The 72,089-nt window shown below is 39.7% G+C and overlaps 2 protein-coding genes and 1 long non-coding RNA gene across 6 annotated transcripts in view; 1 reads left to right on the top strand and 2 right to left on the bottom strand.

The window, feature by feature from the left end:
- Nucleotides 1-11,829, bottom strand: part of ehbp1 (EH domain binding protein 1) — a 132,269-nt gene extending 120,440 nt beyond the window's left edge. For all 4 annotated transcript variants that reach the window (XM_079362463.1, XM_079362464.1, XM_079362466.1 and 1 more), the window contains exons 1-2: nt 11,394-11,829; nt 10,387-10,867 (exon numbers count right to left, since the gene is read on the bottom strand). In XM_079362463.1, the coding sequence (XP_079218589.1) occupies nt 10,387-10,490 (104 nt within the window). In that variant the 5' untranslated portion in view covers nt 10,491-10,867; nt 11,394-11,829. The remainder of the gene's footprint in view (nt 1-10,386; nt 10,868-11,393) is intronic.
- A 19,693-nt stretch (nt 11,830-31,522) lies between these two features.
- b3gnt2b (UDP-GlcNAc:betaGal beta-1,3-N-acetylglucosaminyltransferase 2b) lies at nt 31,523-48,041 on the bottom strand. The gene is made up of 3 exons (XM_079363077.1): nt 47,849-48,041; nt 37,670-37,820; nt 31,523-33,083 (listed from the first exon to the last, which is right to left on the bottom strand). Exon 3 carries the CDS (start codon nt 33,055-33,057, stop codon nt 31,864-31,866), a length of 1,194 nt encoding a protein of 397 aa, XP_079219203.1. The 5' UTR covers nt 33,058-33,083; nt 37,670-37,820; nt 47,849-48,041; the 3' UTR covers nt 31,523-31,863.
- LOC306836133 lies at nt 47,975-55,680 on the top strand. Its single transcript, XR_013780739.1, has 3 exons — nt 47,975-48,057; nt 50,564-50,726; nt 54,612-55,680. It is a non-coding gene; the product is annotated as an uncharacterized lncRNA (long non-coding RNA).
- The last annotated feature ends 16,409 nt before the right edge of the window (nt 55,681-72,089 follow it).

Raw genomic sequence — 72,089 nt, 5'->3', positions numbered from 1 at the left:
CGTGTATGAGAGAAGACGTAATATTAATGTCTTCAGGTAAACTTCAATACTTCAAATAGAAATTCTGTTGTGGTTTGGTTTATCTTTCCCATCTAAGCTTGTTTCTTTACTTCTTTTAGAAGGATCTTTTTAAAGGAATATACAGTAAAATACAAGATTTGAATACAAATTGTGGTTGATGAAAGGTGACTATAAAAAAAAAAAGTGGCACTTAAAGACATTAAAACTTCACCAGTTAAAAAAAAGTCCTGGATGTGCTGGCTTCGACGTTAAAGCCAGACATACAAGATTCAGTCCACTCGAATGCCGGGAAAATATCGTTTACTGAGAGATGTAACAGTCCAATGGACCAAACAAATCTGTATAACTGAACCCACATTAACAGCATTAACAGCATTAACAGCATTAACAGCATCAAAGGATGGTAGAGAGTGGGAGTAGACTGGTGACAGAAACAGAGCGGGGATGACTCTCACTTTCACCTGCTATCAGTCACACTGTGGTCTTCACTATCAAGACAGACGTAGCAGAGCAAACACTAATCTGTGTCACTGTCACATCCCACACTGACACACAGAGCATGCTGAGCTCACCCGAGAATACAAAGTATAGAATTACTTTATGTGTGGCATTGTTTTCATGTTTAACCTATGATGCGTTTGAGATGAACACTAAGCATGTGTTTATTTCAAAGTCCTTATAGTTTAAGCTCAGAGATAATACTGTGGCTGTGGGGTTTGCGAAAAATAAAGTGAAAAAAGGATGAAGTATGAAGAAGTCAATTCTGCTGTGAGAGTGGTTTCAAGAGTGTCAGGTGGCTTTTTTTTTTGTCCCCAACCAAAAAAAGGAACACGACAATCAGTTTGAATCCGTTTTAAGCTAACCGGGTCATGTGAATCGAAAAGTGTGGAAGTGAGTTCTTTGGGTTTAAACTAAGTGACAGCTCCTGAACCTGCGGTTACAGTCAGTGAGTGTGTATGTGGTAACCAGCAGCTGGGTCAACGACACAGAGTTAATGCTGACGGCGCTAAAGCAAGTCTGAAGCGTCCGGAGTGAAAGTTCACCAGCTTCCTTGACTGCGCCAGTTTCCGTGTGTACCGACTGTTTTATGACTGCTGTAACTGCAGCTTGATGCGTTTCTGGAATTAAAATCACAGTCACTTATATTAGTCAGGTCCATTCACAGAAATGGGCATACAAGGAGCGTAAAACAATGACACATAACTCTACAAGGTTCGCTAACAGATTTAGCATCATGTCGCGGTATTTTTAACTTAAGAAGCTACCTACTGAAACATGCTTAGTAAGACAGATCATTTAACTGATCATTTACCCAACAATGAGGAGTCCAATAGATCTAGTCCTTTAAGTTAAGACTACAGTCTGTAGTGCAACAGCTGTGTCAGCTGAAACTAACGCCTTCCTCTTCTTCTTCAGACACCAATATGTAACTCTGTCAGCCAGTGGTTCAATGGGTACTGTAGTCCTAGAGAGCTGTTTAGCAGAATAGTGGTGAAGGAGATTTTTTTAAAAATGGAGCGGCTTTTATGTTGCGTAGAATCTGTTCTATTAGAACCACTTTGCTTTCATCGCAGCAGCACTTGGTTGGTTTGCTGTTTTCCGAGGGGTCCAGAGGCAAAACAGCATGTGGGGGTGCCACCTACTTTTCTGGTCAAAACAAAAACAGACCATTCCGCACCAGAATTCAAACTTCGGAGGAGGACATAGTGGAAGCCTGCACTTCAACGCTGCATGTTTCCTTAATGTCTGATGATATAGTAAGGTCATGTTACTCAATTCAGTAAATATCTTACATATTGGACCTTTACCAACCCCTAACCATTAACCTTGCCTGAAAACCTGGATTTGTTTTGATCAGGTAATGACCATTCAAATATTTGAAAATCATGTCCAATCCCTTAAATGAATTTGAATAATAAGGGTAGATGCTGGGGAAAAACTTGGAATTTGGGATTAACCGAGGAGCTCTGCTTGAGCTCGGGAGAGAGATTTAGAAAGCAGTGAAGCAGGTAGGATGGACAGATGAAAGGGAAGGTCAGAAGCTCCATCTGCCTGCAGGGATCGAGGCCAGGTAAGTGCAATTTAAATTGTATCCCATGGGAGTGCATCGAGAGGAGAGGAGAGGCGAGCTCGAAGTGGTTTCCAGGCTGTCAGGAGGAGAACACTGTGGTGATGTGGTAACGGGTATAAACTCATCTGCAGGATTTTGAGAGCTGCTTCAGCTTCAAAACTCACAAACAAACTCTGGTTTGGCTACGGTGAAACACAAACACTCATGGTGGTGATTATGGAGTGTACCCAAAACAAAGAAGGGAACAAGCAGAAGCTGTCTTTCAGTGGGGTAAATAGATAATATTACATTCCCCTTCATCAACAATTTGTTCCCTACATCAGCTTGCTAGCAGCCTCAGGGAGAGACTGACACAGCAGGAATCAATACCCTCATGTGCTGAAGAGCACCAACAGCAGGGGATCAAGGAGCCTGTGGATTTCTTCAGGCAACCACACAAGAGCACTGAGCCGATCAGAACTTCAGCTGGGATTTTAATGACTTACTTACAAAGGTATTCTGCCTGACAAACAGAGCAAAATGTAAAAATACTAATAATGAGCCGCGGGATGAATCTGTTTCTTACAGCTCCATCTCTTTCTCTGACTGACAGAGTTTCTGGGAGTGCATTTAGGCAGTGTTAGCAGGATGTGACCAATCACAGGTCTGCCATCCCCTGATGGTCATATTCAACAGACACAACCTGCTACAGAGAAGGTTAGCTTTTACAGCCTTTGTTACCATGGCAATCCACCACGGTAAGAAACACGGATGACCACTGGTGGTCCGTCCTGCAAACCTGACACAAGAAGGCGCATCTCTATCCGCCCGCAGAATAAGGCCGAACGATTAATCGTTTTCTGATCGAAACCGCGATTTCGGAAAAAAAAACGTGATCACGTGATCGCCAAAGCTGCAATTTGTGGCGGAGCTTCTCCCGACCGCCTCAGGAGCCATTTGTGTCGACTAATTTACAAATACACGCCGTCTCCCTCCCATCCTGCCAAGCTAACCAATCAGAAGCGGCTTGCTGCTCGTGGACAGGTAACGCTAACCAATCAGAAGAGCCTGCTCAACATGCTTTTTAATTTCCAAAATGGCTTCAGCTGGACAAGAAAATGATTTAATTAACAAGAAAATAGCGCATCAGTCATTTTGGGAGTATTTCAGGTTTGAGGATGGAGACGTGCACCAGAAACAGGTACTCTGCAAAACCTGTCGCGCTAAAGTTGCAACGTCCAGCGGAAACACATTATTTATAAATTTATACCGACACTTGAAAAATCACAACAGGCCTTTTCATGAGGGGTGCATGAGGGGAAAAAGGCCAGAGCCTCATTTGCCAGTGTAACAGCAGACACAGAGAGATAACGACTGCCATAACACAGTACACCTCAAAAGGACATGGCGTCTGTTAACACGGTCACGAAAGACGGATTTAAAAACCTCCTCCACACGACGGACAGAAGACATAACTGGTATGATGTGACATGATTCACTCTCATGTTTGTAAATGTTACTGTACGCTGAGATTATTGCACAAGCTTGATTTGAAGAAAATCGTGATACAAATCGAAGTCGCAACGATCTGCCAGGGGGAAAAAAAGGAAAAAAATCGCAATTAGATCTTTTTCCTAAAATCGTTCAGCCTCACTGCAGAAGCAGCCGCAGAGCTCTGCAGGCTGATAAACGACGAGTCCTCTCCAGGGCCATGTGTTTCTCTGCCTGACAGCAAAGTTTTCATCACATTTAACACTCCATTGGCTGCTTCACAGGCCCGCAATGTTTCATGTCTCGTGGTGTGTCTGCATGTGTGTGTGTGTGTGTGTGTGTGTGTGTGTGTGTGTGTGTGTGTGTGAGGGTGTTTTAATGCCTGTTTGTGTCCATATAATTGCAGTGCTGAACAAGTATTCTTGGGTGGATTCCACTGCAAAGCAGTTAAAGGGACATTATCGGAGAGAGGGAAGAGAGGAGTGAGTGTGGGGGAAGCAGAGAGAGGAGATAAGGTAGGAGAAACACAGAGTTCAGTTAAATCCCCAGAAAACACTTAAACAAATATAAGAAGAGGATTTCTGATACATTCAAGCTGAATGATTTCTTTTTCTACAAATCATCATCAGCAATACGGTTTGGACTGGTCCAGAGTTTCTGCACAACAGAAACAACTATAGCATGCGACCAGCTGGCAGCGGAAGCATATTCTGCTGCCAATCCTACAGTCAGGAATGTGTCAGGGCCTCAGGATTTGAATAGAATAGAGAGAGTCACATCTGACAAGTTGGCAGGATGATGCTTCTCTGGCAGAGACGTGATGGACGCCAGCCATAACGCACACATGTTCAACTGAAGGCTACATGTCGCAGCCCGACACCCGCCAGTCACCTCTCCTGAAACAGTGAGTCATAACTGCACCGACAGGCTAACGCTGGGACGGTCTGCTGTTTACACATTCAGGAGCTTTCATGTACTGATCGTACAATAAGTGGGAAAGTACTCATTCTGTGTTTTTTCTCAAGGACACACTGATGGGATAATGCAGGTTAATGCAGCTGCTGGAATCGAATCAATTCAAGGCTTTAAACTATCATTGCAACGCACGTTGCAGATTTGATCAAAGTGCAGTTGTCTTTCCTACAATGAATGTGTGTGACGATACGCTCAGCTCACGAGACGGTGCACGACGTTGGGTTCAAGAAAACGGGAAAAGTAAAAGTAAGTGTTTCACTCGAAGGAAAGAGACTAAAGGGAAAAACAACAGCAGCTGTGTGTGTGAACTTCATCTGAAGTTTCTCCTGCCTCCTTGTATTTTCTCTGCATAAAAGTGAGCTGATGTGAGAGTGCAGCAGGATATTATCTGGATAATTCACCTGGATCCAGTGGGAGAGGATGGGGACGCCTGAGATCAGTGCACTGTGCATAACACTGTATCCATGGGGGGGGTGGGGGGGTACGATCTGCGTACGCTCTTTTCTGTGCTTAGCAGTGACAACAGATTGAGACTCTGCACAGGGATTTGGTTGCAGTACATTTGTCTTACATTCTGATTCTAACCTACCTATATGGAGGATAACGGGCTGCTCAAACCGTGCATGCCACACAAACTTTGGAGTGTTTGGAGTGCTTTGGAGTGTACATACTTTGTATGTTGACAACAGCCTGCCCAGGGACTGCAGGTGGAAATTAGCTGCAACAAGTGCTACAACCTGGTATAATGCATCTCTCCTTTTTGAGGTTAATGTATATTGTACACTGCCCCTGTTCAAATAAATAAATACCGTAAATTCCGTACTATTGAGCGCACCTGGATATAAGCCGCACCGGCTAAAAATAAGTAAATAAATGTATTTGTACATATATAAGCCGCACTTGATTATAAGCCGCAGGTGTCCACGCTATAACAAGAGCTATTTCACCCGATCACTGTCGGCCGTGACCACGCCGTTTACAGCAGAGAGCAACACATAACTTGTCGTAACAATCCAACTCTCTCCCCCAGCGTTCTCTCATACAGCCACTCAACACGTTCTCGCTGTTGCATTCACTGACTCTCCACATAATCGGAATTATGAACACATTATCAACTACTGACTTTAAACATGAACCGTTACAATACGAAGCCTAGCCGACGGTGTCTGTAACACGGCTGATGAAAAAGATGACCGTAATATATTTCACAAGAAAAAGTCCATCCATTCACTGCCTCAGAATGACTTCATTACTCACTTCCTCAGTCTCTGTTGTCGCTGTCAGTGTCATCTTAACGTGCAGCAGCTCTGTTAGCTTCTTTGACAGCCAGGTCGATCGCCTTTAACTTGAAAGCTGCATCATATGTATTTCTCCGTGTGTTTTCCATCATGAGGGTGCGTGTATGATGCGCAAAATGACTGATATTAAGATCCGACGTGACGAAGTCAAATGTTTTTGCGGCAGAAACTCATTGTCCCCCATAAAAAATCCATGCATTAGCCGCACCGGAGTAGAAGCCGCAGTGCTCGAAGTGTGAGAAAAAAGTAGCGGCTTATAGTCCGGAATTTACGGTAAACATAAAACAAACATAAACAAACAAACAATAGAAAAGTAACCAGGCGTCTTCAAGTTCAACATCAGACAACGCCATGATGGCTGCTGCTCTGCATCTACACATACAAGGAATGTGTCTTGGTGCAAAAACAGTTAACATCAGATATAAAGGATAAAACAGCAAGAACTTAAACCAAATAAAATATAAGAAAAATTAAAAATGGATAAAATAGAATATAAAAAATGTCAAATATCAAGAACAATAAAAAACACAAAATGTAGAAAAGGTGCAATTTGCATGTAAGAAAATAAATGTGAGCGTTAACGTAACGCTTAAAAACACTTAAAAATACAAATAGAGATGATAGTTTTTCGCCTTGACAAGAAATACTGTCACATTTAAATATCTCTAGATCTCATCACACCCACATCCAAACTTTCAGCATGTCATGATCTCACAGCGCAGATATCGTCTCCTCTTCAGGGACTGTGGTCACTTTGATTTGGACAAGTATACCAATGACAAATGACATCACTGTACTGTGAATAATGAAGACAAAACGTAGAATAAACAACACATCTACCACGATCGGCATGGGTGCTAATATGATTATAAACAGGTAAAATACAGGGCGATAAATTCCCTGCAGGATCAACAGACAGCCGAATTGTTCGGTTTCTAAAATGTATTGGAAAGACTCGTGTGTCCGTCCTGGATTGATGTAATAACGTCTTCCTCAGAACTCCTAACCCTTCTCAGTCACGTCCAGGGACAGTGAAGGAAGCAGTGTTGATTAGCCACGCTTGCATGTAGCTGGATAGAATTACTAGGTAATCAATAGCGTCTGTGTGTATCAGCATGACTCCTGAACCCTCGCCAGAAAAGTCTGTCAGCAGGAAGGACACAGTGAGCAGTGAATGATGTAAATAAGACATTCTTTCTCAGATAGTAACAGCTGACTATTCTTACTTGGTGAAAGTTTTCTTTTACTGTTGGGTAGATGTTTAAAGATAAACTGATCCAAATTGGTTACTGATTTATAAGTTCAAGATCTGGAGTGAATTGGTGCATGAAACCCGGGATCCATAAAGACAAACTACAATGTGGTGACTGGCCCAATGTTAGAGCTATCCACCACTTCACTGATGGTATAATCATTTCAGAGACTCCAGGTCGCATAATTACATTATCATCCATCAGTATTTACATTTAACATCATTAACTCTTTCACATGTTAACTATGCAATTAAAAATCTTATTCAGCCATATTTTTGTCTTGGCTTGAAAAGTAACTAGTGTTAAAAGATTTTAAAAAACCTCAGGGAAAGGTTTGAAGGGACTGACAAAGTAAATGAGAGAAAACTCCAAGTGTGGCTGAAACTTGAGGATTTGAAAGCGTTGAGGGTGAAATGCTGTTTTACACCTGCAGCCCAAATTAGGCTAGATTTTGTTTTCCAGTCTCAGCAGAGTCAGTAAGGATGCAAGATGGCTCACTGCACTCAGCAACTCAGCTCCAGAAAACAATGGTGTGTCCATGCAGAGTAATAAAAAACATGCCCGATGACCTAACCAACTAATGATCGGCAATTGAATTTCAAATTCTTTTGAGCCGTCGACGCTCTGCTTTAAGTGTTCTATCGAGGGCAGGGCTTGTCAGTGCTTCCAATGCACTATCTGAATGTGCTTCAAGAGCTTTGCTCATTGAATGCACATAAAGATTTATTCAATTTTTCACAAGACAAATTTAGGTTTTAAAATCCTTAACAACATAACTTCAGCTTTTAGAATAACCTGCTTGAGATGAAGGAAACTCAAGATACTGTGTATATATCTAATCAAAGACAATGCCGAGTTTCAAAGGGGCAGAGCAGCGACCGTGTGAGAGGTGCTTCGTTTCACTGGCAAACACAAACACTGAGCTCATTAATGTTTTAATGGGGAGTCTGAATTGATTCTGCAGAACTGGGCGTGTGAGCGCTAACTCCCTCCGCTGCACAGACAAGTGGACAACTAGGGCAACTGATTAAGACCAAAACGTACTTTAAAAAGCCAAAATATGAAAGACCTACACACCGAATCTGAGGCTGCTCGCCTGTCAACGCTTTCCTTCTTCGTCAAGGAGGACGCTCGTATTTTTAAAGCATACTGTCAAAGTCAAAACATCTTTAAAATGATAGAAGAAAATCATCTGTGCATGTAAAGTGATTTGAAAAAAAAAAAGAGAAAGAAAGAAAGGGCTTTCAAAAAAATTCCTTTTTTTATGGTTTCAGGATTTAAGTTCAGGGAGACTGTTTCCATTCTGTTTCGATGGAAAGTTTCCACTGCAACAATAACGCATTGTCCTGATGAAGTCTTAGGAAGGCAGAAACAGTGAGCCAACGCTCCACACACACACACACACACACACACACACACACACACACACACACACACACACACACACACACACACACACACACACACACACACACACACACACACACACACACACACACACACACACACACACACACACACACACACACACACACACACACACACACACACACACTGTTATCAAAAGTTTGGACACACAACGTTAACAGTATTATCAATAATACAGTATACTATATGGCTACTGTAAGATGTATCTGAGGAAAACCTTCTAAGAGAAGGGTCTTTATTTTGAGTATTTTCCACAGTTGAGAATAATAGTAGATATTAAAACAGTATTCTATTTCAATTAAATGTGTCCAAACGTTTCACTGGTAGTGTATACTATTTCTGCAGATTGTGAAAACAAATCATACTACGACCTGTTGTGAGCCCACCCTCCCTCCGCCCTGGGAAGAGATGTACATTTTTCTCATTCCATTCTCCAACACGTTAACATCTGTCCCAGGTCTGAGCTCTGTGGGGCTGTGTTAGTCACGCCTACGGCGAGCTGCCTGACAATCCGTGTCTGCAGGCTACGTCTTTTCTTTCCAAGTCCTCGCTTTACAATCACTGCAGTGTGCATACCTGCAGGCTAAAGTGGAGCATGCGTTCAACCTCCCGCCCTTTTCTCTTCACCTGTGGTAAACACACCTGTAGCTCACAGTTCATCTCTGACCTGCTTGGATCACTACCGGCAGTTTAGGCTGCATGTGATCTGCAGGTCGATGTAAAGTGTATTAATATGTTGTGTAAAAAAAAAGGTACTGCCAATAAATCCCTCAGGCTCTCAATGAAAAGAACGAGGTGTTTCAGAAGTGCATGTCGGCGACAAAGACATACCAATAGAAAGATGATTTAGCTTTTTTATCTGAATGCAGATTTCTGATTTTAAAGCACTATAAAAGTCAGAAAGAATCAACATCTTTTGGACTTTTTCCTGTAAATCCCAAAACATTTAGCTTTTAGAACAAAATACTGACTGTTAAGTTTACTATCTACGACAAAATCATTCTTTAAAAAAATGCACCATGTTTCATGACCATCTCTCCTTCTCACTCACACTGATCTCCACTAGATGAGTGTCAAACCCTCCGTCACCCAATACTCGTCACATCGGGTCTAACTTTTTGATCAACATGCTATTACACTGGGGTTTCATCTTTTAAGGGTTTGTTGTTTGGTCAGACTCAAGCAGCAAGCGCTGCAGGTGCAGCCAGCGCTCAGACAAACACACATCCACTAAATGACCATAATGTGAGAACATTTACTGTTGTTATTTATAACGCTGAGGTCAAATCATGTTCAAATTTTTTTTCTTTTTACATTCAGACACCTGTGTCAATACCGTTGTCCCCTACAACTCTAGCCCTTATTGCATGGACATTACAGATGTTGTACAACTATTTGTGTTGCAAGAAATTACTAACAAGAGTGGTTCTGGGAGGGATTCTAATTCAAAGATTTATTGTTTCTAGCCTCAAAACATGCACTGATGTCAGAGGTCAGTCATCCCTACAGCTGCTAGGTATTTAGTAAATTGCTCAAGGACATTTCTGGGGAGTGTGGGCAGTTCATGCCTATTCCTTAAGGTTGAAGGAAAGCCTTCCAGCTTGCCACCATCTTTTCTGAACATACAAACTACACAAATTCACCATTGGTGCACATGAAAAAAAAAAAGAACGAAACATAGCAATTTTTACAAGGAAGCCGGCCCCTCCCAGCACAGAGACATGCCTGCACAGCCAGAAGACTGAGTGTGTGAATTATGGCCACCAGGAACGAGCTCAGCATTCCAGCACAGACAGAGACACCGTTTTTTTTCATGGGGCTTAAATGACAGCAACGTGGTCAAGTAAAAAAAAAAAAAAAAAAAACTCACCATTTCTTGGTGCATTCCACCATCAGCTCCTGATAGGAAGCCACAAACTGGAATTTGGATGCATGCTTCCCCACACGTTGCAGTCTTTTCCAAACCGAAGCCATGTTTCTTTGGGAGAGTTTCTTTGCACCCTATCCCGCCCTAGACTTCCTTCTCCTGGGCTCCTTCGCACAATATCACTAAAATCTTTACAGATATTTGATCATATCCACTCCGAGAAGGTGCATGGTTATTGTTCTAACAGGAAGCACATTTAGAAGAGAAAAAAAAAGGTAAGAACGTACACCCTGTCGTGGCTGCTGGTCTTTTAAAATCTCCCTGATACATCCAAACGTGAGGACATAAAATCTCTGCAGCAGTGTTGGACCAGAGCTGATGAAACGACTCGCATGGTGTCGTGGAGAAAATTAATCCATCACTATAAGAAATCGGATTAATATTCCACTGGGGTATTGAATCCTATTTCAGTCTGGTGATATTCCTGCAAAATAAATACAGAAGACAGTCAGTAGAGAATCACTGAGAGACTGTAAAACCCCGGCACGTCGGGAGTATCCTCTCTGATTTCTGATGTTTACGTGACACCGGTGATACAGTAATGCTTTGTCTGTTTAACAGTTTCTCTTATCGTGTCAAAACAATCCAGTTTATCTGTATCACCACCCGAACACTTAGTACAGATGTAAGGATTTGTTGAGGGGTCCTGGACCAGCTCGTAGTACCGGGGGGATTTATACTGGCGTGGCAAGCTAACTCTGAATGTGCGATAATAAAAAAATATGTATATGTATTGATTCAGAGACAGACAAGCAATGACATTACGTTAAACCAAGTCTTGAAATTCACCCAATATATAAACCCAGCACCGTACATGCGACACTCAAAACTGAGGGTAACATTGCAATTTTGTGAGTATGCCATATTTTCAGGACTGTCTCTGAATCCAGGGAATAGTCCGAGCCGCTATGCTAACGAAACTAGGTTAACTGTGACTGTGTGACACTCACCTTAACGAGATATCCAATGCATTACCCGCCAAGTGCGCTTACCTACAATGTCAATAAATGGCGAACTGTCTGTAACACCGTGCAAGTCAAGCTGGTTATCGCCTCCTTTGCATCACTTCCACAACCAGCCATTTACAGCTAGCTAGCCCGCTAGCGACCACGGTTAGCCATCACAACACCGCACGAGCGTAAACCGTTGCCTGCCGCTTGACACATTTGGTAAGACACAGGTAAGTACAAAACCCCGGACCAGGTCGGAAAGCACATATTATTAAAGCCTGTCCCAAGAGTAAGTTCAAGCCAAGTATTTCAATCTCAGACAAAGACTCCTATTTCAGAGTTGGCCAATTGTTACAAATAGTTAGACCGCTCTGTTCTTCTGGAGTTTGTAAAGTTAGACAGTGTGTAAAACAAATACAGGCATGGATCTTCAAAATAAAACCATAAATGTATAATACAACTAAACTGGTGATGGTCGAAGAAGTATCGTAACCTATGTGCCATTTTACAAAATCCTTTACTTATCTGGTTGGAATTGGTTGTTTGTCTGTGTAAAGGACACATTTTAAAAAAACGACACCAATGCATATGAGTTTATGTTGGATCACATATACGTTTATTTTGAAGGTTAATCTTCACACTTCCGGTTTTGGTCCAATTCATTCTGAGAGTTTTGACGCTTTTTCGTCGCTCCATCATTTCGCCTGCCGCCTGGATGACTGAAGGCTGAAGAAACGCCCCCGGACATCAGCCATTGGTGGGATTCTTTTGCCATTGCCAGATTGTTTACACATTAATGAAGGATTTCTGTTTTTTTTTTAACACATCAGTGAAGTTCACAAATATGTAATCCTTGACTTTAATTGTTTAAAAAGGCTTTATGGCAGTTTCTCTGAAAAGATGTCTGCTCCATATGATCTATTTGCTCAAATATCAATTTGTTGTGTATGATTTCCCCTAGAGAACACATTTTTAGCTGAATGATGAATTATTTATAGTCAAGTTGACTTTTATCAGTAGCACTTTTATTTGTGAAGACTTTATAAGAAAATCGTGTCAACAACTTTGGATGAAAACAAACAACACATAAGATCAACCAGGACATCAGAGATTAAAAACTCCGGTTAGTGCTAATGAGCATGCAACTTCCTTTTCTTGGTCTTGTCACATTAATAAGTGAGTGTTAACCTTGTAGTCCTTCATGCCATGGGCTCTTTTTCACATGTTTAGTGTAAATAAACCACCTATCCACTCATCAGAAATCAATATACCTTCCTCTCTACAAACACAGCACACACACACACACATACAGTCCCACATCCCTCACTGCCTGGATATGACCACAGGCTTGTAAATGCATTGCAGGCAGGGGAAGCAGGAGGAAAGGCGCCAGCACTGCAATGGAATACAATATGAAGCAGATTAATTTAATCTTTAAAAAAAAAGATATGGGCCTAACAACAGGAAATTGATTTTTCATCCTTTTATATGTTGCTTCAGGATATGTGCTGCAAGAGGGATGGTAGATTTGATTTTGTTTTCCCTTTTTAGAAAGGGGTGGATGGTCGAGTTGCTAAACACATCAGGGAGATCGAATATATAATATTAGATAAAATAACACAGGACCATTAATGAGATGACTCTTTTAGATAGCTATATACATTCACCCAGGAGTCGAAATTTGCTCCTTTGGTGAACAGAGATTTGAGTGGGTGTGATTTACTCTTTAGACATTTACAAAATTGAACAATGAAAAATCAGCTTTGTGATTTGGATGGTTTTGCATTTTAGTCACAGGAAGTATGTTGACATTTTTGTTGTTATGATGTCAAATAAAGCCAACTCTGATATTTTATGAAACATTCCTCATCCCATTCTGACATTCGTAAATTCAAGTTGTATTTTTTTATTGTAATGTTAACAATGATTTTCCCCAATTTAACCAAATTAGAAACAAATGCTAACCTATATGTTTTGAGGCCAACTATTCATTTCTATCAAACACTCAAAACACAACAGTATTTCACATGTGCTGTCATTCACTGATTTGTTAACTGAGAACATTTAGGGGTTTAGGGTCAGAGCTGCTTTGACAGCAGGGGGCCTTCTGATCCTGCTGCACTGTGTTGCCTGTTTACATTTTATTTGGACAGATTACAGAGAGCCCCCCTGCATGCGGAGAGGAATGCTTTGATGTGACAAATGACCCTGTGCTAAATGACACTTTGTGTGTCCGCCCACATGTCAGCAAGGGCCTCATTTCATACATAACACAAGAGGAAGGACAGGGCTCGTCGCTGGTGTGCGTCTGTATGAAAGGAAGAGTGCATTATAAATAAGACAGTGAGAGTAAGATGCAAAGGTCGAGTGGAGTCCTGTTTGCACACATCCTTCCTTTTTTGTGCCTGATTCCAGAAAACACAGATGATTTGTTTCCTATCAATCCCAAATGACGATTTCCATTTTTATGCAGCTTTCATAGTTTGACTGTTCGGAAAAAAAGAAAGAAGGCAGATCCTCATAATCTTTAACAGCAAAAGCGATTTTCAGCCCTTAATCACTCTAACAAATTTAACACTGCACAAGGGAATGGTTCATGTACAAACACATTCCTCTCAGTATAAAAAAAATACACAAAGCTGGGCTGCAGTAGAGTAGAGCGTTATCCCCCCAACTGAGATGTGCCCTATTTGGCCCAAAGAGATTCTGGCTCAGGATACTGTTAGTTCTCCAGTCAGATGAATTTGAAACTGACAGTGGACTGTTGATTAATGATTACTTTGCAGTACATTGCAGTTCCAACGAGAAACCTTTCAGCTCTCGAATTAAGTGTTTGTTTTGCATTTTGTGTTTGGTGACATAAATTATTTCACTTCTCTCGAAACATGTCAAGTTATCCATACAAGACCATCTGCCCCTGCTGCAAAACACCTATTACTTCCCTTATTCTATGAATCACATTATCTTTGTCGCCCCATCGCACAATTTCTCAGTAGCAGCAGACTCATTTTAGGCTCCATATTGATACAGTAATATTGTCTCCAACTCACTGCACATTGAGAGTGGAAGTTTCACACCTGACTCCGCTCTCTGTTTCCCTTTGTTGAGAGCCAACAAAAATACATCCTCCTCCAGGATCTGAGCCAGCTCTTCAAGCACAGAGACTGGCGCTTGGTGTTAGACCACTTGAAAAGAGCTGTTAACAAAGCACAGTTCTCTAGATATAAGCCAAGTGAGTCTGAGCCACTTCAGTGGAGCACAGATAGCCAAAAGTTTCACTGCTGACAGCACTGCTGGAGGAAAGCCTTTTTACTTTACTGCTTTCTGTCTGCTGGAATGAATTGTGATTAATGCACTTTAGCTCTTTAAGTTACTCTGTGGCTTGATATTGTTCTCTGGAAAATCACCCTAATATCTAATAATTATGTAGATGTATTGGGAAAAGTGAACATATTTTATCCTTCACAATTAAACAGATAATTACACACCGAATTAACCCATTTTAAAGTCCATACCTTGCCAGTTAATATATGTGCTGAAACTGACCGCTATTTATGGCAAGATGTACACAAATAAATCAAGCTTTAGGATAGACTGAGACACTCACATTCAATAGAACATCAAATGTGTATTCATTCACAGCTACAACACACCACAGTACAGTTATATGGAAATGATTAATTTTTCAAATAGGGAAGTTTTAGGAGGAAGACGAGTGCCATGTTGGTTTTGGGCTGATTAAAAAGGTTTCCTAAACATTGTCACAATGACAGATACTCTAATGTTTGTGAATAACTAGGAACAGAAAACACTTCCTTTTTATCCCACATCTATCAACTAGTCAAACCCATACACAAACCGGAATATCCATTACTGTGTCTTAGCCCATGCATCAGAGCATACTCTCCTCCTTTTCTTATTTTGCTCATCTCCCTGTGGAAATGGGAGTGGCATGCTTGCAGTGCACGATAAGCATCTTCTGCTTTGAACTGTCCCACCCTGACTCATGGCAGAATGTCTGCTGGGATCTGCTGCTCGCCGCTCAGTTACAGGAAGTCTCTGTGTTTCCGGGTGGATGACTGGACTTAAAAATGGATGAAGGGTGTGATGCTTTCCTCTTGGATCGCTGCCATCAAAGCATCAACTGGGAACAGTATGGGTTTGATTTATATACGTTAGGTAAAAAAAAAAAAAAAGGATCGTATAATCTGAACACCCTCTTTAAAACCAAAAGTTTTGATACTAAATAAGAGTTGTTCTTCTTTAGTTAACAGTGTGAGTTCATTAAAAGTGGCAATGATTAGATGATCAAGTAACAATTATATTGATAATGCATTGATAAAGCACATGTTTTTTGGTTATAGATAAATGTAACCAAACGCCAAAAAATCAAAAGCTTCTGCCTAAATTCCATTTAAGGCTTCCTTCCTGAAACAATCGGAGTTCTACAATAAAGAAAAAATTTGGCAGATCCGAAACTTCAACAATAAGGGCTAGATTTGTTTGTGTCAGTCTCTCACAATCAAATAGCGAAGGGTTCTTTCTGGAGGAGCCAATTGAAATGAAGAGACAGTGCTCATAAAAGCAGAAATCTACCAATAAAGCTATGAGACATATTACATTTTATTAACATGCCCAAACGCCCATCGTGTTCTTTAAGTAAAAACAAAACAAAAAAAAGTTTGTTTCTCAACTGTGGTAAGAAAATGTCTAGTAGATAATAAAAGAAAACCAAAATAAAGGGAATTCTACAAATATTTCATAATGTAGTTACACTTGCAAAAAGTACAATATCTGAATTGGATATTTAATGTATGAAAGTGGATCAGAGGAAGATTTTTCAATTAAAGAAAAAAGAAACGGAAGACACAATGCCAGTACTGGAGTTTGTAGACACGTTGAACTTAGACAAAAATCTTGACAATTTAAAACCACTGCAGTCCAAGCACCCCAATCTCCTATATCACTCTGCAATTAGAATTTAATTAATCGATTTCTCTTCTGCTGCTGAGCAATGGCTTTTCAGGGAGAGAAAATTACCCACTTACACTCGTCAGGGCTGTTATCAGACCCTCTTCTGTGTGAAATTAAACCCACATTCAACCAGGGTGAGGGTCTGCACCGTGCACAAACTGAGCAATGATGCCTGATTTGAAGAATCACTTTTTCTGTAGAGAAACATGCTGCTGATTACATACAGCCTGCTAGCTGCTGATAGTGAGAGCCAATACATCACATTCACATTTTTATGCTGACGCGAGAGCGATACATATGTGAAGGGGCCAGTATTGCTACCCAAAGATTACAAAATAAATGTTTACTCAAGCGGTCATGGTTTAAAATCCCATTATGTGCTGGGAGCAGGGGACCTGAATTATTTGAACACCTTTGGCACCACTTTTTTTTAATCCAGTGCAATTCATTCATTCCATTCATTCACATTAATGTGTTTTTTTTTTCTCAATATGAGCACAAAAAAACAAGCAGGATGAACATACTAGCTTCAACTTGATTAAAAACATGTTTGGTCTAGTTTGAGCTTCTACATTAAAGTTGGATATCTGCTTAACGTTTTTGAAACGTTTAAGCATCATTAATTTTTAGTCCAAAAATTAAGACTTTTCTGCCATTGGAAGACATCTACACTTTCTGTTGTGTAATATGTAGGTGAAGAGAAAGAGCCAGAAACATGCCTAAAATATGAGTGTAAATGTGTAACAGCAGTGTATTCCTGCCCTGGTAACCTCCCCTTGTTGGAAATAAAGAGAGAGAGAGAGAGAGAGAGAGAGAGAGAGAGAGAGACACATAAAGGGAACGACCCAGAGAGATGTCACCGGATCAGCACACTGCTGCGAAATCATTAGCGAACAAGCGTCAGCCAGTATCAGCTCGGTGAATGAACAGCAAGAGTCTAGCAGACAAATCACTCTCCAGTTACTCTCCCCAAGAGAGAAAGAGAGAGAGCGCTCCACTTCCATTCACACAACCTGAACAAAAGATAAATTAGTCCCTGGATGGCGGTTTCTGGGCTTTTTGGGAGCCCAGTCAGGCGGGTCGGGTGCAGAATGACTTCCTCGTGAGCTCCGGCACCAGCAGCCTAGATGAGACACTTCCGCCTGCCTTTTTAAAAAGCCTGTTAATTAGCAGCAGGGTGGCTGGATGTAGTCATTAAGGGCTTCACTGCAGGAAGTCATTCATCAACACCACAGGGCATGTTTAATATGCTCAAATCAATACAGCCGTCTCTGCTCTCTGCTTGCCCCTTATTGGTTTACTTCTTGTGGAACAAGAGCTGATCTGCTGCACTATTGGAGGCATGCTTTGAGTTTTGTCCATCAGGCCGAAATATCTCAACCTTTCATCTAAATGACATCATTGGGTGGCCATTTAATTTTCAATCTTTTCCAAATCTTTGGGTTATGACCAAATACCACCGATTACAATCCTAGAAGCCTTCATTGTACTATTCATTTAGTCATGATTACAATATTAACTTGGGTATGGTAAACGTAACCTCGATTAAAATCAGCATCTTAGCATTGAAATTGTGAGCATATTATTATGCTGATCTTAGCATTTTGCCTGTTGCTCAAACAGCTTCCCACAGCATAGCTGTTACTGTAACTGTTATTCTGAGCGCTAACTATCCACTTCTCGATTAGTATTAGGCTTTAGAAATAAAGCTTACACACCAAAACTGCAAAAAATACCAGTATGAGGAAACACCCAGCACAGTAAAAGAGGGATATGCAGATTGTGGGGAAAAACAAATGTTGAGCAAAATGTATGAAAGCCTGAAAATCAAACTGGGGAAGTAAAAAAAGCACTGATCAGTTCTGAGAAAGGAGGCATCTGAGTGGTGATAAGTAAGTAATCGCCTATTAAGCATGAGTAAAAACAACGAACAACATTAAAGTAGTATTTTTATGGTGCTTTACACTGTATTTTGAAAAACAAGCACATTGTGTTTTTCATAATTCATGCAGAATGTTTCTCTTTTTTGGGGCGCTTTTCAATCCTTCAATTCTTCACTCATTTTTCTTCTTTGATCGGTTTGTTTGGAATCCTTTCTCATGTTAATGTCTCCTGCGTGGAAGCTCTGGTGGACTTATTTAAAAAGGCAAACAAATAACGTTTAAGATATTAAAAGCTTTACACGTTGACAAATGTCATGCATTAGCATCATCTATTAGGGGCTAATCAGAAAACACATCCAGATGTGAAGGCCCTGGCTGACACTACAAGGCTTTCAGTTCTTGTTAATGGTCTTTTGTCTTGAACTATTGACTCAGTTAAATGACTGAGGACATACAGCATTCATATAGCGCCATGTGGAAGTCTGTTATGGGAAGGCAAAACATGCTATTCATGTTAGTTTCTATGGAAGAGGAAATGATACTGTTTTAACTTTCGCCACCCAGATTTCTAAAGATTTTCTGCTGATAACAACTAGCCTATTTCTGTCAATTCCTCTTTTTCCCTTGTGTGTAAACGCAAGTGTATATAGCATTAAAGTCTGAACAGTTTAAGTCAGAGCTGTTCACATTCTTATCCTCCTGAGTATCATTTCGGTCTGACATAGCGAGGTGAGAGCCTGCAGCAGATGGTTGCTGAATAAGGTGTTACAGAGTTTAAAGAACCCACAAGTGTCTCTGAGATTCACAACAGAGCAGCAGAGGTGAGAGACCCAAGAATCTGATGTCAGTTCTTTTTACTGATTGTTTGGATGCCAAGCTCAGTGTAGGTAGATGTGAATTCCCTTTTCTAGTTGAATGCAGGTAAGTCCAACACTCTTGTTGAGTCTCTTGTTGAATGTAGCTCCTGGTTAGTCAGAGAAAAACTGCTCAGAGGGATAGACCTCAAATTGATCTCCAGCATCATCGAGGAGGCAAGAGCCGCTCCTGTCTGTGAAGCATCAGCAGCAAAGTAGTCTTCCAGGAGCACAGAAAGTAGACGGTGATTTACAACGTTCTGCCGAGGGAAAACGAAAAAATGTGTCTGCGAGAGAAATGCGCGTCAGATCAAATAAAAAAGATATGAACCAACAAATCGGAGCAAATGGCCTTTTTCACTTGTTTCACAACAGTTGTGAAATGTGTCTGGTTAAAAGAGCAGAGGATGCGAGGTCAGAAGTTCAACCTATGTCAGACAGTTTTATGAATACACTTCAGTAAGTTTATTACACTATTACACCTCATGACTCAACTTGTTTCTTTGTCATTTATGTAAAATGATTTGTAATCAAAATGAATGTCATTTGAGTCAAGTGTAGTTATTGTGTGTGTAACTCATTTAATCTTAGGGACCTGACACCTTTGTTCCATATGTGTGTGATTTATGTTTACTCTCTGTTTTCATATCTTTTACACGGAAATACATGATAAAACTATGACATTATAACCCTTTACTGAGCATCTCTATTCATCGATCCTTTTCTTCTCCTTTATCTTCTTTTTGCTTTCATTTTTGGTTCTGTGTTGCACTTTAGCTCGCCACTTTCTTCTCTGATGAAACAATCAAATGTTTTGCGCACAAGATGTCCATGCTTTACCTAATAGTACAAACCCAGAGGATTACACACAATAAACATTACACACAATTCCCTGATCGCCGTCTAATTCACTTCACCCCAATTTACACAGGCAGAAACACAGCTCATGAAATCACACTGATTTGTGCTTAGTCTGCAAAATCTGAAAAAGTTGCTGATCTTCAGTTAATGCAAACTGCCCCCCCTCAAACAGGCACAGAGAGAGAGAGAGAGAGAGAGAGAGAGAGAGAGAGAGAGAGTTTTTTATCATGAGTTTTTTTTTCCTTATGGATCCAAACACATGACTTAATAGACTTGGCAGCATTTGTGTCCGGGAACCAGGGACATGAAAAATATCAAGGATTACTTAATGGCAAAAAATGAAAGCACACATGGATTGGGCAGCACTCAATGTGGAGTCTCTTTAACTATCAACCTGCCTTTGAGTGAGACATTCAACCCCAAATCAGGGAATCCCTGCCAATCAAACACCCTTTGACGAGATCTTCAATAAAAAAAAAGTAATGGAATCAAACCAGCATGAAGTCAAGTTAAAAGAAGAAAAAAAAAGGACAAGCAGGGAAAGAGTGCAGCGATGGGAAGCCAAATATGCTCCTTGGTTGATCTCCAGCACAGAGGATCTTGCTAGCCCACTCATTGCTTGCAGATGTAATAACACAGCCTGATCCAGCGCTCCTGCAGCTCACAGAGCAGATATTTCTGCACCCCTCTCGTCCCTCTCCTCAGGAAAACAGCGGCACAGAGTGATTCCAGGCAGCTTTTTGAGTACAATTTCTCATATCTCCGTCTCACTCTCTTACATCGACTCGAGCCATTAGAGAGATGAGCCACCACTCCAGTCCTGTTTTATTATTACTGTTATGGCTTTTTCTGCTGTATTCAATCATGCTCAGCGTCCTCAAATGGAGTTGAGGCCATAAAATTCCAATAACATGATCTCTTGAGTAGCTTTGATGGACCATATTTAGAAAAAACAACCTTTGAGAATCTAATATTAGTGAGGTGGAGGTTTTAAAATACCTGTTCATTCTGATTCAAGCTGCAGATATGAGGAGATTATTGATGATATTTGGAGAGGCGTTCTGTCCTTAACTGAAGGTCAGACATAAAAGGTCACATTTAAAGATTCAGAGTCTTGAACTGTTTCAGCCACACATCAATAAAAATGTTCGGTCATGCATTGCGGCATCAATGTTCCTCACTGTCTGTCAATGCATGTGCAGTTCTGTACTCTGTGTACCTTCCCCCGTCAATCATTACCTGCAGTAACATGGAAGATGACCATAATTCGCTGCACACAAAAGGCTACGGTTATCAAACGGCAAAATACATGTTGCATCAATTCTGCAAATCTTAAGTCTAAAATAAATCTCTCCAGGAAATTCAAGCTACAGTAGAAGATGTTTGACTCTGGGTCACTGTGGCACCAATTTTTCATTGTAGCACCTTCCTCCTCACAAGTTGTGACTTGTGTCTTTCAACCAATCACAGTCTTTTTAGGCAACACTTCAGAGTCTAGGAGGGAACTCAATTTCTGTGGTATGCACGAAAGGAGGGCATTTTTGGGGGGGCATAAAATGGCTACAAAATCACAGATAAAAACTTGCGTGTGGGGATAGAAGTCAAAATGCTTGCTTTATTGCACAATATATGTTGGTTTTAATTAATATACACAAACTGTCATTCAACTGTGGTCTTCACCAATAACACATTAACCTTGTTTCATTTTTAAGACATCCCAGTCCAAAATGAGCTCCCATTTTTTTTCATTTGACAATGTAGTCAGGTTGGCAGTTCCATAAAATAAAAACAGGCCTTTTGTTTTTAGAGGCATCCTTTGTAGGAGAAGGTCTAAAAGAAGCATGATGGAGGAAGTTATTCAGATCAATGTTTAGTGAGGGTACCTCCTTTGAGAAAGATAAAACAGGGATAGCATGGAGACAAATATTTGAAGATAAAGGGCTTTTTTTTGGTCAGAATTTCAGCAAATTGGCTCCATGATTATTTCACCTTCTAAACATGAGAGCTTGTTCTTTGAGGGTGAGTTCATTTAGCTTCTGTTTAATAAGCATATTAACCGGACCACTTTGCTCATTGTGTGGCAAAATGATCACACAGGGTCATGCAGCGCACTGTGCAGCCCAGCAGGACTACAGAGGTTGTGTTGTTCCAAGTCATCGCTGTTTGAATCACGCTCTGTCTCCATTAGTGCCACAAGATGATCACACGGGACAGCAGCTGCAAACAAGTTCTCCAAAGACGAGAACAACGAATCGCAGACATAAATCCAAAATATGACATTAATGATTTGATATCACAGATATGCAGCATTAGCTGAACGTGTCTGAACAGCTACAGTCTTCATAGTTTCATTAAAGAGACCCTGGGGTCCAAATATGTGCTAGATCAATGACATAGTGTTTATCCTCTTCCCAATGTGTGTGTGTTAAAGAATGAAATCCAGATGTGTCGGTGTGCTTTTGCACTGACGAATTACACAAACCAATATTTGAAACACTGCTGACTCTTCTTTCTCACCTTGTGTTCCTCTGAGTGAACAAACATTTAAAACACTGCAAACAACTAACCAATCCAATTATGTTCAGCGTGCAGCAGCCTCCTGAGTAACTCGATTAGAATAATTCAATTCATTACTTCCCCAAACGGACTGTTCAGCCATAAGTGAATTTAATTGAGTTTACACAACGTTACTAACAGACAGCTGATACAGACGTTAGACAAGATGCTTCAGTGGGTCAGGTGGTCAATATTCCAGCATGGAATATTCTGGAATATGCGACATTGCGTTTTTTTTTTCGTCCTCACAAACAGTTTTGAAGTGTGTGCGGACAACTTAAACACAACATCTTCAGATATATTGCTCATGGAGACCAGGTGGATCCTGAAGGAGTCAGAGTCGGAGAAGTCAGATTGTACGTATGAATTACAACACGGTGTCTTTTACTTCCAGAGCAGCCCTGACACATTCTTTTACAAACAGCAGAGCCAGATTTGTACCTGACACAGATACAGAGCGAGCAGGCTCACCATCAGATTCCCTTAAATGTTAATCTTTTTGAGGAGAAATTAGAAGAACTCTAGTCTGGTCTAGTCTGGCGTGTGAAACCCTGAAATGAAACACCACATGTAAACCAAATGCGATCCTCAGATATCAAGAAACAAGGGTGAGCAGGGAGAACAAGGTGAGAGAGACATCCGTTTCTTCCATTGGGAATGCTGTAGCACAAGTTTTTGTTTTTTTTTGTCTGTTTTTACTGGGGGGGGGGGGGGGGGGGGGGGATTGAAATTCAGCTCGCTTTACTATGTTTATGTGCTTTGATACAGTGAGAAGGCTGTCTGACGCAGGTGGAGCTGCATGATGAGAGAGGGTTGGCACAGCAAACAGCCCTCACAGCGAGCAGGTCAGAGGGCAGGAGCGAGGAGAGAAGGCAGGGGCACAGGGGGGAAAAATAAGAACAGGGCGGTTGAAACAGTTTATAGAGGAAGACAAAGAAATAAGAGGTGAGAAGATGGTTCAGTTTGTCCGAATATAAAAGAGGATAACGATTATTACAGATGGGAAATACTCTGGATTAATAGTAATTAGGACACACTTGAAAGGAGCCAAAGATTGTACTGAGCCTGGGCTGACAACTCTCGAGTATAAAAGCCTCGGTGAATGGGGCATGCACACTAACACCTCGGCTAACTGAACCCCCTGGCCTCAGTAAACACCTGCCCTGATTATCTCAATAAAGATTAAAAAATTTAAATACTCCTTTGTTGCCCTCCACAGTTGATGGATTGTCTTTGCAGTCTGTGCATTGTTTTCCAGTAGTTTGTTGTTCATGGTTTTCAGTCTCCCTTTCAGGATCTGTTTGCTATTTCGTACTGCTTTTAAGTGCATAATCTTTTTTTTTTTTTTTTTTTCAATAAATGACCAAGTCTGTTTTTACACTTCACACTGTGTCCATTTCATTTCTGCATCTGAGTCTCACAGTGTCTGGTATCTTAACATCATATGGGAAGGACGACAGCGTGCAGATAACAGATAGCAGGTACCAAGAAAAACACGAAAGTACGGCTGAAGATCAACGACACAGTGCCTCTATTCTTTCCCAGGTAGGCCCCAAATGCAGGCGGCACACTGCAGGATGAACTTCAAAGAATGATTAAAACAACAAAGCCCAGGTGAACTGTAGAAATAAAAAGGAAAAGAAAAACAGGAAGCAGGTAACTAACAAACAGGTTCAAGGTGGGAAAAAAACATGCACACTCATTAAGTTCCTGCACTTTTTGACAGTAGAATGAATAAAAAAGAAAGAGAGGGATAATCTCCTATGTGTAGGGTGAAGTGCTGTTAGGAGCATATTGTAAGTCTGCACACTTTGCTGCAGCACCACCTGGAAATGGATTTTTGCATTTTCTTCTCCAAGTCAGTGTGAAGATATCCTCACCTACAACTCTTCAGAGCTCCTCCGGTAGTGTTCATAATGACGGTTTTTGATTGCTGCACCACTTTCTATCCCTCACGTTGGTCTCCACTTCCTTTTTTCCACTCCCCTGACTTTTATCCATCACATACCATTTTTTTCCACAATTCCCTTTTCTTCTCTGTTTCTTCTGTATTGCCCCCCCTTGTTATCCTCTTCCTTCCATTATTTCTCTTCTCCCCAAAGGATGCAGCGATTTAGAGCAGCTGTAGAGGAGCCGTAAGCTATCTGATCATTAAAAACAGGAGTTGGATCATCCGTCACACCTGCCTTCACCTTTAGGACACTGTTTCAACACTAGCTTGGTGGTAAATTGGCCCTTTTTTTTATCTCTCTCTCTGTGTGTCCTCCTTGGATCTGAAAGTACTTCATTGATGTTCATTAATCTTCATTGTGACTGCAATCACTCGTCACTCACTGGTTTCAATTATTTGTATTTGGGGAGATCCACAGTGTTTACATCTCAGACAGAGATGTTCTCGCATTGGTCTGTTAATGAGAAACATTAAAGGTTTCATTCCCTCGGTCAATCTTTGAGTAAAAGCAATAAAATGCTTGGTTTTGGGATTCTAAAAAGTATACTAAAATCCTCTCCTGGACTTAACCACTACCTGTCGTGTGGAGGCATTTGTGCAAACAGACATTTCCTGCGTTTCAGGGATTTAGCTGGAAAGTGGAGACTTTTGGATCAGAGAGGTGAGTCACTCCCTCCATGTCACATCCTTCACTGGGTAAACATCCACACTCACGGTGACAGACGTTTTCCCTTCACTTTGCTTGTTCCAGTTTTGATAAAGAGGATAAAACATTCTTTTCTTGATTGAAAAAATATATAGCACCTAATACTGTACAAACAAGAGAGCAGAAGTAAGAAGAACTAACATTCATTCAGTAAAATGCTGTGGGACACAGACCCTTTCAGCCGGAAAGACTCATCTTCTTCCTTTTAATCTGCAACCATCAGAGGCTCTCTAAAAGCTTTACAAATGTATGATGTGTGTTTGTGTGTGTGTGTGTGTGTGTGTGTGTGTGTGTTCGTGGTAAATCAGTAGGTGCAGCATCTTATCCTGGAGTCCGAGAGGGTATAAATTCATTTTGATGACAGATGAGGAATGGGATAATCTAAGGACCCTAAAGTACAGATCAGCTCATCAGTGTGTGTGTGTGTGTGTGTGTGTGTGTGTGTGTGTGTGTGTGTGTGTGTGTGTGTGTGTGTGTGTGTGTGTGTGTGTGTGTGTGTGTGTGTGTGTGTGTGTGTGTGTGTACATTTGAACATTTCCAGGAACAAAATCTCCAGTTTGCCATGCTGGCTTCCTGGTAGCGTGATGATGATGTCATCCTGAGTCAGGATGTGGTCAGCTCTTCTCTGTTCAGACTTGTTCATCACCTCATGCTGTCAGACTTTATTATTCATTTAAGTGACATAAAGTGTTAAAACTGTAAAAAAATTAATTAGTATCTCCAAACACACTGCGCTGGATTGCAATCTGCTCCCACTTGACTTTTCTTTTTTTTTTGTAATGAAATAACATACAAGTTGAAAGACAAGTCATGAACGCATTCAACAATGTAACACTTTAATGGCACTGATGGAGTTAGTAATATGGTTTATGCATAAGTCCAATATTTATTAAGAACTAAAATACAGGAATTCAAGGGGTACCAAAAAATGCCCCAAAAGGCAAACATACTTTTTTTAAAGGAAATTAAACCCAAGTGTTTCAGATGAACAGTGTGAAGCTTTAAAATGATAATCAAAGCAAACCAGAAACTGTAATAAAGATAAAAGTCAGAACAGAGAGAGAATTGATTCTAGTCCGCGAGAGAGTGGAATTAAATATTAAATCCCAGTGTTTCAGTACAAATTAAGAATTGTGCCAGAAAGTAAAATGGAAAAACAGCTCAGTGGTCAGAATGACTCAGCTGTCACTCGGTTGGAATAGAAACCAGGCAGGTGGAGTTTATTCTGTATCCAGAAGCTTTAGGGGCTTTCACTTAAAGAGATGGAGAATCAATAAACTCCAGCTGCTTGAATGTGTCTGTTAGAGCTTTATACAGTGTCTATGCTGCTTTATACAGTGTCTATGTTGTATTCACTTTTTTCCAGCTTTGTTCTCATGAGGACCAGCCGATAATCCTGAACTTTCCAACAAGGATATAAAGCAATATAAAGCAGAAGAATGGATGTTTTATGTCTCCAAAAACAAAAAACAAAAAGAAGGGGGGGGGGGGGGGTAAAGGAGCAATTGGCAACACAACTGCTGGAAAATGTTTACTAAAGTGACTAATGAAGAACAAAGTTTTCTCAATGTCCTTTTTGGTTTCCTACAATACATTTGAACTTCTTTTGCCATCAGTGGAGCTCCCTCTGCTGGTCAATATAAAGAATGAATCTTAATGCACTTTAACTTTTGAAACCTATTTTACTTCATATACAAACTCTATGGTAGGAATGTTTTAAAATAAAGGAACATTATTTTGAACATTATGCCTGTTTTGTTCATGTAATTAGTCGATCTTACTCTGTTTTACTATGAATGCATGGGTTGAGTGAATATGTTTCCAAGTGAAAACATGATGCCTGGTAGGACATGATGAGAAGTTAGAAGAAAAAGTCATTCTGAGATGCTACATGTTGTTCATGGCACAAATCCCTGTCCAAAAAGATGCAACAGTCTATTCTGTAAAAGGAAAAGGAAGTAGTTTGTAAGGGCGGGGACCTAAGATAAACAAAATAAAGCCACACAAGTCACAGAGATAACTGTGATGAGTTGATCAATCTGATGATGAGTGAAAACTGTGAGGAAGATGTGCCATCAACTATACCAAGATGCAGTCCCCTCTACTCATGTTGAACTCTGATTAACAAGTGTATAATGAAATAAAAGAAATCACTGGCCTAATGTGTGCAGAGGCATGAGGCGATGTTTCTTTTGGATCAGACAGCCTCACAAAGTGCTTTCTGTTTCTCCTCTGGCAAATAAAAAGTGTGTTACAACGGAGCAGTAACTCAAAAGACGTCTCTTTAGAAAATAGTCTTTTCCATATAAGGTAATTGGATCATTACTAGTAAAATTATATTACACAGTTAAAACCAGTCACACACACGCTAACAATATTGTCGTCATGACAACCATGTCCGGTCTTTCCCTCGAGTCTGTGAAGGTGAACACTCTGGGGAGGAAAGGGTAATGAGTGTCTGGAGTGTGAAGCCCACAGTGACTCTTCATTAAGGAATGTCGAGATTTCTTTTTCCGAGCTGCACAAGCAGCCACGTCTACAATTTATTTATCTTTGAGCAGCTTCTGTATTCCCCTTTGTGCGTGGTATTGTTGAAGAAAAGTGAGGTGGTAGCACTAAAACTGTATTTTAGTGAGCGTGCGTTCTGCTTGGAGTACACTTTAGAAATTTAAATGTGAAGAGAACACTGCAGAAACCTGCACAGCCAGAGGGCTGGATTCACTCTGTATTCACCGCTGCCCTCTGCTGTTGAAACACAACCACTGCACCTGTGTCATAAACACTTATGTTGAAGTTTATTTGCTTACATATTATTGATGTTAGTCAGGGGATTATGTCACAGTCTAAATCCTTTTATCCACATTTATTAATACTTTTTAAGTAATCAATAGTCTTTTTATTATTAATTTTTTCTTTATTAATGCCCGAGGGAAATTCTGATTTACACGGTTATTTTAGAGACATGCTTGTCACACACACAGTCCTGAATCACACACATGCACTAACAGGACCTGTGGACATGCATTAATGAAAAGATTAAATCAGAGTGGGGCTGCTACGCAGGAAGCACACCAGAGCGATTGGGGATTCGGTGTCATGCTCATTAGCACCTCGGCAGAACTTGGGAAATACTCTGGCACCTCTACAGCTACCAGAATATCTTGTGTCCTTCGGTCCGCACCAGGGCTTGTGACAGACTGAGCTACTGCCGCACCAAATTCAAAGTCATAATAATAAATCATCAATTAACATTAGCAGATACACAAATACAGATTTTTTTTCCCCCCTCATGAAACGCTGAATACTTCATCCTCTTCTGGCCTGTTTTTTCAAATGAGAAGAATCCACTGTTTGGGAAAAAAACTGGTTCACACAGCTGCCTTACGAATGATCACAAGTAGCTATTACTTCATTTTAAAGGCTCCTAAACCAAACAGGTCGAAATTCACAGTTTAGTACGTGTTCAACATTTTAGCTTAATATTTACACTGCAGATGCTGATTCTAATCAGGATAGTTATTGGGAGTCAGAGATTACTTTAGAGCGTGTTGGCTCTTAAATAAGCACTTTCAACTACGAGGACTTTCACTTGCATGTTGAGCTTCTAGTGACGCAAGCAGACGAACACGTTCACGCCGTTCTGATACCACATAATTTATTTGTTGTACTTACAAAATAATGCATAGAACAATTATACAGCAAAATAGAACTTTATTGAAACAATCCTGTCATTCCGTATTAAAAAAAAAAAAAACTATCACGCTGAACATACAAAAACAAGAGGCACAGATTTGGTGATCAACTCTGACTAGTGCAGGTGTTGTGTAACACAGTAATGACAGATTTAGGAAATACAGCCCCCTAATGCAACAAAGTAAAGTAAAAAAAACAACAACTTATAAATACGTGAAGTTGATGATGGATCAAAAAAATAACAATAAAATGTCCTCTCAGGGTAACAAAGTAGACATATTTGATCCTATTTTGATAATAGTGAAATTAAAGAGGACGTGATATAATGACACTTGACGGGGGTTCAGATCTTTCATCTAACACAGGATTCCTCCAGAGAATTATTCCTTCTGTGTTAACCACTACATTGCCCTGTGATTACAATATTTGAGCTTTAGTCAAATTTCGTCAAGTCATCAATGCATCATGTGATGTTTTTCTTTATCATCTTGCCTTTATAACAACACCAGCATGTGAAGAAGTTCTGACATACAACTCAACTGAGACCAGAGAGAAACACTGACTGTGCAAACACACAGCTGAGTTGTGAAATCAGCTCCTTTAAAGGAAACGGAGGCACAATGACAAATCAAAGTGCAGTGAGGGAAGAGAGAGAACTCCAACAATCGAGGCACGAAGCATATTAGTAAGGCAAAAAACTCTGATGAACAATTCAACAACATACATGAGTGACGATACATTTTCAAAGCTTGTAAACATTTCAAGTAGCCCCAAACTGTGCAGCAATGATAGTATGCAACCTATGACTGGTTTTGTGAGCGACGGGGAACCACAGTGAAGATTCCAAATGTGATCATCCTAGAGTAGATTTGAAAAAAAAAAAAAAAAAAAAGGCCTCAAATTGTGAATGTCACTGTGATGGTCTGGAAATCTCCGACACCTATGTAGGTGAAGGACAAATGGGTGTAGAAATTCCACAATACACTGTTACAAACATTGAACCAGAGAGATACGTTGTCATAAGTGATCAATCAGAGATTCAATAAATGAATATTTGATGAAACGGTGACATGAAGAAAAAATGGAGTTGCCATTGTCTGTAAAAGCGGAAGCTCACCATCCTGACCAGCAGGGGGAGCTCTAAGAGAGGCGCAGGAACATCAACCTTGTTCTCTCAGATCCAAAGTACAACAGCTACGTTAAGGATCAACATTTCTGAGCCTTTTGGGTTTTGTTTTTTTGGTTCAGTGTTGACCTCATGGACCTGATCAGAAATACTGAAGAAAAAGCAGAAAACAGACCGATCTTAAACACTTCATCTGACTTTATCCTATCAGGGACAAACAGAGAATTGCTTTCTCTATAGTCATTTAACTCTGTTAGTTGAATCACACAGAAGTTTCTGAGATCCCTGCCGTCCCACTGTGTCTCATACACAGCTGAAAAAGGAGCATTACGTAACATATGTGCAGCACTCCTGTCAGAAGAGCGTTTGTGCTATAAAGCCGGACAGTAGTGAGCTGAGCAGGGATTTGATCTGTTTATTATCATCATAAACAGAAAAAAACTAATTCCTCCTTTAATGGATATGTAACATTTCAAACGAGACCTTTACAAGGATCAGTGAACACTCTTTAGTCAAGTAATGAAAGCAGATACACCATGTTGATGTTCCACCCGTGTTTAAAGCGTTTTGAACTCTTGTACACTGAGAACACAGTAAAGCAAACATGCACAGTATTCAACACACACAGCAGCTGCAGACACTCGTGAGGCAAGTTCAATCGAGGATTTTCAGACAGGAGCTCCACCCTGGCAATTTAAACAACAAAACCTCTCTGGAAAAAAATGCACTTTTATATGAGCAGGGTTTTTTTTCTTTCTTATCTGAAGTGAGATCCTGAAGCAATATTGGACAGCATTTGGATTTCTCTTTTCATGTCAACACCAAGTTCAGACCTGCAGCGCTCTACAGAGCTGAACTCGTATTCCTCCCGCTTCCTGAAAGCAAAATGTTTTCACTCGACTTGAAGCCTGAATCTAAAGTCTACATCCATCTGAAGCATTGTTGTTGTAATATGACACTTAGAATCAAAATAAGAAACTATCACTACTCAACGGAAGTGAGAAACTTTTTGGTTGCAGAGAGACTGGATGACAAAGACAAAAAAAAAAAAGAATATTCTCCCCCAGGATTGACAAACGGTTTATAAATAGTCACGAGATCCTACAGATCTATAGGAGGAGAAACTGGTTCATTTGGAGTTGCAGCAAGTCACAAGTCAATACTTCAGGGAGTGTGGATAGGAATAGCAGCAAAAACTAAGCAACCAGCAACAATTAGCAGGAGGTGTTCACCAGGACTTTTTCTTTGAAAGCTCGCTGCAACAAACTGCTGCAAACAGAGACCGCTGATTGTTCCCGAGATGTGAAGTGTAACAGCTTCACCCTTTTACTTACATTTGAATTATTTAGGCACTTAACATTTTCGTTTTCTTCAGTGTCAAAAAAAACAAACCTGACACAGTTCCCTTAACCAAATAAGAAAGTGAGTCCCATGTGGACAGAAACAAGCTCTTTTAGACGCCTTGTTTCTACAATACAGCATCGATAGGCTCCATCACAGAGCTGACACACAGTGTTAAAGCATCTAAAGGCCATATAAATAGTTTTATTATAAATATGTGCACGCAAAGACAGACACATTCACTCTTAACAGTAAAGCAGATTTAGCTGGTCAAGCCTGACGTCAAGTCAAAATACTATGGTGGCCGACTTTAAAAAGGAGTTAACTAATCCTTCCTCGTTTCTTAAAGGATCTGTTGTTACAATCTGAAGCTCCGAGTGAATATGACCATGTCTTCACTTAAAGCTGCCAACTCTTTAGTCCAGATCACCTTCTGAATGTTGGGTTTTCTTTGTAACTTTGACCTTTGGGAACAACGTCGAGGTGTCTTTTAAATCGGGCCGAGGTGCCAAAGTGTCAGAGCTATCACTGGCAGTTCAGATCAGGACTACTGAGCCAGGCCCAGATCTGGATCATCTCCTGCGGGGTCCTCGGGTGAACCAGCATTAAACTCTTGTAGGCGCAGGGGTTGGACCTGTACTTCTCCTCTATGTTAAAGGTCCTGAAGCCTTTGTGCTTCTCGGGGGCCAACCCGAGCTTCCTGAGACACATCCCCGTGTAGACGTCGTCAATCGGGTAGAGCGCCACGTGCTGTGACGCGTTGTGCAAACGGGCGGCAATGTCACCAGAGTAAAGGTAGCCACCTCCTCCTGCGTATGGAGGGTATGTTCCGACGTACATGCTCTCCGGGATGAAGTATTTGACCTTCTTGTCTCTGTGTGGCCCCGCGTTGGTGATCACGTCACCCACAAACAGGTCCCTGGCTTTGGGCTCAGGGAGGCCCTTGAGGAAGTCCAGGATGCGGTAGGTGTTGACGAAGACATCGTCGTCGCCTTTGAAGATGAAGCGAGCGCCGGAGCAACGGGTCTGGATCCAGTCCAGGAAAAGGACCTCTTTGACGGTCAAGTTGAAGAACGAGTCTCTGTAGTCCCACTGGATGATGTCTTTGTGGCGGACGCTCTCGTATCGCAACATCCCGGAGAGATCAGGGTGATGGTCCCCTGCGGTGGCATTGCCCAGGAGAAAGATGGTAACCACTGTCCGGTTGGCTACGACCCCCGCCCGTCCCCAGGACTGCCTGATGGCCTGGCGGCGGTCGAAATGCGGTGCCAGCGATTTGACCGCCAGAAGCAGGAACGGTGACTCCCGACAGATATCAGGCTGGTCCACCGTAATTGGGTAGGAGCGGCACTGCATGTAAAGCAGGAAGTCTTTGAAGCGGTCTGGTAGGGAATTGTAGTCTTTTACCCGAGTTGTAACCTTGAAATTAGGCTTGCAGGGGTCGGAGGTTAAATTGGTGTCATTAAGCCAATCAGGCAGCTCTACATTGCTGTAGTTCCCCAACAGAACAGGGTTGTTCTGAAGGTCCAGAATCTGCTGCTGGCGGTTCCAGTAAGCCGAGCTCGGAGCCAGTTTGGTCCAAAAAGGTTTGGAAGGGATGTGGACTTTTTGACGCCCGTTTTTGTCTTGGCTGCTGTGCCGCGAGATGATGATGAAGATGAAGAGGTTGACCATTGTTACCGTTACCACAAGTTTGAGCCTCCTCCGAAGCAGCGCCATGACACTGTCCTGCACCCTTCCACCACCTGAGCACACACAAAGAGAAGAAGTGAAGATGTGAGCGACGTAAAACTCAACGGTGGTAACCACAGCCTGTGGGACGCACGGTGTCAATATGGTGTTCACAGTTTGGATATTGGATAGAGTCAGTGAAAAACAATGTGGCCAGGGCTTTTATTTGTCTCCATGCTGTGAGGAGCCCGGCTATCTGCGGAGCTTTTTCATTGTCTCCATTGATTTCTGTGATGCAGCCTTTTTTATGTGTTTTGCTTCAAAACAAAAGGCAAACTATCAAACAGTGATGGATTAACGACTGTGGAGAACATGATGAGCTGATCTTCCATGCATATTAGCCTTTAAGAGGCTTGGTCAGCCTTGCTGGTAGAGTCAGGATGGAAAAAGCAATTGATTTCTCAGGGAAATGACCGTGTGCTTTCCATTTCAGGGAAAACCCGTCATCACTTCTTTTACGACCAGTTACAGAGGGCGGCACAATGCATAAAGTGTGTTGTTATAGCACAGCTCTCTTTGATGAGAGAGAACATACAGTGAGAGAGAGGAAACTGAGGAGTAACATCAACCACAAGACCAAGGTGTTACTAAGTCATACGGAGATCTGCTTACCCAAGTATTTCTCATGAAGCTGCGGGTCTACCAAGCTACGTTTACTATCCTCCTACTTTGACCACCATATTTTAGTGAGGTCGCTTTCTGCCTCGAAATGTCTTAAACATTTAATGCTAACAGACAGAAAGTTGTTTGAACAGAGAAAATGAGTAGTACTAAAACTCATTGTTCCCTGGAAGGCTCCCTTTCTGTTACTTATCTGGACAGACGGGTTAAAAGTCAGGCCTAGCTAACAAACTGTATCCATGGAGACAACAATCTAGAGCCTATGGATTAAAAAATAAATAAATCAATGATGTCATCACTCAGCATGGCTGTAATGTAATGCAACACCCTTGAGCTTTACATGAATTTAAATCAAGAAGACTTTTTCTAGTGTGTGTGTGTGTGTGTGTGTGTGTATGTATGTATGTATGTATGTATGTATGTATGTATGTATGTATGTATGTATGTGTGTATGTGTGTGTGTGTATGTGTATGTGTATGTGTATGTGTGTGTGTGTGTGTGTGTGTGTTCACATTTGCACTGACAAGATCAGGGCAGTTACCATAATCATTAAGCTGCACGCATGCTTAAACAGGCTGTCCTGGCTTAACTCCAAACTAAATGCAATGCAAAAAAAGTTTCACCTGAGGTCATTGCAACAAGATCAATAGTTACAGAGTGAGCTATTGTAGTAAGCTAACATTCACAGCTGTTATGTTAACCTGCACTCCAATAAAAGCACGACATCTTTGTCTGCTGATGATGACATTTAGTTCCCCGTTTACTACACTGAACTAAAATAGCAGAGGACAGCTATTTGATGTCTTCTTAGATTTGCTCTTCTTTCAAACAAACGTAATGAAAAGAACATCAGAAGACAGCAGGGCCTTTCAGGACTCAAGCACTGCCTCAGGTTTCTGCTTTTATAAGCTCATACATCTTTACTGATGAGGGGTTGTTGGTTTTTTTGCCATGTTTCACTTTCTTTTGTCGGACACATTCGGCCTTCCTCTCCTACTGTTCTACACTTCCTTCTTTTATGTTCAGTTCCAGTGAGCCGGCCAAAGAATACCTGCTCGAGCCATGGTAGGTTCCCTTTATTTTCTTCTCCCCGAAGATCAAAGTAACACTGAAATCTAAATAATTTAAAATGTTCAAAATGACTCACGTTTAAAAACGGAGTTATACTGCAACATAGGGATGACAGGAAACAAGGTGAGAGAAAGAGGAGGTGTGACATGCAACAAGAAAAGTCCCGGCCATACTGCATCATTGACTGCCTGCTCAATGACTTAAACATGAAGGCCATCAGGCTCAATCTTAAACTCTGTCGCTGTTCATATATCCTGTGAAAAAACAATACCGCAATAAAAATAATTTAAAAAAACGTAGCTCTCTGAAACTGAGCCAACAAGCCAGAAGGGGAGCTCAGAAAACTTGGAGTCTGACAGACATCTGGCAGAAATTATGGTCATTTGGTTGCAGTACATTCTTCCCCTGTTGACCCTTTCTGTTAAACATCAGCCATGCTTGTAACGCTGAAAAGCTGAAAAATCGAGCGTTGTTATGTAGCTGTCAGCTGATACAATTCAACTGAGAGTGTTTACAAACAATCCCCTGCAGAGATGTTACCGCTTGGTCTTTGGAACACTCGTCTTTGAATGGATTGATTAAAAATCAATACATCTCTATATTCCCAAAAGTACCAGTAGTTATGATTCCCAGAACTTAATGTGATGTCCTAAAGTTCAGCCCCCTGATGAATCTAACTCATCATTCTGCTGTGTATATTTAACTCCTCGGCAACAATGAGTGCTGGGAAATCTCAACATTTGGACTATTTGTTTAAAGGAATAAGAACTATGAGCTAATTCAGATAAAGGTGAATAAAAAGACTGCATTGGAAGCTTGAACAGTTGAAAGGTGAGAGAACTCGACGTGATGATTCTAAATGGAGAAGTGACATGAGCTCCAGTGGGGATTCTCTTCCTTTGCACCACTGCTTGCATCCTTCCTGTATCATGTTGCTCTCTTGGCCTCCTAGCAACAACTCTGCTCTGCTGCGCCCCTGTTTGCTGACTGTCTTACTCCCTATCCCTTGTTTACCCCCAACCTTTACCATCCACTTCTTCTTCTTCTATCCTCCTACTGGTTGTTTGTCTTCCCTTCTCTTTAACTGTGCTCTTCATATTTATGTGAAAACAGCACACAGACGGAGTCTCCTCCACACACGATGATGTTACATAATCCTGAAGGTATATCAATATTGTAATACCAACAAGGACAAGCACAGGCATATAGCTTTTGCTCTCCTTAACGCCTCCTTGCCTTCTCTTTTTCTCATGGATAATTACTCTTTCCCCTCCTCTGCGTCTCTCCGTACAGACAGGGGGACTTCTGGGAAACAAGTGGGAGGGGCTTCCGAAGAATGAAGCTAAACAATCCGTTGACATGGCGACGTGCTTCCAGAAACCTGACAAACTAAGGTTAAATGCATAACTACTGCATGCATTTGTGTCCCCTCTAATATTCAAATATTCTCTGTAATGCAGCTGTGGTTTAGCGTTGTGGCTGCCTTGCAAAACGGAAGATGTTGCAGACGATGTCGCTCATGTCTTTATAAATATACGATCCTGTGCGAGAAACGTCCAACAGGTCAAAAAAAGAGGTCAGAGGGGAAGTTTAGCAAGGTTTGGTGGGACGGAGTTCTTGTGAAAGACAAAAACAGGAAGAAGAGAGTGGTGGGTCTGTTCAGGGGAGCATCTTTGTCTCTGTAAATGACTTTTTTTTTACTGCATGCAGACTCGTTTGTTTGATTCATGCGCAGTAATGGACAATATTGATCATTTATGAAACATTAACAGAGTGGCGTCTCCTTCTCTGAGTGTAACCATTAGTTGTTATTGCTGCTGTTATTGACCTAAGTGTTCACATTAGCGTGTGGAGCCATCAGCAGTCTAATATGGGCTCTAATACTTCCTGTGGACGAGGTGTAAAATGTCGAGAAAAAAAGGTGTGACCTCTTACAGTTATCTACCGGTGCAACATGTTTTAATCAGCATGTTTTCATATGTGTAAAGATGTCAATATATATGTAGGCATCATGCTAACTCAAGAACTATACCTTCAACCACAAATAGAAAGGACTAAATTACGCCTGTCGATGTGTGAAAAATAATATTCTCACAGCATTTATATCGACTCTCTCTTGTTTTTTTGTTTTTTTTGCAGTTCCACCGAGAGTTAATGCTCGACATGTTGCTACGAAGTGCATCATGGGAAAATGCTAACAGCGTAAGAAGCAAATGGCAGAAGTTTCAAATATTTGTGGAGATAAAATGTTGTCTCAATTCAAATCCTTTGAACCGGAATTGGGACTAAAAAACGGGAACATTTGTATCAAGGTTGGATGGCGGCAACAACAGAGGATGGGATGAACTTCAGTATTTTTCAGTTTGATTCATCTGCACTGAAAGCAGGCCTGTGACTTTCTGATTACATCAACCACTGATCTGCTGGACAATGCCAAGCTGTGTTTGAGCAAATGTGTTTTTTTGCCTGATAATAGGTTCAGAGGGGTGTGGTGTCTCACCTGCGTGGGGGAGGGGTGCAGGGAACCAACTCATAATGGCAAGTATCAGTTGAGGTTGTGTGGGTTTAAGCAGATCTAATGGAGTTCAAACACTGTTCAACTGAACATTTCTCCAAATATATTTTACAAGATACAAAAATATATTTTTCTAAGGATTCTTTTCTTTTGTTTGTATTATTATTTATTATTTTATTAGTAATGAATGATTATTTAAATGTTTAATCATTATTTATTATTCTTTTGCATTATTTTTTTTAATCAAAAATGTATTTTTCTAAGATTTTTTTTCTCCAAACAAGCTTTGCAGTTTAAACTGTACTTACAAGCATAATGTGCCTTCTGTGTACGTTTCACTTTATTTGTCAACAATGTTTCTGAAGCTGTGAGTACACGCTGTACCATCTTACCTGTGCAGGTAAGAAGGCCTCCTCAGCTCGAGTCGTTCTGGTGTCTCCTGCCGCCAGCTCTCTTACCCCATACTTAGCCCCGCCCTCATGGGAACAACAGCCAACAGGGAAAAAGGAAACAGGAAGGGAGGATGAGGAGAGCAGGTTGAACCTAAAAAACAAAAAAACAAAGACAACGCGAGTCAACAGCTGTGAGGAGTTTAGGCAGAACAAAGCAACAGAACAAGTGTTAGCTAAAATAAATGCTATCATATGTGAACATATAACACTGCAGAATTGAGAGGAAGTGCAGGTCAATTATCAAAATCAGCAGGAAGGGAGAAGAGTATGTTCTTTCAGGCAAACTGACTCTTTATTAGATCAATCGTGTTTGATCTGCATTAGCCTGTACGATGAGAGAGATTACACTTTGAATTGCTGAGAGTGAAACACACACAAAACTTGTGACTTTCCTGTTTCTATTTAGAAGATTGAACAAATGATTTTATATTTTTTAAAGCAAATACAGCAAATGTTTTGTACCAACTGAAACGCGAGCTGATCCTAAAGTACTATTACAGAAATATTCTAGATCTACGAGCCAAACATAAACTTGGGAAAATTATAAAGGATTAACACTGCATTCATTTTTATAATGTTAGTCATTAGCATAGTTTGAATGAAACGTGTCTTAAAAGTCGGCAGGGAAATCAACAACACATGGCCACGAATCCCTTTTCTCCAGAGGGTTCAGGCTGAGGATGGACGTCTTCTCTATCTAATTGAAGAAAACCTTGTCTCTCATTTATAAAATGCACAGAAATCAGATTACAGCAGGAAACCAACAGGAGCCTGGAAACTTAATTGCAACGAAAATGTTGTGAGTGAAAGATGTGTACAAAGAGACCCAGGTGGCATAAAGACAAAAAGAAGTCCACTTTTGCAAAGACATGAAACATGACCTGTATATTCAATAGTATACAATGCAGACAAGCTAACTGCTAAGCTAGTGGAAAAGCTAAAAAGCTAGTGGAAAACTATGAGGAACTGCAGCATTTACCAGAAGACATACAGAGGTGCGGACATCCTTGTTAAACACAGACGCCTCTCTTTCAGTTTTTTTTAGGGTTTCTATGAGTTTATAATCATTTGTATTGCTTATGAAGGTTCCCCCTCCTCAAGCTTTAGTCTTCTGTTTGAGCTTCACTTACTCACTTGCACATCAGCTCAGACAGAACAGGAAGTTGATGCTTAATCAGGTAGCACAGTTCTCACTACCCTTTCCCCCCCCACATGTTCACTCCCACAGCTGACACCTCATATATTCCTGTTCACACGGTTCACTTTAGTTCTGCTTTAAATGAATGATTTCTTGTTGTTTCAGAGCCGTCCTCTTGTTATTTACATAAAAATGAGAACACTGTGTGAAGATCTGAAGACAAATACAGCAAAAGGAAAGAAAACACATCAGCATTCTGTCAAACTCTCGTCTAAAGAACAAAGTTTATATCCCTTTTGTGAGGTGACCACGCTCTCTACTGTTGTGAACAAACAGGCTTATTAACAGGACAGAGCATCTGTCAACACCAGACACACAGCACATTACTGCACACAGTCTGTGATCATTCTGGAGGTTAAAATGATAATAATAATTAAAAAAAAATAAAAAATCTGTAGCCTATCTGTGAGCTTCTGTCTATGTTAAAAGCTTCTTTCATACACTTGAATGGCTTAGTTAATTATCAATCTGCTGGTTAGATATTCGGGGTCACCTTGTCACCTTTCACTGCGCTGTGTCAATATGCTAACCGCCGAGAAAATTTACTCAAAGATTATCCAACACAAAACCATTACAGGCAGGTTTAAATTAATCAACAATGGAATGTCAGGGTATGCATGCACAAGCACACTAACCTAAACATGACCTGTGGACGCAACATTTCAATACGTGCGATCTTGATTGAATGTTCTCCTTTTTTTCTTTCCTTCTATTTCCCAATCATAAAAGACTGTTTTAAGTCAGTGATGTATCATAAGAACAATCATTTAACAGTTTAAGTGTTAGAGTTTGTATAAAGCTAAAGCTTATATGCGTGTGTGTAGGGCTGGGTTAAAAAAATCGATTAATCGATTCGAATCGATTTTCCTTTGAATGGCCCGATATCGATTCATAAAATCCTAAAATCGATTATTTAATAGTCTTTTCTACTGTGTGTAATGCAGCCTGCAGTTTAAAGCCGAGTAGTCTTGCGTGGACAGCCAGAGATCTCGCGATATCTCCGCGAGATCTCGTCACTAGGTGAGGAGCGCGAGCGTTGTTAAACATGGCGGGAGCACTGAAGGCACTACCAACAAACTTGCATTTTGGATTTAAAAAACACAAAGGCAGCAATGAACTGGACAATAGCAAAACTATATGCAAGATCTGCAGCGTGGAGGTGAAATATTGTGGAAACACAACGAACGTCCGAAATCATTTATCGAGACACCACCCGGAAACGCAGTCTGCAAAGACGTTGGACCCGAAGCAAACGCAGCTGGAGAAGGGATTTGTATGTATGTTACCAGCAAACTCTCCGCGAGACCAGAAAATAACCGAGGCTGTCGCAACATTTATATGCAAGGACATAGGACCATACAGCGTTGTTGAAAATGATGGTTTCCGCGGCCTTATAAAGACTCTGGAGCCACGCTACGTTATACCAACACGCAAACAGTTAAGTGAAGTGACAGTCCCAAACATGTATGCAGACGTGAAACATAGCATCGCAACATCGCTTAAGTTAGCAGAGAGAGTCGCCCTAACTTGTGACTGTTGGACATCCAGAGCAACGGACTCATACCTGACAACATGACTTACGACAATTCAGAACCTTTTAAATTTCTAGTTGTTTACTTTTATTTATTAATTATTTATTCATTTGTATGATTGTCTCTTTTGGTTGGTTCTTTTCTGATACAGTTGTTAGATTTTTTCTGCAACCAATGTATGCTTGTGAGACAGTCACAGGCAGCAAAGTGAATGTCCTCAGTTTACAATGTGTTTGTAGCCACCTTATTTACACTGCCTGCCTTGTGATTTGATTTAAATTATTACATTTTTGTTTTGGTCATGTTTAATAAAAAGTACATGATTAATGGCACTGCTTTGGGCTTAATTCAACAATAATATCTTTTATAATGCACCAAGTTAGAGTTAAAATTATTCAAGTAAAATTGGTACTAGGCTATAATTCAGACATTAGATACAAATGACCATTAATCCAAATATTACTTACTGGCCACGTTGAAACACTATGTTTATCTTATTCTGCCGTTATTACTAATCTATAAAGAAAACTCAATATAAACCAGTAATTCTGTAAAATAAAACATAGCGTATGAACAAAGTCTACTTTTATGACACTACAGTTGTAGGCCTCCTAAAGGGCTTAAGTAGTAGGCTATAGAAATACATACACTTGAACAGTTTTTCTGCCGATGTGACTTTTTCAACTGAAATCTTGATAACGTGTCGCTTCGATAATTTGTACTTTATAACGAATGATCTGTGCCACATGTGAATGCACCTTCTATACATCCACGTTATAGTTTGTTGCATGCATCCACCCTTCTGAGCCTGGGCTGGTAAAGACAATCAAAGAGATATTTCTGAGCCACACTTGACCCGGGTCGGAAGAATATAAGAGGATGTAACGGCACGAGGGAATGTGGGCCTGATGGCAACACGGTGCGAAGAGACAGCGGCCATAAATAGGCCGAGGGCCTCAGCCGAGAGAGGTGCTGCCTGAGCTGGAGTCTGCCCACCAAATATCGAAAGTCAACATCAGTTTCACAAAGGGCTAAAGGTCCCACCACAGCGAGTACAGTCAGTCACAGACACGTGGGCTCCACTGGTCGTTATTTGGATTTTTTTTTTTTTTAAATTTTAAAGCAGCTATGATGGCTTTTAGATAGCAAATTATGCACAACAGGGGCGATTTACTATTTCATTTGTAAGGATGCTGTCTGCAATATACATACTTGTCTTGGTGTCTTTATATCCAGGTTTAGATTTTAACAACCTTATAAAGTGTATTTTTCTGAGTTTAAAGAAAAAACTTTCTGAATGAAAAAGAGATACTTCCATCATGAAGGTACGTTTAGCTATATCAAATTCGTAATTCAGTGACACTTCAGCAAATTCACATTTACACCACAACTTGAGGACTTGATCCTGGTTCATCTGGCTGAAGGGCGGTGTGACAGCATCAACCTCGGACCGCCTGGTGAAGAGTTCCTCCCTTTGAATACCTGAGTAGAGAGCCAATCTTTCAATCTGCCGTGTTTGAAAAGCGAAAAACAATCCGTGGGTTGGAAAGAGTTCCGCGAGCTGATAATAACCCCTACCACACGCACGCGCAACTTTAAATAGAATGGAATTTCTAATTATCAACAAATACTTGACAGTCCAACTGCGCATGCTAAAAGGTCACCTCTCTCTTTGGCGTGACTCGTCTACTCGCACTCAGCGTAATCTAAACACAATGTGTGGGACGACTGGAGTCGCTGCATTAAAAGAGCATGCAAAGATTCATCAGGACACGTGATGCCGCACAGTGTGAGCTGATGAGCAGAGACGCATGTACAACAGTAACCATGCACTATATATACACCGTCATGAACACAGTTTCCATCTGTAGAGCAGTGAGAAACAACAGCTAGGATAAGAGTTAACGGCATTATGAAACTATTTTACATACATGTCTGCTGGGTCATTTCAGAATAAGAGTGGATTAAAGTAATACATCATCATCCCATGAATGTACACACGTCTTTTTGCGTTGACATGAACTTTGAATCTTCAGTGTTTACACATGAAGCCCATATTGAGCACATGTAGCATTCTCTCTGAGCCATGTTCTGCTCTACCGGCATGAGGTATGTTTGATATTGATTCTTCTTCTCCCTCTCATGTGGTCACCATGCGTTCCTCACAAACATTTGGTTGGCTAATTATCATGCCCAGTAGACGTTGGGTGCAGCGGGTGTATCAGAGCTTTTCGGCTTACACTGGAAACCTAACGGGGGCTGATGGGAGCTCTGAAATTAAAATACAACAGTTAAGTCGCAAAAAAAAAAAAAAAGTCAAATCCTATTTATGTTTTCCTAACGTGGACAGAGGGAGGGCAGAAAGTGAATGTGAGATGTTGTCTTTTGAATGTCAGTGGAAGTCAATGTGTATAGGTGGTGGAGTTTTACTTCTAAGCTACTAAGTACACAACACTCCTCCCAGACACCGTCAAACATGTTAGGTTTCTTTTTCTCTGATAATCTCTGTCATGCTGTGCACTTCCCTTGCTAACATACACACGACCACAGTTCAAACAGGATACTACCGACGATGCCTTTAAGATGCAGATAGACTGCTGTGGCGCAGCACTGTCTGTGCAACTGTGTTTCTTCTCAACACAGATGAAAATCACATTAAGACAATCGAGTTATTATTGTTCCTGTGCATAAAGTGGGTGTGGGTGTGCGCGTAATCACGTAAAAGCGGGAGGGACCATCGCTCACGAATGATGATGATGATGATGCTTTCACCCAGGGTAACCTTACAGAGTCCAAGCTTGTTCCAGACAAGTCTTATTAGGGGCCAACGATCAACAGCCTACACATTTTAGACATGAAGAGCAGTTTGGAGACAAGTGAAGGAGCTTATTGTGCAAACATCAGAGAGTCAATTATCTGGCATCAGGTCTGAGCTATAAACGGCTAAGTTTGTTTAACATCCTCAGAGACTGAGGCAGGAAGAGGGTATGGGCTGCAGACAGAGGAAGAGCAGACAATCGTTTCAAACAAGGGTTCAATCTAACAGAGAACCACGGCGCTCTTTCTACAAGACAAGAGGGAGCTGCAGCTCATGTAACAGTGTAGCATACTAAATCAATCCTTTCACAGCTAATTCTTGGCCTAGCTTTGCTGCTGTACGTCTTTGCACTGTCGTATTGATTGACAGTGTTGTGAAATCAAAACTAGTTCCCCTGTGTTATATCCTTTTCGTTTGCGTGTGTAGTTTCTGCTGGTCACATGTCACCAAACAGTCATATCCTGTTACTCATGTGCCAGAGGCCTCATGTCTCATCCACCTAACGTTGGCGTCTCTGCAGAGCGGTTAAGAAAAAGACGACAAAGTCTCCGAGGACAAAGGATGACCGTTTGTGCACGGCACGTTTGCCTCAACTTGAAGCCGCCTATAACATGAACATCCTCCATCATAGCGTCGAAGAAGACAACACAAAGAAGCGAATAATGCCAAAGGAACACAATGACTGTAGGTTTCGGCCTTTAAAAAAAAACGAAAATCACATATAATATGTTACTCTAAACTGTAGTGGAGTAAAGTTTTGAGTAACAGCTGACTTTGATAAATGTGGCTCTCCAAACGTGTAGTCCTACAGAATAAACCAGAATCGATCTGTGTGGAATCATGTATGAAGCTTAAATGTTTTCATAAATCTTTGTTTGTTTTCAATAGTGCCATTCTTAGTGACCCCTCCCTGTACAGCCTGACCTGACGCCAATAACGCCATGCTAAATTTCAATCCAACGCGATTACCTAAAAGTGTAATTGTATTTTCTTAGTGCCCATCTTAATTTCGCTCAGTGTGCTGGATCAATACAAGGTACGACTTACCTAACATCTCTCTATGTTGCTCTTCATCTCCATTCAAGTCTCTTAAATAGTTTAAACCCGCCCATATTCAGGAGCCAGCGCAATCCACAAAACGACTGGAACATCAAGCACTAATCATGTCAATGCAGCGATACCCAACCCTGTAAGCTGTTTTTAATGGACCGAGGAAAAACAGTGGCAGCCAAGTACTCTAATAGCAGCAGTTACTTCTGACTTTGGAAAAAATTCACATTTGCCTTGGCTTGAGTCCTGACAAGCACTTCTAGTGATTAAAAAAAAAAAAAAACACAACCGTAATCAAAATTGTCATTTCATGGATGAAATCTTGACGGACAAATAACCAAGGAATTTCTTCTTTGATCCTTATATCCTGACATACACTTCTTCTGAGTGTGTCATCAGACAACAGGTCTGCAATGTCTGCAGATCACACCGGCCTAAGGTACGTCCAACAGACGAGCTTCAGACTTCTCCTTAGCTACAAGACAATGAACACCATGAAGACGGCAACAATATCAAAAGAAGCAATGTTAACAAAACAAGCCCGATACGCAACATAAGCATGAATCAGTGCAAAGAGTTTGAAGAGCAACAGGAAGCCTCAGAACAATGGTCCAGTTTGAATTTAACAGTATACTCAGGGTCGGAAATTCACTTTTTGACTCACCGGCCAAAGTGGCGGGTAGATGAAAACATTCACCTATTTTTTTACTGGCCGAAATAACAAACAGTGTTTTACATATCTGTGACAGTAAATGTAACTGAGAAGGTATTGTGTTCTCTTCCGATTTAAGAATTTTTTTAAAAATTTGAATAAATACATTGTTAACAAAACAAGTTTTCTCTTGATCTATATTTTATAACATTAGACACTTGATATAATCAGCCTGCTCGTTAATAGTCGTGTGTGTATCTCTGCGCGTGCGTTCAGTGTGCACGACATTTGCAGTGTTTATAACGCAGCGCTGTTTCACAGAGTCTGAGTGGAGACGCTCCCAGACTACAGCGACTGTGAGAGGATGTCGCTATTGTCTGCAGACATGGAGAACGGAGAAACGTTGAAATCTAACGTTTGACCGGATGTGGCTTATATCCCTCTGAAATGTGCTCGCCAAAGGAAAAATCTACCCGAATTTGGCGCTTGTTCATTTCGGACCCCGAGTATACCATTTAGTGCATGTCTGATAACACATCTACCGTAATGAATTTCCTGCAAAGGGTATCAAGCGAGATAAAGGGGATTTACGCCAAATCAATTTCGTTTCCATGGTCAGCTTACAAAATGTTGGCTGTGATCGGGAGCTTGGGCTAACAGCCACTGTGTAAAGTGAAACCTGTCTGAGGTGTCACACGAGAAATCATTGGGTGCATTTCAAATAATGACTTTGGTGACTGTATGGAATAGTATAGTGGCTATTTGTCAACCCCACCCCCCCAAAAAAACCAAAAACAAACATTAAGATAAACTTACAAACAAACCAAGAAAACTCAACAAACAGCCGCTGATGCAACGTTCCAGTAATCACTTTTCTTCAGTTTAATTCAAGATAACGCAACAAACAAAACACGTCACATACAGCATGTTATTCACCTGTCCCATTGACCTGCTAAAAAACCCCTATGTCCATTCCTGGTGCCTTCCAGACAGCGACACACCTGGAACATTTAAGTCTCAACCCCATTGCCTTCTGGTGTTTACAAACAAAACAGAAAGAGAAACCAAATAAGTCATAACTAGAAAATAGCTCCTGTACACATACAGAGCAGATTTCTGTGTCAATGAATGACAACACTGGTTATAGTACTGATTTAATAGGATGTCCCCATAACCAGCAGGATCTGTGGGTATTTCCAGTTCTCCCACGTGTGATGTGCTAATTTTACTGACCTTGAAAGGAAGAAAGGAAGGAGGGGTGACTGGCGATGGGCCTCGTTTCTTAAAAGGAAAAATGTGCAACTGTTTTGATCCAGTAGATGTCACCCTTGAGTACGAGCATGAAACCGACATAAACTGCACATGAAGTGACGAAGATTCCTCGATGAAGGAAACATCAATGAGTCTAACTCAGATCTGAGACCACTAAGTCAAATCCATTTTAAAAATCAAACAAATAAAGAGTTGCGACTATGCTCTGGCAACGTTAAATAAATAGCGAAAATGAAACCCTATATCTCTATCAGGTTGTACAGGGACTCGATAGAGAATATAAACTATAGATCACTTCAAAGAACAAACAGAAAAACTAATTATTTTAACTTACATTATTCATCCATAGACACAAAGCGCTCTGTTGTGGTCAACTTGTTCCCAGCCATGCAAGGCAGACACAGTAAACAAATGAGGACTATCGCATGATCACAGGAAAATATTAGTGTCACTATCATTGCTTCGACATGTCATGTCCAACAGAAAGCTGCTAATATTACACCTTTTTTTGGCTGGGATTGTTTGTGAAGATAAGACTAAGCAATTGAAAGGTGGTGCTGGCACTTGCAAAAATCAGATTACATGACGTAGTTTTGTGTAAAACATAGTTATTTCCTTAAAGTGTTCACTGCTTGGTTTTTAATTTATAACAACCGAGAGACAGAAACTCCCTTTTTGCCTAGATGAAGGATTCTCATCCAAAGTGTGGTTTGGACTTTTCAGTCTAAACATAGCAGGGCTGCAGAGCTGACACACAACATCTGTGCAGAAACTCTGGAAAATGTTGCTCATGTGATCAAGAACTTTTATCTTGGAGAGTACATATGAGATCAGAGGAGGTGGAGAAGGAAAGATGGAGGACGAGATCTAAAAAAAAAAACTAGTTTCTCCAGGTTAGTTCGGGAAAAATGTGGAGGTCATCAAGGGAGGGAGAGAGAGAGAGAGAGAGACAGACAAAAGCACGATATAGGCTCTGTCTGGTATCTCTTTCAACCATTAGATTGACTTTATCCTGTTTTCCTGTCACAAACATTTTATTGACGCGTTTGTGTTTTTTAAGGATTCAGGTACACTTCATACTCAGTGGGTAAAGACAAAACTCAGCATGAAATCAACCATGATTATTATCATTACTGATTAATGGTAATACGTTTATATTTTTCTAAACTTAACACAGCAATTAATGATTAACCTGCAAACGATAAACTAATCATTTTGAACTTCTTGTTTCAGCCGTGTGACTCTCAGAGAGGATAACGCTACAACTTTTATCTGCTAGCTGTTTTTACATTGTCTCTTGTTTTTAACCATATGGTTTTTCTTTTCCAGTTACCCTCGATGTTTCGTTTTTCTTTACAGACTTCTGATAATCTTCACGGAAAGTCTACAAAAAGGGAGCACAGTACCTGATGTTGTTAAGTATTATTTGTATATCTGAATGTATAAAGTACTTTCAAGGAGTGAGACAGCTAACTCACTGCGTATGCTAGCTTACTTCAGCGGGCGGTTAAATGCTCGGTATATGTAACGTTAAAGTTAGCTCATTACTCCAAAATAGTACCAACAGAAAAACTCCTCCGGGACTCGGTTCACTCACTTGTTTCCTACCGTCCTCGTCAGCCCAATAGTTACTCCATGAAGCACGGAAAACTTTAGTAAATCCAGAGTTTTTCGGCGGTCAGATGTCTTCACCGTAAGTCATTACTGCTTCACCTCCGCCGGCGACTGAACATAAAGGACCGACTGCTTTGGACGGCTCCAACGGTGTCATGACGCTGCGCCGTTGGTTAAGGGCGGAGCAAGGCAGTCAGTCTCCCTCTCTCAAACACGACCCACCCACCCACCCAACACACACCCACACCCACCCACACCCACACACACACACACACACACACACACGCACGCACGCACGCACACACACACACACACACACACACACACACACACACGCACACACACACGCACACGCTTAGTGAGCTCTCCTTGGTTAAACCCCGCAGTCAAAAAACAAGAGCCACATATTTTTTGTCAAGGTTCTGTTGGCCTAACTTTAAGGTTACCTGAGGACTAAAAACGCTTAAGGTAGCGTACGAGTAGGCCCCGTGTCTGAATAATTTAATTTATTATTTAGAAAGCCTAAATAATAATAAAAAACCTACGATGCACCTCATTTGTGAGACATCTTCCAGAAAAATAAAAATAAGGCTAACAACAAATCTACCCCGGGCCTCACAACAACTTTAACAAAGACAGGAAAACATGACGACTCATATCTCAACACACCTGTACCACTGTTGATCATGAAGAAAGCCACACTTACTTTTTACCACAAACTACCTGCGTGAGACGTAAAATACAGATCAAAGCTGTTTTAAAATTATGTTTGAGCAATAAATCTTAAATGCATCTTAAAATGTAAAAGTTTTCAGTTGGAGTATAACTTTAAATTGGTTCAGTGTTGAAATTAATTCAGTATATTGATACAGTATTTAATTGGATGCTGATGTGTATGATGAGGGATGAGGGGGGGCTTTGAAAATATCTTCATCTGACAAAGCGTGACCAGTGTAGGGAAATTTTGTGAACCACTAGAAAGTGTAACATAATACAAGAACAAAGCTAACACTATTAAAAATAAGTCAAGGGTTTTGTATATAAGTGAGCTATGTTACGTCAGTTGAATGCCAAAGCAGCATACTGTTCCTGTTGTTGATTTAAAATGGAAGCATGGCTCAGTGAGTGTGACTTTTATTGAAAGGGCCTAAGCTTCATTTATTTTGTAAATAGCCTACTTTACATATTGTATGGTTAACAACCTGAACAAAGGAAGGCTAGAACATCATAACATCAGCTCCCCCCTCTGTGCATCACAGGAAAATGGAGGCCCAGTGTTTAAGGTCATGAGGGCCCTAATAGTCATCTTGCATGCTCATACAGATAAAATGTTTCCCAAATGTGCAAGAAAACAAGACAACTCTTCATGTTTCTAGGCAGAAAATAATATTTTTTATTAAATAAATTCATGCATTAACATATTTACAAGGCATGCAGCCAGCTTCCTCTAAACACCAGGCTCAGGGTCGGGAGCTTGCTGTGAGTAAAGGATTGTGTTGGACATCCCTTGTCCCAGTTGCAAATTGTGCAAATGTTGTATATTATCAAACAACTGCTTCCTGATCAGTCATAAACAGAAAGCCAATGGATAGTTAAGATAAGAAGAGACGATTGGGCCATATCTCAAAAAAACCCAAAAACATTCAAATTCATGACTGTCACGCCTGCTACTATCAGTATTCAGCCACTTCAGTTTGATCTATTACAAGAGCACACAAGATTTACAATTGCAGTATCTTAGAATGACAAAGTGGTTACATAAAATAGACAACAAAAATGGAGAATAAATACACACATAAGAACATTTGTGTTGTGAGCCAGGCATAATGATAAACTAGCTGACTGCTGAGTTTACCTTCATACCTTAAGTGGTATCAAACCTCTTACTATAACTCACTCTGAGCAAGTACCAATAGTGTCTTTCTCACACTTTGAAACTTTTCCTTCAATAATGGGAAAGTGCAACAAACCAAACAAACAATGCTTCATGGAAGCCTTAGTCAGGTCAGTTATTGATAAAAGCCGACACTATACTTTATCACTACTTTCAATGTTACCTTAATTATCAAACCAAGTCTTGAGTTGACCAGTGACATACAGTAAATAGACGGAAGGACAATCATAAACATGCCAATCTTTCCCATCTTTGCCATCCAACTTGTCTTACACTATCCAAATAACAGCATCAAAAGCTTTTGAAGACTCCCGGCAACTTATGCACTCTGCGTATTTGGTCAAACAGCGTTTTTGGTCAAACATGATGACCTCTCTATATAAATGTGTGAATAAAATAGGCGCAAAATTATTACTCTGATTCTGCATTAACTGTGGACGTTTCTAGGAGTCGGTTCAAGCTACAGAAATATCTTTCCATCATCTATGAATGATTTAGTGATCAGGCGGACATACCTCTTATTTATGTTCAGTGGATTTAACAAACAAAAATGTCAACAGTCAGTGAACTCAGATGGACCAGTTACATCTGTTGGAGAGTGAAACTGCTCGGAGAAAATTTCTAAGAGGTATGCCTCCATGTGAATCCTTCTGGAATAGTGTTGAGCAATTAATTATTAAAACCACAAATATGACTTTTCCTGATATTTGTTTGATCACTTGGCTTGCTTGCTTTTTACATAAATGAAAATAACCTTTTTCATCATTTCAATAATGCCAATCTCTTTTTTTCTTTCTTCAACAGTAAGCATTGTTGAACCGGACCAAAAAAGAGGCACCAAGTTGGCAGTTGGAAAATGGAGGTAGTGCGTGTGTGTGTGTGTGTATGGGTGTGGAGGTCTCGGAACTGCAGGAGGCCAGTCCCTATGGCTTTCCCCTTGTAATGACCCAGACCACAACAAAAGAGGGTATACTGTGTGGATGACTGGAGGCTGTAACAGACCTACAGATGGTCACCCACTGGAAACAATGAACACCCATCTTGTACTCATAAATAAGAATTAATCTTTTTATACCCAATTAATAAGAATATAATGGATTAGCAGCACATAAGAGGCCTATCTCCCCTGTTGAAAATGTGTTGAGTTACCAAAATTAATTCAAGTATCCTCACTGTAATCACCTTAGGGAGGAAGTTGCCTATTTTTGTTTTACAGATTACTGTCAAGCATACAAATACATTAACGTACCATACATGTGATCCACACCCTCCAATTGGTAAAGTTTAATTGCCTCTCATACATTAAAGCCCTCCACCAATCAGTGTGTCATCCGAGCAGAGCGCAGGTTGATAATCCTGGCTAACAATGTTAACTTGACAGGATAGGATGACCAGAGAGCAGCGGGGTATGAAGGAGCCCAAAGACTGCCAGGGCTCAGGTGTCTCTTACGTCTCTACCAGAGTCTCAGGTGGTCTGTGAGGCATTATTTGCAGTGTATGCGATCACCCAAGGGTGTCTGTGGATAACTGGCCGTTCTGTCACTTCTGCCACCCAGCTGCTCATGTATCAGGTTAAGTAAAAGAGGAACAAGCACGTGCTGCTGGTAATGAGCTGTATCAAAGAAGTCATTGTTCAAATAAGAGATGGTTTGTCAGTCTGAGCCGGTATCTTCTGAGTGTTTATGGTGTATCAGGTTTTATATAAATAAAATATCCTGACATCACAGAATTAATTCATCGGAAGACTGTTGCTAAACTCAATAAGACATGAAGCACGTGGGCGCAGCAGGTAATTTACATTAGCAATTAATTGGAGCATTCTATTAAACAAAAGCAATAATGATATTTCTGCCGCACCAGCATTGCCCCAAACAATTTGAGATTTATATTAACACACTATGAACAAGAACTTTATTTGATAAACTTGAGCAGAATCAGACTTATTAGTTACGTACTGCGCATCATATCTTGATACATAACTAAAATGTATTGCACAATAAAAAATTTTGGGGGCACAGCTCAGTCTTTGATATTGGTTCCTTGGTCTAAGTGCCTTTTGTCTGTATTGTGTAAAAGCCATTTTAACAGGCAGAAAGCTAGAGCGGAACCAAGCTCGTTGATCAATAGCCACATATTATGATGCTTAAAAGAAATCTATTTTTGTGAGTGCAGATTTGGTCTTTTTTTTTTATGATTTCATACTAGTTTGTTCAGTTCTTGCATTCAGTACGATATGCCTTTGTTTTAAATATTTGCAAAATGCTGATCTGTTCCAGATAATTTGGATGAACATGGCTTTTAAAGGAAGACTGCTACTTTTTGATCTCGTATGTCGCCCTTGAGCGCCAGCATTAAACCAAATCAAACTGCTGTTTGGCTACAATCCACTATTCGGAAGCCTCCTATCCTCCAGTGACGACACACCTCCAACCCCTTTCCACGAAAGAGTTGTAAATTGGTACGCACCATAATTAAGCACCATTAAGCGCAAACCGTGGACAAAATTGTTCGAGCTGCAATTGCGTGTGGCCTGCATTGTTGTGTTAGCAGGCTGATGTTAGCACACTTTGGTTAACTCATAGCTTCATATTGCAAATACATTGACTGGGAATGACAGTGATCTAAAGAAACTTAAGTGACATCCAAATAAGTATTGAGTAGATTGTTATCATTCTTTTCTCTCGTCCTTGATCATGACTTAAAGAGACATTTACAATAGAATATACTTGTGTGTAAAAATGTGTAAAAATGTCTTTAAAGGTAACTGAGCCAATAGACAATGCATTTTTCCACAGTTCAGCTAACAGCCAGGTACACAAATCCAAACAGTGTATCTTTCCACCTTTCAAGCATAACGTGTGAAAAATTGACACAATTGATAGAATATGATAGTCTTTGCTTTTACTGTTACAGTGAGCACTGTGAGCTTTATCTACTCTATCTGAGGACCTGAAATGTATCATTGTTAAAAAAATCAATTATCTAAATGAATTTATCAGCAGATACTTTTTGTCCACCTTTTAAGTTTTAGGCTAAAACAGCTCTTTGAAGTCTCTAAATGTTTGACAGACTTGATTCAAATATCAATTAGTGACAACAATCTCATCTTTAAAGACGAATAAAAGCCATGCAGAATGGACTCATTGATAATCGGATTTGCTGAATACTAAGCAAATGTTTACTGTTTTAGTGTCTGAGTGCTCTCGTGTAGAGGTAATCCTAGAAACCCTTTGTTCACAAAGTAAAGTAGTTATTTTGACAACATGCGACAACAATAGAAACTGTGAAACTTCCCAGCACTGAAATGTTTTCGCGCCTCCACCAAACATTAAGGTAGAGACGATGCACTTCATTTTATGGCTTTTGAATTCTTTTGAAATGAATGCTGAGAATGACGGCTATCATCGTTGATGTTTGCTGTAAATTGAGGAAACAATGATTCAGGAGTGAAGCAATAACATTTTGAAACTTAGGCTGCATAGACATGCTCAAATATATATGCTAGTATTTGCGGACATTGTGTAACCTAAAATAAATTGTATGATGTTAAATAAATAAAGAAATTATGAAATTAAGAGTTTAAATACTCTTTGAAACCTTGTTTTGGCCTCTTGCATTGAGCAGAAACAATATGTAAACACAATACTGACATCACTTTTTGATAGGGGAAATTTCTTAATTTACACATTAAGCTGCTCAGGAGACATCATCATTCAGTTAAAATTATGTTTCTGGTCAACTGATGGCGCTTTAGTTCAATATTCAATCTTCTTTGAAGCTCTGTTTATTGTGTCCACTAATTAAAACAGAAATATAGAACATCAGTAGGACTTTGAAACTGCAAAATGCTTTACTTTATTTCAGTGCCTTTCTGCTGTTTAGTGATGAAAAGTGCTAATCCGGACTGAGGTGGTTAACTATAGAAATCAATTATGTCACAAGAAGCAACTGTAGTGCCCAGGGTTAAAGAAACCACGACAAAGTGCTGTGAAAGGACTTCACTATGTTTATGACAGGAAATTCTCAAGACCTCTCTGAGTGGCAGAGATATTGTTCCTGTGGGTCAGGCTCGTAATGGACAGACAGACATAAACTTATACATAACAAGGATACATCCTGTAGTCATAAAACACAAAGAGGGCTGTGGAGGTCTGCAGGGAAATGTAACAGTTGTATTTGCAACAGGTCATGGGAAAATACTTGAGTTTGTGCGGCACGACAAATGGCACAAACTAGCTTAACATTGATTAAGTCACGCCAGCAGCCATGCAATATTAACTATTCAAGGACAAATGGTTTAGAACACAGTCCCAGAAGCTTACTCTGTTGAAATGCAGAAGTTAGTTTTATTAAGGGTCAATTCCTACATGTTTTCTGCTACTTACGTGTCTTTGGGTTTAATAATAAGCAATTGAGTAAAAAAAGAAAACAAAAAACAGTTTGTTTATTTTATTTTAGACTAGATTAAAATGTATTCATCTTTATGTTGGGAAATTAAATCTATACTGTACACAAAACCCTTTTAATTTACAGTAATAATAATAATAAAAAAAAGAATCCTACTTATGTGTGAACAGTTTTTCTTGAAGCTACATGACTCCTAAAATCCTTAAAAAGGCTTTTGGGATTTGATGTCAACCAGATGAGCATGCATTTACTTTATGATTATATTTCCCTGGAAAACTGGTTAAGGCAGTTTTCTCTTAAAGACAATAAAAGTTCGGCAGAGGATGTTGTCTGATTCCCTCCAACTTAACCCCCAAGTCAAGCTTTTAAATTTGAATATAAACTGCAGTGAAATAACGTCAAGATATAGTTGGCTTTTAAAACTCCCCGATTGGATTTCTTGCAGGGCTGCTGTCCTGGATGAGAATGAAGCATATCTGCATCTTACTTCTGACCCAAACATGTTGTTGGGATTATTACACGTAAAACATCGAAGGCATACATGGATAGTAAGTCAGCTCTATTCAACAAGTTATGGTTCAAATGACAAAAGTGGCAATGTGTAATTGTGTTCCTCTACAGTGAGTCTAATTGTATTTAAAGGGAGGGCTGGTTGAAATTCTTTGTTATTTGTCTACTGGAGGTTCCTCTTTCAGCAACAATAGCAGCTTTGTAGCTCTTAGTACAGATCCTGGCAGCGATGTCCTTGGGTCCTGTGACTTTGGGTCTCGGTGTTTCCGTCTCTTGGTTTCTCTAGCACAAGCAAAGCCCTCTTTTTGCTCTGAATGGTGCGGGTTGATCTGAAGTGCTGTCAGACTATTAATAGCTGATAAAACATATCCCTAATCATGCCGATCAGCTCTAGCCAAAGTTTGTTGAGGAAAACTATATTCTGCATGCTGGTATTATTATCATGCTATTATGCATTCTCTCCTTCACTCGTGCTCAAACATTTTCCATTAATGATGAGGTGTATACACCTCCTGGATACATCTCTCAGCTTCCTCATTGTTAGCCTATCATATTGCTGCTGTCTTTTTAAAATATGCCTTTTTTTCCGTCAAATCATTCATGCCATCGTTACATGCAACCCTCCACCTCGTCATCACCACTTAGTCTTTGCAGTTTGGTTCCACTTTCATCCCATCAGCCTTAGATAACGTCATCAGCCATCACCCAGTCAACTAAAGTCTTCACAGTTCAATTAGCCTCCTTATCCCATCAGCAGATGACATCTTAGGCCATTATGGTCAACCCCATTCTTCAGTTAGATTGGCTTTTCATCCCATCAGCCTCAGATGACATTAGCAACAGCCTTCCCATCAACCCCAGTCTCCATCAGCTTTTTCATCAGCCTCAGAAAACATCATCAGCTAACACCTCCACCACAAGTGTCTCGATTTCACTGGAGAGATAGAACTTCCTGCCACTCAGGGCAGACATGTGATCACACTATCTCCCTGTCGAGTTTAAGCACCAAAGATGCTTTGCTTTTCAACAGAAACTTGAATATCCATTAAAGCTTTGCAGGTTCTTACAGCTGTTTTCAGTTATTCTGGCAGAATAATCCTTTAACTCGGGTTGTTTTTGGGTAGTGGTACAGGCCTTTCTTGGGAAAAGATTTAATTACTATGAGAAAAGTTCAGAAATATTAATAAAGAAGAATAGTGTTTCAGTGCATTGCAGTTTGCATGGCGGTTCACCATCGTTCTAGTATGGCATGCTGGGATGCTTGAAGCTGTTCAACACCTGCATTTTTCCCAAGGGCCAAAGTGAAAAAAGTTATGTGTAAGTGTAAGTCAGATGCCGATAGCTGCAACAGCTACGTAATAACATTGCATCAGAGCAACTAATAGCTAACAGCTTCCCTGCTAATACATTCAACAAAGGAATAAAAAAAAACAGTAAACATAACTAACGATGGAAAACATCCAGCAATTTATCTTCTTTGTCATTGACATGTGGCTTTTTGTTCCAAAGACTCAATCAAGCTTTGTTTCAGAGAAGGCTGTGTTCCAGCAGGGTCGGATCGATATAATTGGTACCCTAACAGAAGGGTATCAAAAAGTAGGATGGCATTAATTTGAGGATCTTTTCCGGCTTTCGTACCGAGATGAACTGAACTGACAATAATGCATACTTTTAAGAATTGTTAGTTTTTTTATCCACTTTTTCCAGTGTAAAACTAGAAAAAAAAGTAAATTCAAAGTGCTTCTCACGTGACATCAAACGCGTCATGACAAAGGGAGAGAGAGGGATACATTCACCTGCTATTTCTCGCTAATTTAGACTGATGTATGCTCACAGTTTGTTCTTTATGTGTCAGACACAGTCCTAAGGTGCCCTGGAAACCCCACCCAGAGCATTACCCCAATTCGTTATTTAGAATTGTATTGGATCTGTGCCAAATGCCTCATCTGTACAGAGGTGAGGGGAGATTAACAGTTTCACAATCCTTAATGCAGTAGTTGTTTCCTGCAATGTATATTTTTGCACGACAATATACACGAAAGCTGTCTTGAAATGCTTACTTTCCCTTTACTTTAAGGTGCACCAAACCAGCTCATTGAAAACAATATCTAATGCTACTTTTTTTTGCAACATACATTGCATGATACATTTGTTTCAAACTTAATGAAAAAAAATATAATATATACTTTTGAAACAAAAATACGAGTTGATCAAGAGGGAATTTTCATTGACATAATTCTTATTAATAATGTAAACACTTCTATATGTTAAGTCATTGCTTACCTCTTTATCACATCTTAAAACTACATCATAGTATAATCGTATTCATTGAAGCGTTCAGTATCTGTCAACATATAAGTTGTTAAGTGAAGAAACTTTTTGTTCACCTGGACTGTGTGCAGTGAGAAAAGATTGTCAATGTGTAAATCATAAGCTATGACAGCAGCTTCTGTACATAGTTCCTGCTCTGTGGGTCTGAACAAGATATCATCACATGTCACGTCTCTATCACACTTAGAAAACCAGAAACAGCTCATGTTGATGTTTTTTTTCTCCAATTCTTGATTGTGCATGCCTGTCTTATTTTAAAATTGGGTTATTATCATCACGTGTTATCACCACAGACCAGCATAGAACAAAGCATTCTAGATTACATTTTTCAGTTGACAGTTTTATAACTTTTGAATAAGGTCAGGGTAAACTTTGCTGATTTAATCTCTCACATTTGACCCAAATGGTCATGGGACAAGATCAGATGCCTCATCGTGTGGAACTTCTCATGACTTTATTTTTGAATTGCTGCATGCGTGTATCTCTTCCTCCAGATTAGTGCACGCATCCCCTTTGTGGAAACCACACGATTTGGTTAGACACGATGATGCACAGAGATGACAGAAATGAAAGTCTATCATATACAGAGAAAGCCAACTTTTGTGAAGACCACCATGTGCAATGATGTGTCTCATTTCAGGATCATTGTCTTAGGATGAAATTAATGTAGAACTTTGGCACTAGAGGAACTAAAATCAGATAAACCCAATGCCTCAAGTAAAGTTAGCCAAAATAATTTGTTGCGAAGACTGAAAATGCAAAATGGTCTATGTTATTCCTTTAGACTGTGTAAATAATAGACACAGTCACTGTGTCATTAGGCTTTCGTATCTCGGCTATGGTTTCAAACCCCATTTTGGCATATTGAATTTTGCAATAATGGTTTTCTGTAGCCAGAAGTGCCCCTTAAGGTGGTGCCAGATCAACAAAAGTCCAGCAAACACCATGCTGTCAAAGCTCAACAGTCAACACCCATGGCAATTTTTTCTGTTGATAAAAAAGCTAATTTTCCTTTGTGTTTCCATCAGAGTGAGTGTTTCAACATAAGGTCAACATATTAAGCTCAAAGGGGAAATGAATCTCAAATCAAAAAGTAAGCCACTATCAAGAAGTAGTAGTAAATTTTTTGTTGTTGGTAATGTTGTTACTTATATTTTGAAGGCCCACGTATGAACAGACATTGCATAAGGCCAGCATGCTTTGTAGTATTAGCCTACCTACTTACTAGGAAATTAAGAACTTTTTTTAAAAAAGGTTTAATGTTTTACTTATAGGCAGAAAAAAACAGTAAGTACACGACAAAAATGTTCGTCAAACATCATTGCTTAACCATCACAAGTGTTTCATCCTTTCAGACTGCGTTTAATCACAGCTTTGGACTAATCATTCAAAATCGGATCCTTCACTGACTCTAGAACGAACCTATTATCTTATTACAGAGTCCAATAAAGCAATAGGAGGGGACATCAAAATGCTTCACACCTTAGTTAACAGGAATCTATCATTTTATTAAAGTTCACTTTATCCTTGACTAACATGAAGCCAATCCTGTTCACTAAGCATCCTCATTCAAAGGAAAAGATGGGTCCCAAATAATATCAGTTGATATGTTTTTCTGATAAGACAGTGGTATATATGTGCAGAAAATAAAGAAAAATAAACAAATAAAATATTTGAGATTTCCATTTAGCCAATATCTTGTCGAAATGACATTTGAACACAGCCTTGATCTGGTGCAGCATGCAAGTTTAATAAAGTCAAACAAACTGAACAGCAAATTTACAAAAGCTATGTAAACCATGTTTGTTTAGCAGGAGACAACATTATAATGCAAATTGCTATTTTCTTTTTTTGACATTCAAGTGTGTAGAATTAGAGCCTATAAAGTTCCCTGATTTGAATAGGAAAATAAATGTATTTGTGCAGAGGGTGAATGTTTGCATGCTTGTGTGCGCATGAACTTCTTTGACCATTCACAGACTTAAACACTGGCGCACAAGTCTATCTTAGGTTGACGTCTTTCATCCCTTCAGACCTTCTGACCTTCATCAGTCAGAGCACAGGGACTTACAATTTTCGAAGCCCATGACCTTTTCTTACTGTCTGTTCCAAGAACTGAAGTGGAAGAAAAAGGCATTTAAGTTAAACCCATTGTTTGTATGAAATAGGGAATATGAAAGGTTAAATAAAAATAAAAAGAATAAAAATTGTGTAAATATTAATGGACAAAGCCTGGGTGACGTCATCCATCTGTTACTGCAGGGTGCTTAGGAAGCTTAGGCCTCAAGGGGACAATAAAGTGGGCCTATTTTATCATGTGCATTGTGTTTTCTGTGATGCATCATTTTTGTAAATTTAAGTTTATCAGTATTGTCAACTTTAACTTCAAAGTTATTTATTTTAAAAAGTTTTAAAAGCAATGATGTAGATATCTCACTAAAAATACAGCTAGCATTTCGACAGTTTTGCTGCTGCACAGCTGCACGTATAAGTTAGATTTTTTGGTGACAGGCCTGTACCATTTACTTCTGAAATAAAACTTTACAGTTAAAGTTAATTTACGGTTATTCAGGTTAGATTGCACTATAAAGGCAAGCTGCTGCATACAGTAGACCGGTAGTCAGCGGTTAACAGTATAAAAGTAATCAAAGAGAGCGCTACTAGAGGACACGCGAGGGAAAACAAAGGCTGCTTCGTCTGTATAGTGATAAAAACAACAAATATATAAATACAAAGCCTTAGAAAAATGTGATAAAATGGTAAATAACGCTAAATGCGAGCCGGCCAGTCGACAGCACGAGCAGCGACCCGGAACCAGAATTGAAAATAGAATTTTATCTCTGTCAAAACTAATCTGATGGAGCAAAAGAGGCACAATGCATCGATCAGATTCTTTGGCTCTGACAAAGAGAGCTTTATAACGCTCTTTAAAAAAAGCACTAATGTTTCTTTGGTAATATTTGAAAATATCTTTAAGAGCTGAGCAGTTTAAATGTTGTATCGTCACGAGGCAATACACTTATTATCATTTAAAATAGATGTCTGATAAGTTAGGGTAATTTGGTTGTTTAGTCAGTAAATGTTTGCAATTCTTGTTTTATTATCAAATCCATTTTCCAAAGAGTTCAATACAAAACATTATCTTAAAATCACAGACCTGTTGGAGTGGAATTCGGGCATTTACATGACCTGTTCTTCTGATTGGCTGGTTCTCAAAGTCCTTCAAGTTTTTACTGAATATGTCCAAACCAAACTTTCCACAACACACTCTTTATGTATGAGCATTTTTTTCTAACCATGCAGTTATGTCTATATGCTTTCTGCCACTACTGTATGTTTACACTTTATTTAGGAAAAGATCAAAAAGGAAAAAAAAACAAAAACGTAAATCTCTTGGAGGAAATGCCTCAGACACCACCTACCGTAAACTCTACGCTGAACAACACTGTCTGCATATGCGGTCTTCCTGCTTACCTCAAAGACCTACAATTATCCATGATGGGCCTCCTCCATGGTTATCACATGTGTTTTAGGAATGCCTTGGGAGACAGAAAAGAAGAGAAGAGGAGAAAGATGTTGAAACTATGACTGATTAGTATCATATCTAAATTATCATAACAGTTTTATAGAAACAGATTAAAATTCAATACACCTTGATAAGGTGGTAGACAACTTGTCATAGTTAAACAAGTATATAAATTACAAAATAAAAATTACATAAGCACACTGATACTGGAGGGTGGGGGTACTTGTGCTGTCTGCTTCAGTGGAGTAGTGTACACACACTTAGCAAAGGTGTTGCCTGCTAGCAGTTCTTGTTAGCGCTGATGATTCCCTGACTCACACGACAGGTATCTAAAATAAACAAGCAGACAGAGACAGGTTAGCAGTAAAGGAGAGAGGTCATCAGGTTCCTACTACAGTCAGACACTTAAGTCAGGATGTGACTATGAACTAAAAAGCTACTTTATGAAATTTGACAGCATGGCACCAAATGTCATATGGAAATATTACATTCTGGAGTTCAATACAGCAGTCTCAAAATGATCTTTTGTTTTACTTAAATAAAAATTAGGGTGGGGTAACTCAGAGACCTTCAAAAGTTACATTTAAATGGTTGTCTCCACCCAAGTGGATATGTGAATGCTGCACATGTGTTTTTGAAAGAAAATAAATCAGTCATTTTGTTTATCCACAACAGTATAATTAGTATTTTTTTTTCCATTTGGGTGCATTTATGGTCCCATAATCCCGTTGTTTGTGATAGAAAAAGCACAGATTGTTTGAGTGGATGTTGGTGCTTTGTTCAGAGTGTACTTATTTGCTGTTGTGCTGTCTGAAACATTGTTATGGGAATTACAAGGCAAATTAGCTCAGCCCCGCGCCCCAGAGACGAATGAGCTCAGGTGCAGCTACCAAAGACAACGCTGTCTCCTGTGTGTACGGCTGCCTGTTTGTGTCTGGTCAGCTATTCCTCACCCGGTTGAGCACTAAAGAGCTCAGCAATATGAACAGTCAGAGATCAATAAGGGTATGACCAAAATAGTTTTTCACACCTTAAAATGAAACAATGAAACAAGATGTTCATAACTATTTATTAGTTTCACATAAGAAACAGCAGAACAAAGTCTAGTAGCCGCATATTTTTGGCTAAATTCCTGGTTAAAGTGAATCTGTAGCCTGGGCGTCTGTGGATCAGTTGGTCATCATCTCTTAACCATGTAGGTTAAGGGGTTCAATTCCCATCTAGCACAGCAATGTCTCCTTAAGCAAGACACTTAACCCTGAATTGCTCCAGCTGCTTCATAAGCATATGACTGTGTAGACATTGGATTAGTTATTTCTGATGGCAACCACTGCCATCAGTTTGTGAATGGGTAGCTGTGACATGCGGTGCAATAGCACGTTGAGTAGTCAGAAGACTAGAAAAATGATATACAAGTTCGAGTCCATTTACCATCTTTTGTCACGAAATTCACAACAACCTAACTTAAATGTTGACATAAATATGTACAGTGCTGGTGTTCCTTGGGCAAGTTCATCATGAACCATGCTCAGTTTTTATGGACTTGAATTAGGAACTGGAGGGTCACCGGTTAAAGTCCTGGCACAGACTGCTGTGGTGCCGTTTTGCAAGGCACTGAACCCCCAACAGCTTGAGTGCTCGTTCATATGCAGCCCCTTCACTCTGACATCTCTCCATGAGTGTATATCCATAGGATCCTGTTTGTGCGTGTGTGTGTTTATCAGCCTACTGTATGTGTAGAGTATAAAAAGTGAATTTCCCCTCGGGGGATTAATAAAGGATATGTTCTTTTTCGAAACGGAACACTGACGTTCAAATGATCTCTAAAATAACCCTGAATGGGCAATCTGGTCTCAAAGAACATTTAGTCATCATGGACTGAGCATAGTATATATATATAAACACAAAAATATAGAGACATACAATAACACAAACATGATGGCATACAAGCCACTATTACTTCTTTTAGGGGAGATAGGAATTTGATTTCATTTTATGTTTGCTTTCACTTCTTCCGAAAAAAACCCAAAAACACACATCTCCCACCAGCGGCTTCCCTCATCTGTACATTAACCAATTATAACATTTTGTCTTTCTGAGCAATATCATCCAAACACAAGTGGGTGAACCATGTTAACTGATGCATGTACAACTGCTTTTTGTAAGCCTGACAGCTCAAAGCACACAGGTAAGGTAATGTGATGCAACTCAGCTCACACATGCACTCTGATCATATTACATCACAATGGATCTGCGCTGTAAGGCAATCATGTGCACTTACTCTATCAATAAACTTGTTTGAATATGCCTTTAGATGTTTTAATGACAGAACCAGACAAACCAGTCTAGTAATATGCCAGTTACCATTTCTGTTTTTTCAGCACAGGCCTGATATGTCGTCTTGCATATGAATACAAACCCATGTGGTGGGACTAAGTGGTATATCATTTATTTGTTTTATTTGTTCGGGACAGAGCATATTAATGAAAAGCTGTAACAATTACAACTGTAAAACATGTTAAATATTGAATGTTCACATGTGTAATAGTTTGTATATTTATATTATTATTATATGTGCTAGGCTCTCCATTATCTTTAACCTTGAGCTCACCTAACACAAATATAAAAATGTACATTGACACTAAAATTACACTACAATCCATACAAACCATCACTTTACATTTACTGATGTGCAAAAGTGAGGTTGTAGTAGATCAGTTTGGAGGGTTGTGGTTTGGAACCTTTTTAAGTGCTAGTGCGAATCAAAGTATGGAAGTTGGTCTGGTAGCTGGAGACGTGTCAGTTCACTTCCTGAGCACTGCCGAGGTGCAAGAAACCCCCAACTACTCAGATGTTCTTCATGTGCCCCTCACTCTGACATTTTTACTATCTATAATGTCTATAGGAACCTATCTGTGGAGCAATAACTGAGTGTAATAGTAATTTCCCTTCTTGGGCTCAATAAAATAATGTATGTGCCAAAAAAATTAAAAATAAATTCACAACATTTCCTGCTGCTTCCTGGCTTCGTATGTGGGCAATGCCACAGAGCGTGTACTTTCAGGGGCTACACCAGCAGCAAAGTTTGGTTTAGTGATATGAGTCACAGGTTATGAGGAATGAGCTTCTCTGTCAACAACTGAGCATCAAAGTCCTTTCACTTGTTTTTTTTCTCCACTTGTCGTCTCCTTACTTTTCTACTGCTGTTAGAGTCACTGTGAGAGAGTTTTTTCAAATGTGCTATAGACTGATGTGATATCTAGTTTTTTAGAAAATTAAAAACAAGTTCCAATTTTTTTTTAAGATAATACCAAAAAAATTAAAAAATTAAAAAAATCTTTGTATTCCAGTAACTTCAAAAAATAAGTTTCCACTCACAAGTGTCAGGGAAAAGGCGGAGTTACTTCAATTATACATACATAGTTTTTGCATCAGCAATACATAAGAAATACGAGCAATGTGTACAAAATGAACCGTGCTGAACAGTAGAGATTTTCACAAAGGGCTCAATGAAAAACAATCAAATCTAGTTAAGTATCGGTATTTAAAATTTAACAGGTTGCAAGCACAGTTTGTGAGTGCATCCTGGAATGACTGATAAGATAAACTAATCTTTATTGATCCAGCAGTGAGGAAATTAACATGCTACAACAGCTTATATAATGAAAAAATAGTGAATAATCAAAATAATAACAAGAGGACGATAGAAATACTAAGATACTTATTTTCAGACTGTCCAACAAAGTTTTGGTTGAGAGAAAGAAATGTGCTGCAGTCTTCTTATTGCCATTTATTACAAGGGTGCAAATATTAACTTTCAGTGGAGATGAGATGCCAGAAGATAACAAAAAAGGAAGCAGCAAAAAAAGCAGAAGTTTTAGTTACGAGACAGTAATATGTTTTTTTAGAACCAGCAGAAGAAAGACAAAGTCAAAGAAATAAAGGATTCATTTTTAAACAGGGGAAAGCCACATTTAGTTGTCAATCAGTCCAAATGCCCTCTTTGTGACCCTTGCAACTTTATCTACCTGACATCCAATCAGAAATGTAAAACCAACCCGAGCATTACGCTGCATAAGGCCATTGCACAATTTTAAGCAAAATGCTGACTGTGGGAAACAATAATGCCAAAGAGGAACTTCTACCTTGCCTAAAAAAAAAGGTTTGCGCTGCCGTTGAGTGGCTGCCTGCCCTTGCATGTAATGCATCCATCCTCTGCGAGGCTGACATGAACAGCATGTATTAAGATGTGGCTGCTGTGGGCTAAAAGAACAACAGGTGGACAGATACTAATGAGCTGGTGGAGATTTGTCATAATGGTAACTAACTGTTGTTTGTTACACATCCAAAGTCCTTATAGCAGTTATGTTGCAGTTTTAATTACATATTGTTTTTGAGTCAATCTTGTGCCTCAACCTCAACATGTCTCAAATTCTCAAATTAGCCTTTAATGGTGACATTGTAAAAAATGCAATTTAAAGCACAAGTCCAAAAATAAGCACAGAAACGGTGAGTAGTCTGAAACATCTTACAACATTCTTCCTTCTGGTCTGTAAACAACACAATGACACAAGCCAGGCACCACTGAAACACAGTCAGTATGTAGCAGATTAATAAGCCTTCAGTTCAGTCCAGACTTGGCGTCTCTGCCAACCACACACAGTAAGGAGCCAGGCAGTCTAATCAGAACAGAGCGGTCAGATTGTGTTTTAGAGATTACACCAAGAGATGAGAAAAGCAGCTCGACTGTACCCCAGCGTGAAACACTGCTGGAAAAGCATCATGGTCCTTTTGTCAAGAGTCACAAACAAAACAGAGCTACGAGGAATTACTGTACACACACAGCGATCACTTGTACACACAAACATAGGAAACGCTAACATCCTCGACACAGCCAACAGAGGACCACATTCCCAAACATCAACGCATAAACAGTTTCAAATCAAACCTCAGTCTCTAATGGGCCACTTCCTGTGCAGTAATACCAAAGACTCTCTCTGTCTATTATCAGGGTGTGTCTGAAGAGAGTGTGCATCTACAGACGGACATCACAGAGGAGAAACACTGGATAACTTCAAGTTCACACTATTAGATTGCACATAATGTCGCATAGCGTCAAGGATTAAGTAGATGAAAAAAAAACCATTACTGAGTGTTATTTAGAAAAGCTGGTAGGCCTAGATTTGTTTCAGTTTGAGTCATTTTTTTGGCGACCCCTTTTTCTCATATCTGTGCAATGTAAACTATCTGCTACATAGTTTCATATTAAGAGAACAGATGCTGTGAGAGGAGTATGAATCATCTCAAGAGTGGAACAGTATGAATCTCATTCAACGCCCTGTGACACACGGTTCAGATGTTATACGTTTTTTATTTATGTCATTTCCTTTTTTTTTTTTTTTTTTTTACTTCCACCTGACTTCCAGATCCTACTCTTCATGTTTCCAACCATGAGTGTTACTCAGTGGCAAAGGTGTTCAGACTTTGGAAACTTTTCTTGAGATTTGATGACGAGAAGTAAAATAGGCAGTATCACTAAAACAATTACAAATTCTGGAATAAATATAATTAAAATAACATTCATAGCTTTCACATGGTATTGTGAGAATTGTACAGTTCTAATCTTTTGCTGCTATCTGACATTGTGCTTTAGGGGGCCATTTGAGGACAGAGGAGAATTTGAGACATCAATGAAAGCTGCTTAGAGCAAACATTCTCAGGAAATAGAGAGGAGAAAGTAAGAGAGGACAGACCATTGCTATGATTCATTAATATTCAACTCTTTCTATTCAGATGAGCTATTGCTGTTCCCATAAAACAGAGGAGTCATGTTCTTCTGTCTTTGGAAAGGCAAAACACAACAATAGCAGAGAACCTTCCTACAGCTGCAAAAAAAAGTAGGATTTTTCAGTTGGCATTGTGTCACCATGACAAAATCATCAGAATTATCGTTACTAAGTATTCTGGATTTTCCATGTCCCTCCCAATCTCGCACATAAGGATAGTCTTCACTTTGGTTGTCTGCAAGGCTGCCCCCCTCTTCATCACAAGGTTATACATTTATAAAATATAAGCAGAGAACAATTACCTAACATTACAATATTACATACAATATCAAGGTACGAGATGCTGTCAGAGGTGCTGCTTGTCAAAAGGCTAGGCAGGAATCTGCTTGAGGCCCCAGGTCAGTATTGGGCCCCCAAGGGCTAACAAACCTTAAATCACAGCAGTGCCTCCAAATGTGCAAAATTTTGCAATGGCAGCAGAAAACAGTCATATAAGGGAGTCCAATCTGACAGTGCTAAAACTCCATTCCTTGTTAGTTGTCCAATGCATTTTTGCTGTGTAAACCAAAAGTTTGTCAGTGAAAGGAAAATGAAAAGGAATTATCCTTAAGGGAGTGGATAAATAAAGAGATGGTTGTTAAAAGGGCCCCCAATTAATGTTTTGCGTAAGGCCCCAACATACTCTAGAATCACCACTGGATACTGTTGTGGGTAAAGGTCATTCCATGCCAACCCAACTCACCTTAAACTTCTATAAGGGTTTTCTTTTTTTTTTAATCCTTAAGTAACCCGTAAAGCTTACCTTTACTCGCTGTCTTATAAACTTTTAAAGTTACAAATTCATGGTGACAATAGAATCATATCTATCCATCCATTTGAACCAAAACAAAGCATGTAAACTTTAGAAGTTCACAAGGAAGCAAACTTATGGTTGGTATGGAATGGCCTGTAAATGAAATGGAGATGTACAACCACAGTTTGAAGTAATTGAATTTAATCTATCATTAACATGACAGGTTATTTTCACTGTCATATACTGTATCATTTAACACTATTTTACATTGTTTGAACTTTTTTCCAAAATTCCTCTGTATTATTTTTTCCTAGACTAATAAAAACGAAACAATAAACAACTACATCAAATGTCACAATAACTTTCAGTATGTCTTTTAGTCTGAGATAACGTCCTATGACATAATAAACATAAAATAACCCAAAATGTGTTTGTTTTTTTAAATATGTCAGATATTGTAAAGCAATCAAGGATATTTGGATACATTTACAGTATAACAGTTATAAAAAGGGAAATACTGACTACCAGTATACTACCACTTGAATTTCCCTCGGGATCAATAAAGTATCTATCTATCTATCTATCTATCTACCAGTATTGGAAATGTCAGCAAGTCTAAAGAGAAATGTTATATGATTCATCGTAATTTCACACAAAATACACAATGTTTCAGAACAAAAGGACCCGACAACACTTTGACGTACCTTTCATCCCAGAGTGTGATTAAGTCCTCATTTTTAATGCCCTTTACGAGTTCTACCAATCATCATCGTAGCCAAATGTTGAAATCCATACTCCTACACTCTGGTAAAACAGAAGTCATTAGAGGAATTGCCAAAGGTTACACACTAATCAAGTGCCTGCCACTCACTTCCCACCTTCTTAAGAGGCAGCGTAAATGAAAGACTGCATGTCCTGGAACAATGATCCTTACTGTATCATGTACTTTTCTTGCCTGTTTTACCCTATTAATGGATTATTTGTTTGAAATCTGATTCCAGTCGATGTTTACATTTCCAAGAAAGATTTAAAGTTCAGATCATGGATCTTGATACTTGGTTGGCAATGCTGTATATACTTTGTAACACTGTGTGGATTGATTTTTTTTTAAAATAGAACCTGAAGCCAAGGAAGGTTTTTTCACCAGTGCCACCTTGATAAACTACAAAAACATAGAGGATTCTTGAGGCAGAGCAGCGAACCCCAAATTTTCAGTCCCCAAGGGTGGGGCTTGCCCTTCACATACTGTCTCACTGGACTGTGTGACCCTTTGAATGAGACCATTTGCTCATCAACTGAGTTGTGCTCCTCTGGAGTGACATTCTGGCATTGTTGGCAGAACATAGAGAGCCATGGACGGATCTTCCAACACTTAACTCCTGCTCGCCTGTTTGACAAATCAGTGTTGTCAGTGAAATGCAGGTGTGCAAGCAAGGACTGAAAACAATTGCCTGACATGTGGTCAGCCACCATGGAACACCTTGTGTCGTTTTCCCAGTATGCACGATTCCCAGGCATTTGGCAGTGGCCCATACAGAGATAAAGGCCAGTGAGTATTTCCAGTTCTTTCACTGTAGTGTTAACATTGCTGTGCATTTCAGATGTTTGTACACTGTACACATTTGTTTGTTCCTTCAGTAACTAGAGTATTTTTGCTGTAAAGAACTTTCTTATGTCTTTTTTGTTGGGGGCATAATCAGGGTCATCAGGATCTTTATCCGAGCTATCTGCACATCCTTCAAAACAATCGACGTCATCTTCCGTAATGATATTCAGAGCATCTTGACCGTATTGCTGCTTCTTTTTATTCACACAACAAAAAGATTATAATGAAATTGGATTAAAATAGGATAAAACCTCTTACTTATTAGTGTAACTAATCAAGTGTCTCTTTCGATCCAAACTTACAGTATATTTTTGGAAATGACTTACAGACTTTTTTTTATCAAAAGTTGAACACAATTTTATTAATAATTTTAATGTATTTCACATGAGATTGTGAGATTTGTTTAAATATTCTTAGACTTCAACTTTAGAGCTCACATTGATTAAAAGTGATTGAATGGGCTTAAGTTATTGAACAATTTTCTGCCATTTTCTTTGATTGTGACAAGTACGTGGGATTTTCCACGATAATTTTAGAAGTAAAAGCTGGATGTGACATTTGTCACAGTGATCTTCTCTCTTCTTGTTTCATATCAAGTTATCAAATTGTTTTATTAAAAACCAGTCTAATGTATGAAAGAACATCTTTGACACAAAAATCAAGCTTTCTAAAATTAGCTGGATTTGCCTCATGGGTTAACCTGGTGCACAGCCATATTGGAAATGAGGTCAATGGTACACCAATGATGGCGCAGTCACATAACTGCACCAGGAAGTTAAGCAGATGTCACCTAGGGACTTTATGGGTACCATGAAGATTGAAGCAATTTGAAGGCCTGTCCACAGGGTTTAAAGGGGTGAAGACACCTGTTTCACAGTAGGTCATTATGGGTTAAAAAAAATGCAAAGCAACTCAAATATGGTTTACACAGACGATCGCACAGGTGTGTTAACATTATTCCCACATTGTTTCTCCTTCAGTATTCTGCACGTGTATGTTGCCTAAATATATTAAGATGTTATCCACTTGTGTGATGTGTAGAAACGTTTGACAGCAAGATATAAAAGTAAGCACATGATAAGAATGTAAGCCTGTGCTATGTTGATTTAATACTGTCAAACATTCGGCTGAAAAGTGCAAACATTACAAACATGTTATTCAATGTGGTTTGGGTTTTTTCAGTGTGACTCAAATTCACTGAGTTTGGAAATGGTGTCAAGAAACGCCTAACCGATCATGGCTCATATTAGTTCAAACTACACTTGCATTGTTTTTATTAGCTTAGAAGCCTAATATTTGTAACAGAGTTAGCGTGTTACGATTATCCTAGCTTTCACAGTCTGTCAGGAAGCTTGAATATGGATGTAATGATAGCTGAGCTGAACACAATGCTTTTTGTTTTATGTGAGTCCATTATAAAAAGCTATTGATTGTTCTGTATGTTGTGTCACGTGTTAGCAGGCAGGAAACAGGGAGGAGGACCCAATTGCAGAAAATAAAGATTTATTTAACAAAAAGCAGCCTCAAAATCAAAAGGCAAAAACACAAAACAAAAACTTACTCCACACGAAATCCGAAAGGCAGGGAAAATACGATCAACGACAGACTACAACTACTCACGACAAAAGAGAAGACAATGAACCGACAAGAAACTGAGGCAAACACAGAGACTAAATAGACAAGGGGTAATCAGACACAGGTGATACTAACGAGACAGGTGAGGAACATCAGGGTAATCACAAAGGCGGGAAACACAAGGAACAAAGAACACAAGCCCAGAACACTGAGGACAAGTACAAAGTAAAACCTAACACTGAAACCACCACCAAAACCAGATCTACAAAATAAAACAGGAAACACTAAAGACTAGACTTAAAACACAAGACAGGAAATAAACTAACAGGCAACATAGGAGGACACAGGGAAACACACTCAAGACTAAAGTAAACAAGACTATGAAACATTAAAGCACACAAGGGAAACAATCCACACTAGGAAACAAATAACACTAAGGACAGAATGAAAACTAAAACTAGAAGAAACACAGAGACAAAACCAAACCCCATCCCATTTTCAAGCACAGCACAGTTTAGCAGATGGCTGTTCCGTCATGAGCCCGGGTCTGCTGAAGATTTCTGCCTGTTAAAAGGAAGTTTTTTCTTGCCACGCTATGACGGATTAAGCTGGGCTCTTGTAATATAGCCATCAGTAAGGTCCTTTACCTGCTTTTTGTAAACATAACAATGAGCATGGTCTTGTTACCTGCTCTTTTGTTAATGTTAACAGACAAACAGTAAGGTCCTTTACCTGCTTTTGTAAAGTGTCTTGAGATAACGCCTGTTATGAATTGACGCTATATAAATAAAGATTGATTGATTGATTGATTGATTGATTGATGACATGTTGGTTTGCTTTGCATTTCATAAACATTAACCACAAGCAAAACCTACCTGACCTTCTGCAGAGAAAATTGCATTATGTTATTCCCCTCCAATCACAAAGAAACTTCTCTCACAAGCGTATTTTTGCTGTTACAAAGAAAACTTTAACTGTAAGGGTGATATGTTTCTGGGGAGTTAATGGCATTAAAAGGTCTAAATCAGTTTCTTTTGCCTTTAGCAAGAGTTCTTGTGAGAACCAGGGAATAAGAGAATAATAAAAACGAAAAAATCAACGACATAAATAAGTAAAATACTGAGGAAAGACTTGACCAGTGTTAATAATTAAACGTATTAAACTATAAACTATTCAGGCTTTTGTTTCATTATCACTCTCTTTGAAAGCATTGACCAAAATTCCAGCAGGGTTATATTTGCTCTCTGAGGGCTGTCACAAGACATTCTGGTAAATGTGGAAAATAAGATAAAACAAAAACTGCAAACACTTCCCTTGTGTCCACCGTCACAGCTGAGAATAAAATCAGGAAAGATGTGTAATGTCGTTAGTTCATTAAAACTAATTTAACTAGTTTCTATTATTTTTTTGTTTGTTATAAATACTCTAAAAAAATATTATCACATTACACTAATGGAAATGTATGGCCTGATTTATAATTTTCAATAAAAACTGTTCACATGATGAGTCCATACATTTCTGCAAACTAACTTCTGCACACTGTTTTCCTTATAAATGAATTAGCATCATTTTACATGAAGGTGACAAAGTGTGCAATGTATTTTTTAAGAAATCAAGGTGTTTGTGTGATGTTACGAAAGTATTCTTTATAATTTTGGCTCATTTATTAATTTAAAATGTATTTTAACAAGAGAACTTCATTGAGGTTAACAATCTTTTTTTACAAGAGTGTCCCAGCCAAGACGGTCAGCAGCACTTAACTATAGAAGATGTTAAACCAGCGCCATTATCTTCGG

Source organism: Symphodus melops (genome assembly GCF_947650265.1).
Source record: "Symphodus melops genome assembly, chromosome: 15".
Classification (NCBI taxonomy): Eukaryota; Metazoa; Chordata; class Actinopteri; order Labriformes; family Labridae; genus Symphodus; species Symphodus melops.
This window is presented reverse-complemented; position numbering and strand designations above follow the sequence as displayed.

What these genes read in the sequence shown, in the direction of transcription:
- b3gnt2b (XM_079363077.1), bottom strand. Translation starts at nt 33,057, where the DNA reads ATGGCGCTGCTTCGGAGGAGGCTCAAACTTGTGGTAACGGTAACAATG.